Source organism: Malus domestica, chromosome 17 (assembly GCF_042453785.1).
Source record: "Malus domestica chromosome 17, GDT2T_hap1".
Lineage (NCBI taxonomy): Eukaryota > Viridiplantae > Streptophyta > Magnoliopsida > Rosales > Rosaceae > Malus > Malus domestica.
The window spans coordinates 7,322,125-7,394,213 of record NC_091677.1 but is presented as its reverse complement, the minus strand read 5'-3'; the positions used below and the strand labels follow the sequence as shown (position 1 = coordinate 7,394,213).

General features: G+C 38.3%; 2 protein-coding genes and 4 long non-coding RNA genes across 8 annotated transcripts; 3 read left to right on the top strand and 3 right to left on the bottom strand.

The window, feature by feature from the left end:
- Positions 1-4,756: 4,756 nt before the first annotated feature.
- LOC139193801 (uncharacterized) lies at positions 4,757-6,158 on the bottom strand. The gene is made up of 4 exons (XR_011578283.1): positions 5,776-6,158; positions 5,594-5,691; positions 5,413-5,510; positions 4,757-5,237 (listed from the first exon to the last, which is right to left on the bottom strand). It is a non-coding gene; the product is annotated as an uncharacterized lncRNA (long non-coding RNA).
- A 7,628-nt stretch (positions 6,159-13,786) lies between these two features.
- LOC139193706 (uncharacterized) lies at positions 13,787-14,560 on the bottom strand. Its single transcript, XR_011578149.1, has 2 exons — positions 14,424-14,560; positions 13,787-14,319 (listed from the first exon to the last, which is right to left on the bottom strand). It is a non-coding gene; the product is annotated as an uncharacterized lncRNA (long non-coding RNA).
- Positions 14,561-17,822: 3,262 nt separating this feature from the next.
- On the top strand, positions 17,823-18,503 carry LOC139193315 (uncharacterized). The gene is made up of 2 exons (XM_070816302.1): positions 17,823-17,993; positions 18,144-18,503. The coding sequence occupies exons 1-2, from the start codon at positions 17,823-17,825 to the stop codon at positions 18,501-18,503; spliced, it is 531 nt and encodes a 176-aa protein (XP_070672403.1).
- Positions 18,504-23,791: 5,288 nt separating this feature from the next.
- On the top strand, positions 23,792-26,842 carry LOC103408371 (uncharacterized). Its single transcript, XR_524941.4, has 2 exons — positions 23,792-24,149; positions 26,473-26,842. It is a non-coding gene; the product is annotated as an uncharacterized lncRNA (long non-coding RNA).
- Positions 26,843-30,804: 3,962 nt separating this feature from the next.
- On the bottom strand, positions 30,805-32,038 carry LOC139193823 (uncharacterized). Its single transcript, XR_011578319.1, has 2 exons — positions 31,386-32,038; positions 30,805-31,182 (listed from the first exon to the last, which is right to left on the bottom strand). It is a non-coding gene; the product is annotated as an uncharacterized lncRNA (long non-coding RNA).
- Positions 32,039-37,338: 5,300 nt separating this feature from the next.
- On the top strand, positions 37,339-53,291 carry LOC114822748 (tricyclene synthase EBOS, chloroplastic-like). 3 transcript variants are annotated; one of them, XM_070817712.1, is made up of 8 exons: positions 37,339-37,398; positions 41,263-41,997; positions 42,320-42,590; positions 42,731-43,106; positions 43,255-43,473; positions 43,597-43,735; positions 43,865-44,113; positions 52,817-53,291. In XM_070817712.1, exons 2-8 carry the CDS (start codon positions 41,728-41,730, stop codon positions 53,105-53,107), a joined length of 1,815 nt encoding a protein of 604 aa, XP_070673813.1. In that variant the 5' UTR covers positions 37,339-37,398; positions 41,263-41,727; the 3' UTR covers positions 53,108-53,291. The 3 variants fall into 3 exon arrangements, with proteins under 3 accessions (XP_070673813.1, XP_070673815.1, XP_070673814.1); XM_070817713.1 differs by lacking the exons at positions 37,339-37,398; positions 41,263-41,997 and adding an exon at positions 39,668-40,143; XM_070817714.1 differs by lacking the exons at positions 37,339-37,398; positions 43,255-43,473 and having other exon boundaries at positions 39,597-41,997.
- The last annotated feature ends 18,798 nt before the right edge of the window (positions 53,292-72,089 follow it).

Below are 72,089 nucleotides of genomic sequence, written 5' to 3'. Positions count from 1 at the left end.
TAAACAAATTGATATTTTCAGTGACTCCCAATTAGTGGTCAACCAGGTTACCAACAACTTTGATGCTAAGGACAGCTCCATGGCAGCATATCTTGCGCAAACACAACTTTTGCTCAAGCACTTCCACTACCAGATCACCCAAGTTCCTCGAGCGGCAAACAGTCATGCAGACGCCCTGGCTCGCCTCGCCTCAGCTGTGGAAGACAAGATTGGAAGAAAAATTCATGTCGAACTGTTGGCAACACCAAGCACCATGGCCGCAGAAGTATGCAACTTACAACAGGGGGATAGTTGGATCACCCCGATCTATAATTTCCTTGCTCATGGCACCCTCCCAAATGATAAAGTCCAGGCTAAGCAAATTCGATACAAGTCTACCCGCTACCTGATCATCAATGATCAACTCTATAAGCGAGGTTTTAGCCTGCCATACTTAAGGTGTCTTACGCCTGCCGAGGCGGAAATCGTCCTTCGGGAAATACATGAGGGAGTCTGTGGAGATCATGCTGGATCTCGGTCCCTAGCACACAAGACTTTTCGCCAAGGATATTACTGGCCAACACTCCACCAGGATGCCATCAAAGTATCCCGCTCATGTGACAAATGTCAACGATATGCAACTATTCCTCATTCCCCTCCAGAGCCTCTTACTCCTATGATCAGCCCTTGGCCCTTCGCCCAGTGGGGACTTGATTTGATCGGCCCAATGCCGGCAGGGAAGGGCAAAGTCTGTTACGCAGTCGTTGCAGTGGACTACTTCACAAAGTGGACCGAAGTAGAACCCTTGGCAACCATTACTGAGGCAAAGATAGAAGACTTCGTGTGGAAGAACATCCTTTGTAGATTCGGCATTCCCAATGCGATAGTCACTGACAATGGGCGACAGTTTGACAACAAGAAGTTCAGGTTGTTCTGCTCTAAGTTCAACATCAACTTATGCTTTGCCTCTCCAGCTCATCCCCAGTCTAATGGACAAGTTGAGGCCATCAACAAAATAATCAAGCGCACTTTGAAAACCAGCTTGGACAAAGCTAAAGGCTGTTGGCCAGAATTTGTACCCCAAGTTCTTTGGTCATATCGCACTTCATATCGGACTTCAACAGGAGAAACTCCATTCTCACTTGCCTTTGGCACAGAGGCGGTTGTCCCTGTTGAGCTCGAGCAAGCAACATTCCGAGTCCAAAACTACATTCAAAGTGAAAATGACAAACAACTCACCCTCAACTTGGATTTAGTCGAGGAACACAGAAACCAAGCTCACTTGAGGAATGTCGCCTACAAGCAGCGCATCTCCAACTATTATGACTCTAGGGTCAAGCCTCGTTCTTTCAAAATAGGAGACTGGGTCTTAAAGAAAAGATTACTCTGCGACAGAGTCCCGAGTGAAGGCACACTTAGTCCAAACTGGGATGGACCGTATGAAGTCATTGGCATCAGTCGCCCTGGCTCTTACACACTTAGAAGCTCCGATGGCAAGACCCTTGGCCATCCATGGAACGCTGATCACTTGAAGTACTACTACAAATAGACTCACGATGTACAAGTGTTGAGCTATAGCCGTTCGGCATCCTATGTAATGAAGGCCATTTGGCAATGAATTCAATAAAGAGGTAATTTAGCCAACTCAGCCCTCACTCTTTTACATTCCTAGCAAGGGAACACTCAAGTGTTGAAACCTCAAAGCAGATATATCCAACACGAAACAAAATCTAAGTATGTGTCGACAAGACTATACAAAGAAAGGAACAACCAAACAATGGCTTATATCCAAACAATAGATCTATTCATACATAGCCAAACATGCATTAATAATAGTGCAAACACTCATAAACACCTAAAATCCAAAACTCTCAAGCTTATAACATGGGCACATGTTATACACACATCAGACTACTACATCCAGAATACATGCAGATAGTAAAGACACTGCTATTCATTCTCATCTGAAGCCGAACCCCTGGCAGTATCACTCCGCGTCCTACCATCATCCTCTGCATCCCCAAGATCCTCTTCACCATGCTGAGTCTGTGCATCAGCATTACCTTCATTATCAGACTCATCTTCGCTGCTAGGATCAACAGCAAGGACAAATGTCTCGCCCTTTCGATGATGCTCATCTATATCTTCGTGGTATTTTCGAAGAATGCTCCCATCATCATAACGATCAAGGACGGCCATCCATTTCTTTTTTTCAAAGCGAGCTTCTTGAGCACAGTAGGGTTTAATAGCAAGATGAAAGGTCGAAGAACTTAAGTATTCTTGCACAGCAGCCTCCCTTTCAGTTGGAATGCTCTTCTCCAGTTCAGAAATCTCAACTAAGGCACCATCCAATTCTCCCCTAACCTTGGATACCTCCAAGGTAGCCACCTCCAACTGTTTTTTAGTTGCCTCAAACAATTTCTTAAGCCTTAGGTTCTCACCATTTCGCCTTTTCAAGCTCTCCATGGTTTCGTCCTTCAGTTGGAGAGCCTGAGTCAAAAGTCCCTTATTCCTTCGGGCCTCGTCCACAAGCTGCTTATTCTCCTTCAGTTTTGCCTTGTACCGCTCAACCTCTTGCAGTCTGTCGTGATACTCGGCCATGACTTGCATGGCAAGACGATCATCACTACCTAAATAATGATAATAAAGAGGAAAAAGTAAGGAAATGACAAAGTAACACTCACATATGAAGACAGCTTCAACATCCGGTCGCAATCCGATTCATCCTTAGCTAAGGGCTCTCCGAGCTCATCGAAGGCGAATCGACGCCCTGCCAAGCAATTGTTGATATCCCCAAAATCCTTTGGCCGCGTGGCAACCCTCAAGTCCTTCCACGGGACACTGCCAGCTCTTTCCTTGCCTTTCCCCTCATGGCGGGAACCAGGATCACTTTCCTGGACAGTGTGCTCCATAGTAAGAGGAGGAGGCAACAGTCGGCTCCCTTCTCCTGCAACTACGGCAGCAGCATTTTCAACGGCCTCGACTCCAGTCTTCCTAAAGGCAGGCCCCTTAAGGACCCCATCTTGGGACTTAGGTCTAACGGATGGTTCCCCTCGGAACTTATGAATTTTCTTATGCGGTAGGATGTCTTCCGAAGGAACTAACACTGGTGCTTTCCTTTTATGGGTGCTAGTCCCTGTTTTCTTGCTTACCTTCTCCACTGCATAAGGAAAATCAAAATAAGAAATACAACTTTCCAAATAAAGTAAGGAAAAGAGCAAAGTTTACATGAAGGATACAACTTACTCGATCGTCCCTGGCTCTCGGAAACTAAGGGTTGGAAACCGTACCGACGAAATAAGGGTCGTAGCTTGCTTAAGTGTCTATCCTCTTTGGGCACCCTCAACACCTTCTCTATGTCAGATAGCTCATGCCCAAACAGTTTGATGGTGCCCCGCGTCACTACATGAAGCAAAGTGTTAGAAGCAAGAAAAGACCACAACAAATAGCAAATAGTACGAACGGTTGATACGTTACAACCTACAGTCTGGAAGTGAGTAAGCACACGTCACTCAGGCGTGACACCCTTATCATACTCCCAATCATTATACAGAAAGCACCAACGGTTTTTCCATGTGTAGTATGCCTTTTTCTTACCATACACAATACGCTCTCTCTCACTCCGACATGCACACTCGGCATAACCAGTGCATGATTTTGCTGGGCGCATCTTATAACAGTAACGCCACTGATGGAAGGAAGGCTCACACAACCCACACTCCATCCAAATGATATAAAATCCAATCAAAGTATCCCAGAAACCAGGATTGAGTTGCCCAGGTGCATATCCGATCAAAGATAACATCTTTTGCAACCACGGATGTAAAGGTAGTCTCACCCCTAAAGTCAGTAATATCTGGGTGTAGAACATAACATGACCCTGGGGAGGCTCAGAAGGCCATTCTTCATCATGTACCAAACGTATCCCTACACTACGAGGGATATTACATGACTGCCTTAGCGCCTCAACCTGCTTCTCATTATCTAACAAGTTATTCTTTAGATGGTCTGCTGTGAACTCAGAGCGAACTATGGGTATGGCATCAAAAACAACCCCCTCACCCAACGCCATGGAGGAAGAACTAGCAATAGCTAAAGTTTGACGGTTGGGAAGATCATCCAATGTTTCTCTAGTACCGGACTCTAACAAAGACCCTGAAGACTCCGACATTGCAGACTCAGACTTAGAGCTAAAGCTAGAAGAGCCCTCATCACTAGAACTTCCAGGCTCTGACATCTACAATAAGAAGAAACAAATTCTATCACTACATGCATGATCAAAACATAAGGAAGTTCCTATATTACCCACATGAAGATGGTGCAAAGCGATGCCGGAACCCTTCTCAATCAGAAAGCAATCCGTCTTCCACAGTCACTACAAAACAAGCAAATGAAGACCGTGTCAAGCGCCAAAAAAAAAAAAAAAAAAAAAAAAAAAAAAAAAACAGCTTCATCCAAAAAGCTTCACCCGAAAAGCTTCACCTCCAAAGCTTCACCCACAAAGCTTCACCTAAAAAGCTTCACCCACAAAGCTTCACCCAAAAAACTTCACCCGAAAAGCTTCACTTAAAAAAGCTTCACCTACAAAGCTTCACCTAAAAAAGCTTCACCTAGAAAGCTCCCTCTACATACTTTCACCATCAAAGCTTCACCATCAAAGCTTCACCTAGAAAGCTTCATCTACAAAGCTTCATCTACAAAGCTTCACCATCAAAGCTTCACCTAGAAAGCTTCAACACTAAAGCTTCACCTACAAAGCTTCAACACAAAACCTTGCTCCAAATAAACAAATTTTGTTCACAAAACCCAAGATGCCCTTGAACTTGTACAAAAACACTTGGGTAAACATAAACATTTTTTGTTTTACACCCACAAGGGCCCAAAATCTTCCTTCTTATTTATTCACTTATATATGTTCCCAAACATATTATAATAGATCAAATAATAATTCAAAGTCCAAAATTTAGTTATGGACAAAAATACAAGCAATTCACCAGTACTGAAGTTGCTACAAAAACTGGAATCTTCCCCAGCCTAGAAATCCAACAAAGCTTCGCCTCCTTTCCCCTATCAAATTTTTGCAGCTGCTGCTTTTCTCCAATGGAGCTGAATTTTGGACACCCTCTAGTTCTTGAGCAGATGAACAACTTTCAAGAAGGAATCGTTTCTGTTTGAGCGACGGAAATTAAAGTGTTGAAGCTCCAAACATGATAGTCGGCTTCTTGCAGATTTCGAAGCTGTTGTGATGTTTCGAAGATCTGGAAATATTTAACCGTTAGTTCATCCTGAATTTTTGATATGTTATGAAAGAGTCGATGAGGAACAACTTCAATGAAGAAAGCATGCCGATCTGAACAATAGAAAATGGAGTTTCGAAGCTCACAATAAATCTGACGGGTTGACAGAAAAATAATAACCAGTCATTCATCATACCTGAATTTCTTGAGTTATACAGCTCCGAGGGATCTCAATTTTGAATATGTTGTAGTTCACGAGCTGAGGAACAACTTCAATGAAGAAAGCATGCTGATCTGAGCAAGAGAAAATAGAGTTTCAAAGCTCACAACAAATCTGACGGGTTGACAGACAAATGATAAACAGTCACTCATCATACCTGGATTTCTGGAGTTATACTGCTCCGAGGGACCTCAAATTTGGATATGTTGTAGTTCACAAGTTAAGGAACAACTTCGATGAAGAAAGTATGTTGATCTGAGCAAGAGAAAATGGAGTTTTTGAAGCTCACAACAAGTCTGACGCGTTGATATACAAATGACGAACAATCACTCATCATACCTGAATTTCTGGAGTTGTACTGCTCCGATGGATCTCCAATTCGGATATGTTGTAGTTCACGAGCTAAGGAACAACTTTCATGAAGATGGTTTTGCGATTTGAGCCACAGAAAATGGTGTTATATTGAAGAGCTACCACTCCCTCTACGTAGACACCCTCCTTGGTTTACCTAGCTCCAACACCCACATTTCCTTCAACAAGACTGCAGCAAATCCGATTGTGAGGAAAGATGGCAATCTTTCCAGCCAAAAAGGAAAGGCAAAGCAAAAGAAAATTAAACACATTGATGGCATATTATGAAAGAAGAAAAGGAAAAGTAGTACATGATGATGAAGTGTGGGAACAACATCATGACAAATGATGATGAGTCATGCTTTCCCCCCTCCTTGGATTCGGCTGAAAACATCCCCCTATTTGGATTCAGCTGAAAACATCCCACTCAGTCGACAAAAAAAAAAAAAAAAAAAAAAAAAAAAAAAAAAAAAAAAAAAAAAAGAGAAAAAAGGGCCTAGGCCTCCACTTCTTTGGGCCTAACACATCTTCATAACAAAAAAAACAATATATGAAGAACGAGCCCTGGGTTACCACTTCGAAAAGAAACAAGTGAAGTTTTCCTACTCATGACATTGACTACTAGCTAGACACCTCATTCGGCAACTCTCTTCGCCTGAAGACTTGGGGGACTCCCACCATATGCTACTGCACCTTGACACTCGGCAGTCTCACAACCACTCAGTGACTTGGATTTTTCAAGTCTCCAACTGAGAAGTTTTCCTCACTCGGGAAATTAAGGGAACACTACCTCAAACTACATGCTTCACTCACAAAGCTTCAACAATACAGGTTTCAACAAAAGCAAAAATTCAAAGAACTTTATGAAGAAGGCTTTGGTGTATTTAACACAATATGTTGAAATGAAGCAAAGCTTATTTATTAATATTTTCGATAAGCCACAAATATGTACATATACATGAGTCAAAATAAACAAACAAAAGGAAGCCTTCACAAAGGTTGCTTAGGGGAAGTCTCAGCAGTCGGTAGAGCCCCAGAAAGAGAAAGCACCGGAGGGTGGTTATCCGGAGCCTCAGTACTTGACAAAACCCCAGAAGGAGGAGGCATTGGAGGTTCATCATTTGAAGCTTCATTACCAGGTATAGCCCCAGAGGACGAAGGCAATAAATGCCTTTGGAACAAACCCACAAACCGCTGATGATCAAGTAAAACCTTACCATCAGATTCCTTCATCTGGTCAAGCTTCCTCTTCATGTTTGTAGCATAGTCATGGGCGAGCCGGTGCAACTGCTTATTCTCATGCTTGAGCCCTCTAATCTCCTGTTTGAGACTCATCACTTCAGCAGCCAATGATTCAACTTGGAGGTTCTAGCAAATAGGCGTTGGGCCATATTAGACACAGAACCTGCACACTGAACACTAAGAGCCAGAGAGTCCTTAACAGCCAACTCATCAGACCGTTTGGAAAGTAGTCTGTTATCTTTGGGAGTGAGAAGGTTCCTGGCCACCACTGCAGCGGTCATATCATTCTTCATCACAGAATCCCCAACGGTAAGAGGACCAGTAGGGGATATGAAGGATGGGCGCCATATGTTGTCTGGAGAAGGCGTGGCTGTCTCTTCTCCAAGATTCAAGTCAAAACGACGGTCGGAGGGTCCAGACATTTTCAAATGTGTTGAAGAAGGAAGAGGTCAGACAAATCAAGATCTTAGAAGTGCAAGAAATGAGCTTCTACTGGTAGAGATTCAAGTGTGCTGTGGAACTTAATGCCATCCTCTATAAAAATCTGCACTCGACGGAGCTTCAGAAATCGAAGAGGCGTTTGCTTTCTCAAAAGCTGGGCTGCTCAGAGACCACGAGGGCCGATCTCAGAAATCGAAGAAGCACCTGCTTTTTCAGCCTCGTCAGCACCTGTCACATGCACAATCAGCTTTGCGGAAATTACGGGCAATCTGTCGAAGATTTCTGGTGAAGTAGAAAGCACGTGAATCTTACTGTTCAATCACCGCTCTCCATATGCACCATCAACTCCTCGGGTACCACATATAACTTTGTCAAAGATCTCTGACAAAGTTTAGGCACGAGAATTTCGAAGTTCCAGCTACCCTACTATTACCCATAAGGGTAAAGGAACAGCACCACTGCTTGACAACTGGAAAGTCCCTATGTGTGTCGACCTCCGTGTTTTGCGGCAAGACAGGTTGGCAAGAACGTCCAACCTTTACTCACATTCGAGAAAAGACTCCCAACATAATTACTTTCTCAAAAACCGGAGTAGCACCGCTTTCCGAATCTCGAGAGTCAGATCATCGACGGGATTGCTTGTTCGAAAACCGAAGAGGCACAACTCTCAGAACTTCGAGAGCCAGATTTCCTTAGATAAAGCTTGTCTGTAATCTTCACACGTAATATCAGCTTTCCAGATACCACATACCACTTTTTCAAAGTGCTCTGACAAAATTAAAACACGTGAAGCTGGCAGCTCCCACTACATTGCTGTGACCAAGAAGGGTAAAAGAATAGCATTACTACTTGTTATTGGGAAATCCCTATATACATTGACCTCCCTCCTCAACGGACAGAAAAACCTGCAAAAATGCTCAACCCTTTCTCGCATTCGAAAAGGCACCCTCAACATAACCTCTCGAAATACTCAGCTTTATTTCCCCCCGATAATACCTCAGCAAATAAGCCACACCAAGAACAAGAGTATCTCATATCATCAGGGTCGAAAGCAAGAGTATCCCATATCATGCTTTCTCCCTGTCTTTGTCTTTGTCCTTGTCCACACCTGCAGGACAAGGAAAAAGAGAGCAGTCAGTCGGAACCTGAAATCAAACCTCCAATTTGGAACTGACTGCCTGGAGCCTTTGCCTGGTTGCTTACTTAGCATTGCTCTCGAGTACTCATCCTTAACTGCTGTCAAGGTCACGAATTCCACCGGCAAATACCTCATGACAGTTGATCAGATATTGGCTCTTTACACTAAAGCTGCCAAGCGTGGATGAGTCACTATGAAGGAATGTTCTGAAGGACCATTTAAATGCAAAGGTTGCACACCACTTCTGCCATGCAAAAGATTGAAGCAGAAGGTTCAACGGTGAGCTGAAACAGATCACTACAGCACGACACCTTTCCATACCACATTCATTATTCCGTCAACAGCAAAAGTATCCCATATCATCAAGGTCGAACGTACTCCAGAAAACCCTCCAGCACAGTTCAAGAATAAGCCTGTGGAAAGTTACTTCTTCAAAAGCAAAAGTATCTCATATCATCTCTTATCCATTTGCTTCTCCTTATCCTGGCAGTTGAATGAGAGACAAGGAGAAGGAGAACAATCAACCGGAAGCCGAAGTCAAACCTCTGATCCTGGGTTGCTTACTTGGAAGTTTGACTGCTTACCTTGTCTGTCACCTCTTTCGGCAGATCTCCTAGCTCGGCGACTTGGGGGACTCCTACTATAGGGTTTGTATTGCACTTGACCAAGCCCGAAACTACAAGTAAGCTTCAAAGTGAAATTGATACATTACCTTGTGCATCTTCATCAGCTAAATACACCATTCCCGGATGGAGGAAAGGTACTTCCAGAGAAGGGCAGATGAAGATCAGACCACACTTCGGTACTTAGAAGTTTCGTGATTACTCAAGGGATTGGATCTTGCAAGTCCCCAACCGAGGAGTTTCCCTCACTCGGGAACTTAGGGGAGCACTGTTTGTACCATACTTGACCAATCCCGAAACTACCGAGCACCGGCCAACGCTATACTGTCAAGGACCCAGAAGAGTTCCCCTCCGACCAGGAGGCCAATCACTACTCGACACGTGTCAAGATTAGAAGCCAATCAGAGCGCAGCACGTGTCGACATCAAGAACCAATCATAACATGACACATGTCAATGTGACAAAGCTACAAGTTTTTCTATAAATAGGGGTCATTCCCCCACAATATGGCCTAATGCCATTTGTGTTAAATCATTCACAAGAACTCACTAAATTGAGAGCTTGATCATTTGTACTTGTGTAAGCCCTTCACTACTAATAAGAACTCCTCTACTCCGTGGACGTAGCCAATCTGGGTGAACCACGTACATCCTGTGTTTGCTTCTCTGTCTCTATTCATTTACGTACTTATCCTCACTAGTGACCGAAGCAACCAAGCGAAGGTCACAAAACCTGACACTTTCTGTTGTACCAAAGTCTTCGCTGATTTTGTGCATCAACAATATTTCATTGATTATGTTCCATAGAAAAATTGACCATTGATATATGACTAGTTAGTAAAGATTTTATTTATCTTTGGCTAAATATTTCGTTTCATACTTTGTTGTGATCTTTCATTTCATACTTACATTTCTCACTAAGCTACCATATTCTGCACATGAACTAGGAGAATGATAATGACCTTATCAGTTGCTTTTCGCTTAATATTTTTAAATATCATTAACTACTTAATTGGTAATATAACCAACATAATGCTATTTATACACTCTAAATTACTTCTCATACACCCTTATTAATTTCTATCCATTGATCTTCTTCAATTCGTCCGATCCGACGGTCGAAAATTAAAAATGTATGTGAAAAGTAAAATGGGATGTGTGGATATCACATTCCCGATGAATAATTGATACACTTGTCATTAAGCGGCCTCGACCAGGAGATTCCCCCTTCAGAAATATCTCACATTATTTTATCATATTGATCACGTGACTAATGAGTTCCATAAGGACATATATTATATATCTTGGGTGTCTCCTGACTATGTTGACTAAGGTTTATCCGAATATGTTGATAAGGCTTTTCAATTAATGATATAGTCAGAGTCTAGCTGCTAACTGTGTGATTAAGGTTTGTTGAACTAAGATGATGTCCATCAGAATTGGTTGTTAAGCTTTATCATTTATTTTGCCCACGATATTTTTCTTGATTTACTTACATGCTTGGGTCTTGGCCTTTGAGATTCACTTGTTTGGCTGCTGTTTCTGTTGGAATTAGGGATTGAGAAAAATGTATACATACTTATACACGAATTTATTAACTATGTTATCAACTTTGGACCTATATAACTAGAACAATTCCCCTTATAATATGATGAATAGAGTTGTATTAAAAAAAATATTAGGAAGACCATATTTTATAAACTATATAATATAGCGGTTGACTGTTGGATACCTTATTTAGTGATTTAAATAAGGAATCTAATTATCAACTTCCATATCACATGGTTTACAAAATATGGTTGGTAAATGATTTCTCTAGCCCTTTGTTTTATATTTTTAGGGCGGAGAATAGTTTTGTACTTTGAAGAGTAATAATATGATGATCCTGTACTCGGAGCAAGAACTCTTTTGAGGCTCTGGTGATGCAGCATATAAGAATGAGTGGAGCATACTGTGGTGATACTCCACGCTTTGAATTTGGAGGATGTTGTTTCTTGGGTCCTCCAGTGCCAACATGATTCAGGTTTTTACTTTATATTAATTTTTAGTTAGACAACATTACAATGTTCTTTTGATCTTCATTGTTTGCTTGGTGAGTTGTCGGCGTGTTGATATTGTCATCATCGTAATCACATATGCTTTACTTTCTCAAGGAACTTCCACCCATATTTATATACTTCATCCTACAATAGTAATTGTAAGTAAAAAAAATGTACGTTTCTTGATAATACTTGCATTATATACTGATTTACTGGCTTAAGACTAATTACTTACATTGATATTGTCTTCAATTTAATCACATGTACAGTTCAATTTTTGTGGGTAAACAGTCTCAATTCAATTAGTTATTGACCTGTATAATAGAATGAGAATTCTACTTCATGAGATTTCTGATGTAGGAAATGTTTCAGCAGCATAAATTTTTAGGTAGTGCAATCCACACATCTATTTTTGCTTCTCACATGTCTCTCAATTTTTGATTGTCGGATCAAATAAATTGAAGAGTATCAAATGCTAAAATTAACAACGGTGTGTGGGAGGTAAAAATTGATTTGTGAATAGCATTATTCGATCTTTTTTCAGATTTTCTTTTTAACATTGCAGTATGAGGAAAATTTATTGATATTAAAAATAAAAGTTACAGTTAATCAGGGGGACAAAAATCTTAAAAGAAAAGGTACACCTAAATAAGGGGGACAAACAGATTACCCTTCATAAAACAAGAAACCAGGAGGAAACAAAAATTTGACCACTCCTTAAACTTGAAGAAAAGACAAAGAACCAAAACCTCTCTAAAAGACAATCTACAAACAATATTCGAAACAAATTACCTCAAATGAAAAAATAAAGTCCAAATCAGGTGCCAAGTCTCACCATGTAAAACAACTATTTATTACACCAATTAGCAAAAGAATACGCCAAACCATTTTCATCACTGAAAATGTGTGAAAAACGAAAGCGCAAGCGAGTAATATACCATAAGCAATTTGCCCAAGAAACTTTGAAAAACTATGGGACATCCATAAAGTGAGCTCATAAAAACGATGGACGACATACATAGAATTTGTCTCTAACCAAATTTAATGCCACTGCTTATCCCACAAAAATCTGAGCAACAATTTGTACTTGGATAAGAAAATGAGCAAGCAAATGCCGCTAAGAAAAGACCATTGGAATCACGAAAAACACCACCACTGCCCACATGATCATTCAATTTACAAGATGGATATTTGTTATCCTTAATCTATCCCAAGGCAAGCGGACGCCAAAACACAAGCACAAAACTAAGAGCATCCAAAGAAAGAGATGAAATTTCTAACAAAGAGAATATAAGGAATCGATGCACAACCAATGAAAGAAGAAAAAGCAATAGAAGCTGATTCCCTCAATTGCCTTAAAAGATTACTTTGGGATGAGTTAATGCTATAACTTTTTGTTATAAAACCTGATCAGGTTCCCTTCTTGCCAAAGTGACCAAAATAAATTGCGAGTAACAAAGGACCAATATTTTCGAACAAACTTGGAAACTTATGAGACCAAAGAACCATAAAAACATCTTAAATGGACGTCAAGGACCATAAGGCTTGTCAAAAAGAATGAAAATCCATTTTCATAAGGAAACGGTGTGAGGACAATGCAGAATAAGATGACCACATGGTTCCCAAGTATAGTGAAAAAAAAAACACAATATGAAGGCCACTCCCCGTTGTTGCAATAAATCATTAGTAAACAATCGCCCATGACAAGCTTTCCAAGCTACTAAGCTCTTACGTGGTTTAATAGATTGATGTCATTACCATTTTGGCCCTTTTTTTACGTGGAGTATGAGAAGAGAAATAATGATAAGCCTCATCAGCTGAAATACTACTCGACCATGAACCTGTCCAAAATAAGAAATCCTCTATATGCATAATCGTCAACGAAATCTTTTGAATATTTTTCGAAAGATGAGAAAAGAGGAAGTAAAGGCACTTGGAAGAGACCACTTTGAATCTTGAATAAAATAATTAACCTTGGAGTTTAAAGGAATTATGTCAACCTCATTAATATTAGAGAGCAAGATAACTACCAGGAAGACCTCACGAGGGCGAGGGACGAATTGAGGCTAGAGAGGCGAGCTAAGGCCGAAGTGGACCAGACCTTGGCGGACTCCTGAGCATCTACTGGACGAAATTTTGGATTTGGAAGCAGAATAAGAAGAAGAGTCCGACTTCGATGACGACCCAGCACCCGATGCATCCGGAGAGTCTTCAACCACTGTCAAGGAAATTAAAGGAAGTCGCAAAAAGTGACCAACCTTAAAGTTTCATGGCCAAGACCGGGGTCTGTCCCTTCCGTGATTCAAGATTTGTTTTAATACAAATTTCTTTTTGTTTCTTCTTCGTTTAATTATGGAAAAATTCGAATCCGATAAATCTCTCTAAAGTAAACAAATTTTATAGGAGAAATACGTGACAGATAAACATTACCTTCAAACTTAGCATTCATAAAGTATTCTCATCGTCATATCCAAAGTACCGCATTACTCCAATATCAGGAATTAAACATTATATCCATAAGAAAACTTTTGCTCTGCATTTATTGAAACACATTTATCGGATTAAGAATTTCAAGTCATATCTGAAAGCAACTTGTAAACAAGGGATGATTCTTCTATTCCTTGCTCTAGTTCTTGGGCCAAGGGCTTCAATACCTGAAATGTGGTGCCAAGGAAATGGGTTATTCCTAGACCCAATTGCGTGTCCGTTTCTAATGAATCTTAAATGAAAGTTCTTTGTAGACTTGGTCATTCTTCTTAGTATTCAAAACTCTGATGACCGATTCGTATGGCATTATGAAGTCAATGGAACATTCTTCGTGAAGTCAGCCTATCATGTGGCGAGGGAGTGGATCAATACTGCCTTCACTTGCCAACCGGGGTCATCATCTGAGGTGCCCCTTCCTCTCTTTGCGCGTCCATTTGGAAAGCTAAGGTTCCACCAAAGATCCATTTGAATTTTTGGAAACTCTGCAGGGATATTGTCCCTACGAATGCTAACCTCTCCATGAAACACATCACATGTGATCTGCTATACGTCATGTGCAATCACTAAGAAGAGTCCACAGTGTAAGAACTTAACCACAGATCATTGACATGTCAATTGAATTACCTACACTCACTATAACCAAGAATTAAGATTGCCGTGAACATACCTGCAGAATTCGAAGTCGAAGAAGCCATAGCAGCTCCATAACCAATCAATCTTCTCCTCTCTACAAAACAAAAGTGCTCTCTGAACAATAGGTATTCAGTGCAAGATGAGCAGCTTATTTGCAAGAGCAGTGAATGAGGTTATATAGGCCCTGTTTGGCACATCGTATAACGGATCGGATAGTACTAATAATACGGTGTACGGTGTTTGGTGACAGTTCGGATTAAATAAGCACCAGATTAAATAATCCGGGCCCACCTTTTTTACACGGTGTGTACCCGCTTGCTTATACCATCCATTTTCACGGTATAATTAGTCGGGCTCTTCTCTCCCGACGCAGTGACGAATTCTTCCGCTCCCTCTCCAGACGAATTCTTCCGCTCCCTCTCCAGAACTGACAAAAATCTTCGAACCAAAAATTTAGCAAAATCCCACAGCTGCCTTTTTTGAAAGGCCATCATCCTATTTCCCTCAACTTCCCCATTCTTTCCCCAAAATTTCAATTCCCCCACCACCACCATCGCAACCTCTTAACGCAGCGTTTCATTCTCTTCCTCTCCAGACGCCATCTTGCTCTCATCCCAGGTATGTCTTCTCACAGTCTTCTTCTTCGTTTGAATCACATTTTCGTCTTTTCAATTTTCTTCTTCTAGAATGCCGCCCCTCCCTCTATTCTTCCCCCTCCTCCTATTTTTCTTGCAATTGATTGAATCTAGTTATTATTTTCTCTCTAATTATGCAATTGATTATGTAAATTTGTGTTTTAATTAGAATTTTTGAATTTTAGGGTTTGCTATTGGGGTCGAATTTTAGGGTTTTCAATTTTCTTCTTCTGGGTTTGTTGTTGGTGTTCAACTTTAATTAGAATTAATGATTGGGTAGAGCGGGAGTGTGCAGGTTCACTTACCTAAACAAATTGTCTCTGGCGCAGCTCCCGTTTCACTCACTGTCTCGCTCCCGTTTCACTCACTGTCGAATTTTAGAGTTTTCAATTTTCTTCTCCCGTTTCACTCACTGTCTCTCATTCCCCATCACCGTCTATGGCCCAAAAAATTAGATCCCAATTGCTGTTCTTCTCAGTTTGTGCATCACTCTATCCATTTTTTAATTTTTATGTGAATTTTACTTTTTATCTGGATATATATATGTGTGAATAATTTCGGACTAGGGTTGTTGAATTGTTGATTGGCATTGAATTGTTGAATTTCGGACTAGGGTTGTTGAATTGTTGATTGGAATTTTTATCTGGATATATATATGTGTGAATATATACGTGACAACCACAGATGCCAAATTTGATGTATGGAATTTACTATGTTTCTTTGTTATTTGAAAATTTGTGTGGTTTTCAATAGGTATAAATATGAGAAAAGTTCAACAAACAAAGAAGGATTTGTTAATTTTTTTTTCTCTTGTCCTATCCGGTTCAGTACCATACACAGTATAAATAATACGATCATTAATCCGATACTGCACCAAACGCCCGACTAATTTAGTCAGTACTATCCGGTGGCTATTTATCCTATCCGACAGAAATAGTCAGTACAGTCCGAGCTGCCAAACGAGGCCATATAGTATTAATCCAACTCATTCTCCTATTAGAACTCGTGTGGAACAAACCTTATCATACTACAATTGTATAAAACCAATCTGTGTAGAATCCAAATCCTTCACACAATGTAGTACCAAAAATACTTATAATCCTACAAGGAAAATGATTCATTCTAGCATATTGCCAAGACAATTCCAAACAAGAATTCATTCAATATTTTAGCTAACCCTCAATCATGTTTCATACTCATACTCTAACACACTATCCATATCCTCTGTGACTCTCATTTTTCCTGGTGTGCGAGGCTATCATCCCCTCTTGGCTCTTCCCACCTTCTATTCTTGGGCATCGGATCTTGCGACTTCTCTCCCCAAGGACAAGTTTGAAATGTTTATGGCCATATGCTGGAGTATATGGAATTGCAAAAATTCTATGTTGTGGAATGGGACATGTGACCCACCAAATAACTCGATCTCTCTCGCTGTGTCGTGGTGGTAGGTGTTTGTGAAGTGTAACTTTGATCTGCCTTGTAACCAGAGTCTAATCCCCCCCCCCCCAATGGTCTCTTCCCCCTAGTCACCTGAAATTTAATTTTGATGGTGCCTAGAATCGTAATTGTTGTCTGGAGGGTGTGGGCATCATCGTCATAGATGGGAGAGGTATCTTCGTGGCAGCTGCCTGCAAAAACTTCAGTAATGTCACATCTTCTCTTTTGGCAGAAGCTCTTGCAGCTAGAGAATGCGTGGTTTGGACGTCAATTACAGGTTCAATAATTTATTATTTGAAGATGATTCTCTTCATATCACTGGGGCTTTGCAATGTCCTTTAATCAACCTGTCATCGATTGGTCACATCATTGAGGATACGTAGGCGCTGCTCACTGCGATCACTGAATACATTTGTACCCACGTCTGATGCCAAGCCAACAATATTGCTCATCGTCTAGCTCGCTATAGTATATCCATCGGTAGTAGTTGTCAATGGTTGTATTCTTCCCTTCCCTTCAATTTTAGACCTCTTTGTTGAGGATTCTCTGTAAATGGGCAAGGGGTTTCTTTTTGTTCTTTCTACCGAGATTATACTGACTTTATTGGTTATTGGCTTCTTTGGCCTTTGCCCCTACCGAATATACTATTGTCTTTTTTTCTTTCTACCGGGAATATACTATTGTCTTTTATGAAAAAAAAGGTAGGTGTTAGTATACAAATTAAAGTACTTTCCAGATTAAAGCCTTATTCTATAATTTAGACAAATTTTGTGTAATCGTTTGTAACAATAAATAACAAAAACTTCACGTCTTACATACCTTAGGAGACCTCAAACTCATGTTGTTTAAGGAGTCTGAAGCTTAGAACTGTGAGGTGGAGGCTCTGGTATGTTCCCTGGCCATCAATGTTATTCAATATTTTATATGTTGGAGAGTTGACTTCTTGTAATTAGGTTATTTGATATTTCTTTCCTTGTAAATCACTCTTGTACATTATATATTTTCCTCGTTGGTGAGAAGAATGATATTAGGAAATTAAACCCCAAAATAAGTCATAATTAGCATGGTATCAAAGCAGAGATCCTAGGATTTCTGCTCTGCCCGTTTCCTCAAGCATACTCGGCCCTCCTATGGAGAACTTACCACCACTCCACAGTGGAAACAACCTCATCTTAACCGATTCTACTCCTACACTAAACACTATAACCCTAAACACTACTACCCTAACCGACCCTACCATGAATCCTACCCTACCTATACCGCAAGTTGTTACACAGATTGTCCATCATGATTCGTCTACTACTTAGATTGGCATCAAACTCAATGGTGCTAATTATGGAGCTTGGTCTCAGATTGTTGAGATGTTTGTTGCTGGAAAAGACAAGTTGAGCTACTTGTTTGGGAGTGATCCCCAACCACGTATCGACGATTCGACCTTCACCAAATGGTGTACGGAGAACGCTATTGTGAAGGGTTGGCTCATCAACTCTATGGAACCCAATTTGATTGGGTACTTCCTTCGAATATCGACAGTAAAGGAAGTGTAGGATGCGGTTGCTCGCACGTATTATGACGGCTTCGATATATCTCAAGTCTATGATCTTACTTGCAAGGCCTCTCGCATGAGGCAAGATGGATGACTGGTGGAGACATACTATAGTGATCTTCAATCTTTGTGGCAGGAGATTGATTATCATCGACCTAATCCAATGAAGTGCGGTACTAATATTGAAATTTTTAATAAAATTGTTCAAACGAATCGTGTGTACACTTTGCTTGTAGGATTGGATGAGATGTTTGATAAAATTCGTAGTGATATTCTACAAACTGAGCCCATTCCTTCTGTCGAACAAACTTTTGCCTATGTTCGCCGGAAGGGAATGCGACAAGCTGTGATAAATACCGGAGGACAGCTGCTAAGTGGGGCAGCCATGGTGGCTCAGCCTGCCACACGAGCCGTAACTCCACCTCGTCCTCGCGCCCCTAATAAGTCACCTGCACGAGCTCAGGACTGTAACCCTAAGCTACTGCCCCGAGCCTAACACAAGGCTTGCTCTTTGCTACTAGGACAGCCTCACAGCCTACCACGGGTCCCCTTCCTCGTCGTCCTAAACCACCCGTCCCGGCTGGTGGTTGTACTTACTACGGTAGTGAGAAGCATGGTCGTGATAATTGCTTCTAATTGCATGGCTATCCTGACTTATGGGAATAGTTGAAGCTTCAGAAACAACGAGAAACGAGATGAGCAAGCCAATCTCGCCACCTCTATGTTCTAATTATCTTTAATATCTCAAGATGATCCTCCTTCGGTTTCGAGTTCTTCCGACATGTCTCCGGAGTCATCAGGTAACTGTGGTTATGTTTTTAATATGAATAGTGATGCTACTTCATCCGGATAGATCATTGACTCCGGTTCCACAGACCATATGATTTATGATCCCACTGATTTAGCTTGTGATACTGTTCCACTTTGATGTAATATTACAAATGCTAATGGAGTCACCTCACCAGTAACTGGCGCTGGCACCGTGCGCCTCACGCCTACTCTCTCTTTGCCTCATACATTACTTGTACCTTCACTAAAGCATAAATTGATGTCTCCTGGCCAAGTTACTGAACAATTGAACTGTTGTGTGAATGTATCCAAAGTTTTGTCTTATACAGGATATTCTTACGAAGGAGATAATTGGTCATGGTACTAAGAAGGGGGATCTCTATTTTATGGATGATGTCAGTATAGGACGGGTCAATCTCACCCATGGAGCCGTTGATCACAAGAAGCATCAGATATGGTTATGGCATCACCGTTTGGGTCATCCATCTTTTAGTTATTTGCAACATATGTTTCCGGATTTATTTGTTGGTTGTTCAGTTTCAGACTTTAAATATGAGACTTGCATACTCGCAAAGAGTCACCGTGTTACTTATCCGCTGAATTCTAATAAAAGTTTTATTCTTTTTGGTCTTGTTCATTCGGATGTTTGGGGACCATCTCCGATTACTACTTCATCTGGTATTCAATGGTTTGTAACGTTCATAGATGATTGCACACGGATGACATGGTTATATCTTTTTAAGCATAAAAATGATGTTTTTTTCGGCTTTTAAGACCTTCCAGGCAGTGGTTCAAACACAGTTTTCTACTAAAATATGGATTTTGCGTTCTGATAATGGTGATGAATATGTTAATAATGATTTTTCCCATTATTTAACTAATCACAACGGACGAAACTTAAACCGTGTGATGTACATTATATTTTTATGGGGTACGGACTCCATTAGAAAGGGTATCGTTGTTACCACCCTCCTTCCCGTCTAATGTATGTTACTATGGATGTCACTTTCTTCGAGTCTAAGATGTATTACCCTTCGGATTCTGCCAATCCTTCTCCTCAGGGGGAGACACGACATAACAAGAAGGATTAGACCATGAGTGATACTGTTGATCTTCCGCTGCCACTAGCCAAGCTTATAGCGACTGCGCTGCTAGCCCAGCCAACAACAGCCGTAGTGCTGCTCACAGAATCAACAGCAGGCACGGCAATGTCGTCCTCACCCATAGCACCAATGCTGCCACTTGTCAACTTTGAGAATTCTACTGATACTACTCCCCCTCGTCTCCAAATATAGTACCACCAGATGACCATACCCCTGAGAATATTCCTGAGGTAAGCTCTACTATCCCTGTTGATGATACCATTGTTCCGAATTATCAATTACCTTTCAGGCACAACCAGAGAAAGCCACCCAATCAATATTCATCGGACACAACGAAATGCTCTAAATACCCCATTGCCAACTATGTGTCATCACAGAAGTTATCAGAACCCGGCAAAGCTTTTGTACAACAAATATCCAATGATAGCACACCATGTTCATTGAATGAGGCATTATTTGACGATCGATGAACCAAGGCAATGGAGGAAGAAATGGCTGCATTCCAGAAAAATCAAACGTGGGATTTAGTTCCACTTCCCCGAGGAAAAAAGAGAGTTGGGTGTCAGTGGGTGTACACCATCAAGTACAAAGCTGATGGGTCTGTTGAACGATACAAAGCACGATTGGTGGCTAAGGGACACACTCAGACATATGGTGTTGATTATACAGAGACATTTGCCATGGTAGCAAAGATTAATACTGTAAGAGTATTGCTTTCATTGGCGGCCAACTTAGATTGGTCGTTACAGCAATTTGATGTGAAAAATGTTTTCTTACATGGTAATCTTAAAGAAGAAGTGTATATGGATATTCCACCTGGTTATGCATCGATTTTACAACCTGGAGTAGTGTGCAAGTTGAATAAAGTATTGTATGAGTTGAAACAATCACCTCAAGCATGGTTTTGTAGGTTCTGGATGGCTATGAGGAAATATGGATTCAGGCAGAGCAATTCCGATCATACACTTTTCTTGAAACATCGAATGGGGAAATTGACGGCACTTATCATCTATGTGGACGATATGATTGTTACGGGTGACGACAAAGAGGAAATCTCAAGGCTCAAAGATTACCTAGCAACTGAGTTCGAGATGAAAGATCTTGGTGGTTAGAAAGATTTCTTGGGGATAGAAGTAGCTCGATCTAAACAGGGTATATTTCTGTTTCAAAGAAAATATGTTGTAGACTTATTAGCTGAAACCGGAATGCTTGATTGTAAACCAGCTGACATCCCTATAGTCCAAAATCACCATTTTGCCATGCACCCTGATCAAGTTCCCACTAACAGAGATCGTTATCAAAGGTTAGTTGGGAGGTTAATTTATTTATCTCACACTAGGCTTGATATTGCATACGCAATAAGTGTTGTTAGTCAATTTATGCATTTTCCGAGTGAGGCACATATGGGTGCAGTTGAACGCATCATACGATACTTGAAGTCCTCACCGGGTAGAGGCATCATGTTTTCCAAGAATGATCATTGTCGAATAGAGGGTTACACCGATGCAGATTGGGCAGGCAACATTACTGATCGTTGGTCCATATCTGGTTACTTTACATTTGTGGGAGGAAGCTTAATGACTTGGTAGAGTAAGAAACAGAAAGTAGTTGCTTTATCAAGTGCAGATGCGGAATACAGAGGTATGGCAAAAGGAGTATGTGAACTATTATGGCTTCGGAGGTTACTTGGTGAACTCGGGTATACTTCGAATTCTGCCTCGGATTTATTTTGTGATAATAAAGCAGCTATCGATATCTCACACAACCCAATTCAACATGATCGAACAAAACACGTGGAAGTTGACATACACTTCATTAAGGAGAAGTTGGATGGGAATATTATTCAATTCCCGTTCGTTAAGTCAGAGGATCAATTGGCGGACATCTTAACTAAAGATGTTGCAAGTTAAGCGTTCTACAACTCTCTTATCAAGTTGGGCATGAACGACATTTATGCACCAACTTGAGGGGGAGTGTTGGAGAGTTGACTTTTTGTAATTAGTTTAGTTACCTATTTGAGTCCTTGTAATCAGATTGTAATTAGGTTATTTGATGTTTCTTTCCTTGTAAATCACTCTTGTACATTATATATTTTCCTCCTTGGTGAGAAGAATGATATCAAGAAATTAAACCCCAAAATAAGTCCTAATTAGCATTATATAGGGATCTTGTTATGTCCTCAAAATGATATCTCACATCTAACCGTTGGGTGTCATCAATGAACTCGAACGTAGTTAGCGTGTTGATATCATCATCATCGCAAAAAAATCATATACTTAACTTTCTCCTCAAGGAACTTCCACCCATTATTGTATACTTTATTCTACAAAAATAATTAAGTAATACGTCTTGATAAATATGTATCAACAAAAGGCCTCAATTCAATTTAATTACTGTGATACTATTTTCAATTTAATTATGCATGTACAAATCAATATGTATCAACAAAAGGCCTCAATTCAATTATTGTTTACTCATTCAACATAAAATAAAATTTAACGTCATGAGGTTTCTGATGTATGACACGTTCTAATGGAATGAACTTTTTTGGTCTTTTAAATACTAAGCAAAAAGTGCAAATGGACACATAAGAGAGAGAGGGAAGAAAAAGTTGTCGTAATTAAAATCGTAATCCCAAACGATCAATCACCTGTAGGGTATTATGATCAATCTTCAAGGACTGAATAAAATCGTAATTCGATATGCTTGACTTGTAGGCACCAGGGCGTCGAAGAGGTGTATTATTATGCATCGAGGAGCAAGGAGGCAACATGCAACAAGCTTTTTTTATTCTATTATAAATGCAACGATAATAGATTCTATAGTTAGAAGAAAAAGGGTTACATCAAAGGTTAGCAGTAAAGCCGACAAAGTCAATCACATTCAGACGAAAGTAAGCTAAGAATGAAATCGGAGAACTCCTTGAATCAGAAACAGTGCACCAAAATCAAATGTAGAGCTTGACAGGCCAGGCGATAAGAAACGCCATTTCCATATGCATGTGAGTTTGATATCGTGTTTATCGTGTTTTCTTGGCTCAGTTGATTTTGATCAAATTCATGCTTTTTGTCGGCATCTCCTAATTGCTAGGACGTGTAGGCCAGTTTATGTGACATTTTATTGAGTTTTTCTTTGTAGCGCATGTAGGCCAGTTTATGTGAAAAATAAGTTGCATGCTTTTTACCGATGAAAAATAAAAATGTGGGACAGGCAAATGAAAAAACGGCATATAAATTTATATGCAATGCATGCATGTATTTGAATTTAGTCACTTTTGATTGACGGGACTATTCAGTGCTCAGTTTATGTTTTTTTTTTTTCACATGTTCTGTGATTAAGTTTTAGTTACTGTCTAAAACATATGTTGATCATCAGCAAAGGCAAAAATATTTGAAGGGACATATGGGCTGTTAGACTAAGGGTTGGTTTGATGTTGCTGTCCTTTAAAAAAAACTACTTCTGTTATGTTGTGAGAATAAACTTTTTTTTCTGCTTCACGTTTTCTTCATTTTTTACCCAAAACAGTGAAAATAAGATATTTTTAAGTATTTACCAAATATTTTTTTGAGCTCAGTTTTTTTTTTTATACCTATTTTTTTATAAAAGCATCTCAGTACTAAGGGCTGATTTGGTATTGTTATGCTTAAAAAAAAAAAGCTGCTTCTGCTGTGTTGTAAGAATAAGGAGCTGTGAAATAAAGCGACAGAGTGTTTGGTAAAATTTTTAGTAAAAGTAATTTTGAAAAAAAAAGCAGTATAACAATGTTTGATAAACTTTTATGCAAAACAGTTGTGACGGTGTGACATGATCAAAACCAAGTTTATCTATCTATTACATTTTTTTTCCTTTTCTCTTTTCTTTTACTTATTTAGAACGCTCTCTCTCTAGAATCATCTCCATTTTTTTTCTCCTTCCCGTCCAACTGCCTCTCTGTCTCTCTCTTTCTTCACTTTTTCTCTCATCACCAAATTCCAATCTTTTCGCCACTTTCTCCCTCATCATCAAAGATCTTTGGTAGAGATAAAGCTGGGAGGAGCAGAAAAGGGATGATAGAGATGAAGGGAGAAGCTTCCTCCGAGAAATTGGAGAAGCTTCTTAAATTTCGAAGCTGATTTTGTACTACGACGATCTGGTGAAGGTGTTGAAGGACTAGAGGGACATCAACAACTTGGCACAGTGTCTCCAGCATCGCAAGGCCCTCCGCTCCTCCTGCGATTCCGATTTCAATGAAGTCCATAACTCGCTTTGAGGTTTGTTTCCTCACTTGGGTTCTGTTTGTTTCCTGAGAAAATTTATGACCCAGAAAGTTTTCAGTTAGTTGCTTATACTTTTTTCCACTTTCAAGCAAGCTAAATTATGCCTTAGGTAAATATGGGATTGTATAGTTTAGAAACTTACTTTGCGCACACCCGTAGAGAGCTCCACCTCAAAATGTAGGGTTCTAACCCATTTTTCAGGAAAATGTTTTCTTAAAGAGGGGGGCAAAGGGGTTAGGTTCAATTTGATTTTTTTTTTCTGGTTGATTCTCGTATTTCCCTTGCATAAATGTTTCTCGGAAAGAAGATATTTGGCTGGTGTTGAAGTAGACTATTAGGATTGCCAGAAACTTTCATTAAAGGGTCACTGTTCACCCGTGTTTTAGAGGTTTGCGCAGAAGCTGAAAAGCCAGTTTTTCAAAGCTGTCTTTTGCTGCTTCTGTTTTTTGGCTTTTTTTTTACCTAAAACTGTGAAAAAAAACTGAAGCTAGAAGTTTACCAAACACCAAAAACTTTCCCAACTTTTTTATAAAATCACCTCAACCATAAACCATACCTAAACTGGTAGATGGGGTACCGTAGTGCTCGGTACGTGTTGACCAGAAAATCATGCAACTACGTCTAAACAAATATCACTTCATTACCACGTGTTATCTAAAGACAAATGAGTAGCCAGCAAGATTAGCCTACATGTTTGGATCATTAAACGCTAAAGCGGTGAACACTTGAGCCAAGATTTTTGCTGCTCACTGAGTGCCTATATAAGGGGGATGAATACCTCTTATAAACAGTGGGACACAAAAGAGCAAACAAAGACTAGACTATTACCGAGCGCTTCCTGTTGCCTATCTTCAATATATATAAGAGCACTATAGTGGACGTAACATAATTTTGAGAAGTGAACCATTTAATTCTTGTTGTTAAGTTATTTATAATTTTATTCTCTGGTCCCATCTAGAACGAATTCTACTGGTCTTTGTTGACTTCCCATGTTTTAAGTGTTAACAAAACAAAAAGGTGAAATAAAATAATATAATACATAGTGCCTATTTGGTTTTCCTAGTCCACTGGAGTAACCAAGTTTTTTCATGAGACAAATGAGTAAGCAGCACGTAAGTCAATATAGTACAATATTGCCTTCTGTATTCGCCTGCACCATTAAAGATGTTTACATAATGGTTGTTTTGCCCCTTTCATATGAGGTGAAGAAAACTTGGTGTGTAGGTATCCATGTTGACATTTTAGTGAGGGTATCGAATTTTGCTCTTTGTTTTCTCCTTATGAACTATTTTCTTTTTTATTTTGTTTCTTAGTTTTTCTTTAATTTATTTAATTAAAAAGCTAAAAGAAATATGAGTGCACGGAGAGAAATGAGATGTGAAAATCACTTTATATTTTTAATGTATCCAATGATCTCAAAAAAAAAAAAAAATTGCTAGATCATACACTAAGCTAACTATAATCTAAACTGCATATTAATGTAACCCTCTTTGTCAATCAAAAGATGGTAAAAATACGTTTTTGTCTTCTATTACATCAAAAAAGCTAAGGATAGTCAAGTAATTTCATAAAACAAAATTTTGTTGTTTTTTATTTAAGCCTCATGTACAAGTGATATTATCATTTCCTCTTTCCCAACTCCCACGTTTTCTCTCACCCTCTTCCTGTATCCAATTTTAAAAACAAAGTAAAAAATTTCTCAAACATTTTATATGGGCATATTCTAGTTAAGTATTGAACTAGACACAATAGCTACTCATCCACACATAATAGGAGCCAAAATAAAAATTATAGTAGATATTGACAAAAAGAAATTAGAAAAAAAATGTTTAACCGACCAGAAGTCCAAGGCCCAATACAAAATAGAGAAAATAATAGCCCATAATCCCCCTCAGAGAAAAAGCCCAACATATTTCCTACCTCAGGCAAGAATTACAAGTAAACAAAAATTCTCGTTTTTTGGGTTGTGATCGATGATTGATTGTATGAATTTCACTTATGTTAATTGAACAATTTTGTATCAAGTTTGAACTTGTGATTAACTGTATACATAGTTCCATATTAGTGCTTTCAGACTTCTCTTTTCTCTTATTTTTCCCATTTTTTTAGCTATATAATTGAATGAATCAAAGATAATCGAGAGAATGAGCGTTGGAATGAGAAAATGAGAGCGTCAAAATCACTGCTCTTTGCTTTTTCTACTTATTTGGAATTTGTCTCTGGCGAAATGTGTTTAGTTTGTAAGTTGCTATTTTGTGTTACCTCACCGTTGACCATCACATTGACCCATTTCTGTTTGCACACGTTGTTAACACAGCTTTGCCTAATTTCGAAGTATAAAAAGATGGGGGAGATTGCAACTCAGAAACATGTTGAATTCATTGTATCGGTCGAAAAGGTCTACTTTTTGTTCAAATAAAGTTTCCATGCTTTCGGTTTGTAGTATGAAGCTAAGAGTTACAATATGAAAACGCTGTACTCAGAGGAAGGATTCTTTTGCTGTGGTGGTGATGGAGCATATAAAAATGAGTGGAGCATACTGGTGTTGAATTCGTAGTGCACTTTGTGTTAAATTTCAGATGCCGGATCCTATTTGCATGCATTTGCATGTATTGATTCATTAAATCATTGATTAATCTGTTATGAAAGACGATATAATTTTATATCAATTTTTTATTTTTGTTGCATTTGTCTGTGTTGATACTAATGACACGATGGCTTAAGTTTTGACTTTTTCAAATTTTTAATATAAGTATAAGTTTTTTAGAGTGTAAAGTAGGCACTAGGCACATATTTTTATTTTTTATAATAAATTCTATTAAATCTGCCTAGGCGCTAGTCTATGCCGTCGACCGATGCCTAGATTTTAATGAATGATCCCTCTAATTCTTGAATCTCGGAGTTAGACCTGATAATTTTTTACACGACCTGTTAACACGACACATAAACGATACGAAAATAATAGGTTTCAGATCAATACAATAATTAATTGGGTCGTTATAGGGTACTATAGGTAAAATAACGGGTTCCCTTTAATTATTTAAACTACTAAAAATACTTACTATAAAATACAATAGCCATAATGGGTGAGTATATATATTGTATATTAATATGTATTATTGTATTATTATTCTATATAAATTTAAAATTTTAAGTATTATTATTTTTTATAGTATACTATTGGCAAAGGGTGAGATCAAAAAAATTATAAAAAACATTAAAATAAAAATATGAAGTAATTTATAAATACCAAACAAATTTGAATGGTTTACAATGTTTGGTTTTTTATGTTTAGTTTATGTGGAAGAGAGTGCTAATGTGGAAAGCCTTAATGAAAACATTGTCAATATAAAGTTTCAATACCATTTCCCTTGTGATTGATGAAAATTGAAGGGTTTTATTGTAAAAAACGTGCAAGGTTTCTCAACCTTGAAACACAACTTCCTTCATCTTGCATATCCTTGAAAATTTGGTATTTTGTAATAATGTACTAATGTTTTTTTTATTAGGCTCCTATTTTGGGGTATGTAATACTTGAAAAAAAAATGTTTTTTTTATGTTTTGAAATAATTTTTATGTGACAACGTGGTATGCATATACTAATTTAGTATTATGTTTTCCATATTTCTTGCGTCATATTACTTGATAATATTAACGGGTTGATTTCGGGTAGGGTCACATGACCCATTAAGATAGAGAGTATGTCACAAAAATGACACGAATTTGAAAAACACGACACGAATGACAGATCTACTTGGAATCATTTCAAATTATGTAACTCAGCAGATAGTCACCCTACAGATAACTTCTGTGGAGTCACCTTTTAACGGATGGTCCCTCTGCTAATTCCCATAGTGCTCTGGGTATGTAGGAATAAATACGATACGAGGTTAAGTCAGTTTGTTTCAGTCACTCTCACAGTTCTAGAATGCAAGCAAGCAACCATATATGATGAAGTTATGAATCTGTGCAGTTGATGAGAGAGAGAGAGAAAGCTTGATTTGGGTTGTAAGAAAAATGATTCTCATTACACTTTTCTGATATCTCATTACACAATGATATATACATCAATAATTATATCCTAGTTAGCAATACATAACCGACTATAGCAAACTTAGCTTAATAGCTAAGCTAAGTACTAATCTAGTGCATTGTGTGCATTACAATCTGGTGGTCCTTCATTCTCCTTAATACACCCCCTCAAGCAGAAGGAAGAAGGGCGAACTGAAAGCTTGAACCGAAGCTGTGCAAATCGATCAGCAGGGAGGGATTTGGTAAAGATATCAGCGAGTTGGAGTAAGGAAGCCACATGATGAACACTGATATGTCCCAGAAGAACCTTTTCGCGGATGTAGTGATAATCGATCTCTACATGTTTAGTACGGGCATGAAATACTGGGTTGAAAGCTAGAGCAATGGCACTCTTGTTATCATAGAAAACACTCGGGGTTTTCAGAAGAGGAAAGGAAATGTCAACCAGAATTTTACAAACCCAACTGAGTTCGGCAGCAGTATGAGCAAGAGAGCGATACTCAGCTTCAGTAGAAGAACGAGCTACTGTACATTGTTTCTTGGCACTCAAGGAGATGAGATTGGGTCCAAGAAACACACAGTATCCACTAGTAGAACGTCTGTCCACAGGGCAACCTGCCCAATCAGCATCAGTCCATGCTGTAAGAATTTGCCGACCTTTGGTAAACCACAACCCGGAGTCAAGGGTACCCTTCAAGTACCGGATAATCTGTTTGACAGCCTGCAAATGAATAGTCCGGGGAGTATGCATGTACTGACAAACCTGGTTGACTGCAAAAGCCAAATCCGGTCGTGTCCAAGTAAGATATTGAAGGGCACCAACGGTGGAGCGATAAGAAGTAGGATCTGTGAGAGGAGAACCAGAGTGATCCAACTTTATGGAACTAACGGGAGTGGTGCAGGGTTTGACCCCAAGCATATCCGTCTTCTTAAGTAAGTCCAAGGCATATTTGGACTGATGAAGAAACAATCCTTTTGCAGATCGGTGAACCTCAATGCCGAGAAAATAATGAATATCACCTAAGTCTTTGACTGGAAATAAGGATTGAAGCTGGGAAATAATGGACTGACAGAGGGCAGGGGAACTTCCAGTGATAATGATATCATCCACATACACTAAGATGAAGGTGATGAAAGAGTCTTTCTTGATGAAGAGACTAATGTCCAAGGAAGAAGAAGAGAAGCCCAACGAAACCAGTGCACTGTAGAAGGCTTCATACCAAGCTCGGGGAGCTTGTTTGAGTCGATAGAGAGACTGTTTGAGTTTACAAACATGGTGAGGCTTAGACTGATCCACAAAACCAGGAGGTTGAACCATATACACATCTTCTTTGAGATAGCCATGCAGAAAAGCATTACTGACATCTAACTGATGTACAAACCAATCATAGCTCACAGCAAGAGACAAAAGTATTCTGATGGTGGTCGGCTTTGCTACAGGGCTAAAAGTTTCAGAAAAATCGAGGCCTTCTTGTTGATGAAACCCTTTAGCTACCAACCGAGCCTTGTATCGTTCTATTGAACCATCAGCTTTGTGCTTAATTTTGAATACCCATTTACACCCAACTAAATTGTAACTTGGATGAGAAGATACTAATTCCCAAGTACCAGTGGATTGAAGTGCTTGATATTCATCTGTCATGGCTTTTACCCAAGCAGGATGCTTGGAGGCTTGAAGATAAGTGGTAGGGGTCGGAGGAATGATGGTGAGTGGATCAACGGAAGGGGAGAGATGATGCTTAGTGGCTGTAAAGATCTTAGGCTTAGAAATACCGGCTTTGGCTCGGGTAATCATAGGATGGTGGTTGGTTGGGATAGTTGTAGGAGGGGGGACAGGAGAAGAAGAAGAGGGATGAGGGAGGGGTACTGATGAGGAGGAAGGTGAAGATGAGGGATTTTGTAGAATGGCAGGAGGGGTTGGAGGATGATGAATAGGTATAGTAAGAGAAATAGGGTGAGATAATGAAGGAGAAGAAATAGAAGGAGAGGATACAGTAGGAGAAGGTAAAGTGAGAGAGTGCTTGAAAGGGAAAAGAGTTTCATCAAACACCACATGTCTCGAAATGTATAACCTGTTAGTAACCGGATCAAGACAACGATAACCGCTGTGATTCAAGCTGTATCCCAAGAACACACAAAGTTTACTCTTTGGATCTAACTTACTGGATGAGTAAGGTTGGAGCCAGGGATGGCATGCACACCCAAAAGTCTTCAAGAGATGATATTGAGGTGGAGCTTTGAAGAGTAATTCCCAAGGACTGATAGAAAAAGCCTGAGGAGGAAGGCGATTGATGAGATATACTGCAGTTTGAAAAGCCTCAATCCAGTACTGAGAAGGTAAGCCACTGTGAGATAATAAAGTTCGACCCATTTCAACCACATGTCTATGTTTGCGTTCCGCACATCCATTCTGCTCAAGAGTGTGAGGACAACTCAATTGATGAGTTATGCCTTGAAGATTAAAGAAGCTTTGCAAAGTAGCACTTAAGAACTCACCCCCTGAATCAGATCGCAAATGTTGAACTTTGCTGTCGAAAAGAGTTTGAACTTTGAGAACAAAAGTCTGAAGAACAGAACACACATCGGATTTATAATGCAGTGGATAGAGCCAGCTATATTTAGTGAAATCATCAACTAGTATTAGATAATAGCGATATCCAGTACAAGAAGAGGTAGGGGAAGGACCCCATACATCAGCATGAACAAGATGAAATGGCCGAGTAGATTTACAAGGTAAAACAGAAAATGGCAATCTTGAGGCCTTCCCAAATTGACAATCAGAACAAACAGACTTCTGAGAATGTGAACTAGCAACAGACAAGTGACCTTTATTTACGATTTTATTGAAAACTAGACTTGAAGGATGACCAAGCCGTCTGTGCCATGTAGTGATATCAGCTTTAGCAATCATTAGAGCATGAGGTGAAATAGCAATGCCAGAAACACCAGTAGAAGCATGCCAGTAGAAAGGGTACAATCCTCCTTCACTGGGGCCCTGGAAAAGCATCCTCCCAGTTCTTAGATCCTTGATGTAGAATCCAAAGGGATCAAAAGTCAGCGAGCAACAGTTGTCATACACAAATTTATAAACGGACAGGAGATTATGAGAGGCTTGAGGAACTAATAACACATCATGAAGTTTGAACACAGCATTAGGAGTGCGTATTAAAGCATTTCCAGTATGAGAAATACACAAACCTTTGCCATCACCCACGAAAAGTTGTTCAGTGCCTGTGTATGGTGTGGTAGAGTTTAGCGAGGCTGGATCAGGAGTGACATGATGAGTCGCTCCACTGTCAGTAATCCAGTAGCTTGGAGGATAGGATCCAGTCAGAGCATTGAAACCCATGGGAAGGGAACGGTGAGAAGCAAATTGGGAGAGAGAGCCACAATAGAGAGCAGAGTGACCATATTGATTACAAAGCTGACAAGGAATGGATTGTCCAGGTTGGGATGGTCCAGGAATGGGACCGGAGTGTGCGCCAGAAAATGAGGAACGAGAGGGAGCAGGACCAAGAATACCTCCAGAGGAATTATGTTGGCGATTGGCACCAAAGTTGCGATTCTGAGGAAAACGATTACGATTGTGGTATTGATTGCGATTCTGATTCTGATATTTGCCTCTGAAGTTGCCTCTGAAAGAAGGAGAACCAGACGAGCCTTGTTGAGCAGTATAAGCATGGAAGGGTGCAGAACTTGAGGATGTAGAGCCTTGTCGAGTCTTGCGTTTTTGAAGGGAAATCTCCTTACTAAGTAGAAGACCATGGAGTTCATCACCATTAACAGACTCAGTTCTTGTCTTGATTGAGTCAACAAAAGATTCATACTCATCTGGGAGACCAGCGAGAATATAAGCCACAAGATCTGAACCAGAAATCGATTCACTAGCAGCAGCAAGCTTATCAGAGATGTCCTTAATAGTGTTGAGATACTCAGTCATGGAAACATCACCTTTCTGAATAGTCTGGATTTTAGATCGGAGACTATGAACATGAGTACGCGAAGCGCCTGCGAAACGACGTTCAAGAGACTGCCACAGAGAACGAGAATCTTCCATTCCAATGGTCAGAGGAAGAAGATCTTCAGCAAGAGTGGAGTTGATCCAAATCATCAAGATTTGGTCACGTTCACACCACAGTTCGTACGCAGAGTTAGGAATCTGAGATCCAGACGAATCACGAACACACGGAGGAGGACAAGGATCATCTCCAGTAAGAAGCCCTAAAAGCTTGAATCGCTTTAGAACGGGAAGGAATAAGCTATGCCAGGTGATGTAATTGTGCCGATTGAGTTTCGTCGGAACCATTCCAGCAATGTTTTGAACAGTAATCGTCGCAATCGATGGAGGCACATTAGTAGAGATCTCACCAAGAGGAGTAGGACCAGAAGAGGTAGCTGGAGGAGAGGAATCAGAGGAGGATGGATGAGGCGCCATACCGGTTGCAGACAGAATACATGAGAGAGAGAAAAGATCTGTTTGGGAGATCAGAAAAAAAAATGCAAGAAGGAGGTAAGATCTGTTTGGGAGATAAGAAAAAAATCCAAGAAATTAAGAAAATGAGGGAAGCGAAGGATCGACGTCGGTGGACTCCGGCGAAGATACCATGATGAAGTTATGAATCTGTGCAGTTGATGAGAGAGAGAGAGAAAGCTTGATTTGGGTTGTAAGAAAAATGATTCTCATTACACTTTTCTGATATCTCATTACACAAGGATATATACATCAATAATTATATCCTAGTCAGCAATACATAACCGACTATATCAAACTTAGCTTAATAGCTAAGCTAAGTACTAATCTAGTGCATTGTGTGCATTACAATCTGGTGGTCCTTCATTCTCCTTAATAATATATTCTCCGTGAATGAAAGCTGAACATATTTCATTTCATAATATACTAGCCTATTGCCACACGCATATGCGTGTGGCAATTGGCATTTTTATATATTTTATTTAAATAATTAATTTACATATTTTTAAAAAATTATTTTAAAAAAAAGAAATGAATTAAAGATATGAAACCACCCACTAATGTGGTTAAGTACTTTTAAATATTAAATTCATTCAAAATAAAAATATTAAATTCATTCAAAATAAAAATATGGTTAAGTTCATTCAAAATAAAAATATGGTTAAGTACTTTAGCTTCTTTTGGTTCAATTGTAATTTATGAAATTCTTAAAGGGCAATTTATGGTATTTTGAATGTTTCACCATTTTAGGGTGCCCACTTTATATATATATATATATATATATTATATTTTAGGTCATATCATTCATTTCATTCTTTGTTTTGTCAAATTCTTTCATTTCATACTTACTTTTTTTGGATAAGAAAAGCTTCAAAGAAACCAGAAAGGCACAAAGGCCTAACAAACACACAGAGGACAGTCCCGCAAGACTATCAAAAACAGAAACAAAGAACAAGACACCGTCCATAGGGCTCAAACGTACCACCACCCAAGCAAAAAACCCTCCACCCTTATGAATGAGGACATGGTAGCCCATCTTTGTTCAGAATGCCAACTAACGAAGATGGTGGTCTGTCAACCCAGCCAAAGCCACACATCTCCGGAGAAATAGACCTTGCGACAAAATCCGCCGCCATATTTGCTGATCGTGGAATCCACAACCAGGAGCAAGATTGAAAGCTTCTCCCCACCTCCAAAACACGACTAAGGATTGGGAGAAGATCCCAATCACAGCTCAGTGCACGGGCGTTGAGGGACCGCATAATAGATTGTGCATCCGACTCAATAACCAGCTCCCGTACATGTAAATTCTTTGCCAATAAACAACCTTCCAAAACAGCGATAGCTTCTGCCATTAACACCGAGGACGCCTGCACCCAAACACTACTCATCGCCAGGCAACCCGAAAAACAATCTCTAACCACAATCCCGACTTGACCGCAATGAGAGTCATGATTCCAACATGCATCGACATTAACCTTAACCCAATTAACTGGGGGAGGAGACCACACAACGGAACAATGCACATTGTGAGAAATAATACCTCGGGTAGCAGGTGACCCCCGCAAGGAAGATGAAGCCAGCTTAAAAGAATCCAACGCACTGAAGATGATCCGGGTAGTCCTGGTTAGACATGAGCTATCACTAGACCGATAATGACACTATCGGTAATATCAATAACTATGTAATTAAAGTATTAATGATATAAAATCATGACAATAATTGGTACTATAAATGGACACTTAGAACCGAAAACAAATTGAAACACAAACCAAATTGGACTGAATCGAACGATTTGGTTTTGCGGTTTTGAAATGGTTTGGGATTGAAATCGAACTGCAGTAAAGAAAAACGGTTTGGTTTCAATTTTGACCTTTTGAAACCGAACCGCACCGCAAAGAATAAAATATTTAATTAAATACCCATAGTAGGTGTGTTATAATTGATTGTTTGTTAAGGGGTGTGCTATCCACACACCCCTTTTCACTTCTCACACACCCTTGTTAATTTCTATCCGTTATATCTTCTTCATTTCATCTGATCCGACGACCGAAAATTAGAAGGGTGTGTGAGAAGTAAAAAAGGGTGTGTGGATATCACACCCCTTTGTTAAAGTCCATACATTTAGTATGGACTCGACTACGCCAAAAATTTCATCTCTCTCTTAGCTTTTGACTCTCGGTCACTTATCTCTCCCAACTCTCATATGTTCTTCACACCTTACACAAACAAATTCTGCGAATCAATTTGTCTCACGCACAGTGCGCAACAACTTTGGTTCATTGTATTGGTAAAAAAGGTCTGCTTTTTGTTCAAATAAAATTTTCCTTGCTTTCGGTTTGTAGTGTGAAGCTGAGAGTTATAATATGGTGATGCTGTACTCGGAGGAGGATTCTTTTGCGGCGGTGGTGATGGAGCATATAAAAATGAGTAGAGTGTACTGGGGTTGAATTCATAGTGCACTTGAATGGTGTTAAAATTCCAGATGTTGGATCCTATTTTCATATATTGATTCAGTAAATCATTGATTAAGTTGTAATGAAAGACGATGTCAATTTCATATTACGAATTACTGAATTTTCAAATTGGTTTTGGGTTTTTTGTTTTTCTTATTTTTGCTGCATTAGGTCTGTGCTGATACCTATTAACAGTTCCACATCACTCGTTAGATGATTAGTTAAAGAGTAATATTATTCATACAATGTTTTTATACCACATTTGTATACCATCTTTAGGTGGCATCTGATGTGGACATCCATATTATTTAATTCAAATGATATGACTATCTATATAATTTTTTAAAATTTAAGTAAACATCTATTTTTATTTTATATAATAAATTTACTTAAATTCGTTTAAGCGTTAGCTAACCGACTCCTAGATTTTAATGGATGGTCCCTCTACTAATTCATGAATCTTGAGTCATTTCAAATTATGTGGCCTAGCTAGCAGATGGTCCCCCTACATAAAAATAATGTCGGTGGAGTCATTTTCAAATGGATGGTCTCTCTGCTAATTCCTAGTGCTCTGGGTAGGTAGGAAAAAATACCAGGTTAAGTCAGTTTCTTTCAGTCGCTCTCACGGTTCTAGTGTGCAAGTTGGCAACCAATTATTCTGGGTGATATAAACGCTGAACATATTTCATTTCATATTATTTTTTAGGTCAATTCATTTCGTAAATTTTATTGTCAAATATTTAATTTCACACTTACTTTGAACATGAATTATCACTAGATCGATAATGTTTGAAGGAAAGTTTTGAGATCGCAGCTGAAGAGCTAAAAGAAGTTTGTTGAAGAGCGATTGGATTTGTGTTGAAAAACAACTAGATTGATCGAAGAATCACTCAAGATTTTGTTTAATTGTAAATATTAAAGTGTAAGGACCACTAAAATAAATGGTCAAAGTTCAAAGGGAATCCTCTTTGTTTTTCCTCGTACTTCTACCTTGCATTTGCCCCGTGATTCAAAAATAATATGTAGTTACGATAACAACCATTTTGACTTTTTAAAATAAAAAAAAAATTGAAAACTAAAAATTTGTTTGATAACAAATTTCAATCTTTTTAATAAATGAAAATTAAAAATTAAAAATTCATTGTTTCTTATATAATAAAGTATTTGTTAATTTTTTTGAATTCAATTAGATGTCTTAAATATTTCGGATTTAACTAATATTTTGCAAGAATGATTTATGAGGTGCAACTTGAAAAATAGGCGGTTTGGATCGTTAAAGTTCGATGTGGTGTGGACCCTATAACTAATCCTCATTTTTATAAAGAAAATGGGAATCAACTTCATTAAAGATTTCCTATATATTCATATATGAGCATTTCATATGAGATATTAAAGAAAAATTAGTGAATGCTTGTTGATATTTTTAGTTATGATTTTCACTTATTATTGTGTAACATCCTACATCGTCCAAGGGAGTGGATCCTTTAAGCCTTATATGTACATGCCCATTTCTTCCTAGCACAAGGCATTTTGGGAGCTCACTATCTTCGGGTTTCATCGGAACTTCGAAGTTAAACGAGTTCGTGCGAGAGCAATCCGGATGGGTGACCCACTAGGAAGTTCTCGTGTGAGTTCCCAAAAACAAAACCGTGAGGGCATGGTCGGGGCCCAAAGCGGACAATATTGTACTACAGTTGAGTTAAGTCCGGGATGTGGTGGGGGCCCAAACAGGGATGTGACATATTGACTTTGGCCTATAACCAGAACCATTCCTCTTCGAAACAAAATTTCATATAAACTTTGTTTTAGATAATTATCCATCACCCAAATTATACATTTCCTTCTATAAGAAGACGTATAGTTTTGGCAATGGATATTAATCTACAAGACTGCAACACTTGGTAATGATTTGTCAATTTTGTATTGATATGCAGTATCATCCAATTACACTTTTTTGTACATATTAGTATTAACCAGTCAAATGGCTTTTAATTTTTAAACACCAAAAACTATTTGGAGCTCTGAGAGATTAAATATTAAATATCAAATGGCGAGGATTCTTTTCCAGTTGCTACGACTTCTAACCTCGTGAAGGCCATGTAGAACCGTTTGTCGTCGAAGAAAGAGGTTGCATGCTTTTAACGATGAAACGTAAAAATGTGCGACAGCCAAATGAAAGAACGAAATAGAAAATTACATGCATGTACTCGGAATTAGTCACTGTTGATATTGAAGGGACTATTCAGTGGTCCTCAGCTCATGTTTTTTCAATTTCACGTGTTTTGTGGTTTAAGTGTTATTTAGTTTTGGAAAAATTAGTATCCGGTCCCTAGTTCTTACTGTTCATTGACTAAGACCTTATTAGTTCTTAAATTTTGATTCAAGTCTCTAGCAATAATGTGATAATGAATTTATATGTTTATTATATAATTTTTTAATATAAAAATTAGTAATTAATTTAGGGTTTAATACTCACACCTCTATTAAACTTCTAATTAATTTTCAATTCAAACATTTCCAAAATAATAAAAAATTAAATTAAATTAAGTTTGTACCTATTAGTTTTTTTTATATATATATAAAGATTCTCAATCCCATTCATATAATTTTTCAATTTTTTTAATCTTAAATGTACCCATTCTCAAATATATCAATTTGTTATATGTAAAATGTACCCTTTTTTTTAATATAAAATCCATTCAATTTTTTTAATCCATGTTTAAACTTATATGACTACATTCTTTTTCGTTGATTTGAGAATATATCCATGTTTTGGTACAATATTTTTTTTTGTTAATATTGGTTAATGTACCCACACACACACACACAATATAATAGAGAGTGTAATTTATATTTTATTATTTTTAATCCCATAAATTATGGGTTTTATTTAAAATCTCATTAATATAAACAATTACAAATTTCAATTTTTAATTTTTAATTTAAAAAAATATAGTAACTTACATTATTACATTAATGTCAGGGATCTCAATCAAAAACTAAAAACTAACAAGGTTTCAATCAAAGAATATTGATAACTAGGGACCGCATCTAAAATGTCCATTTAGTTTTAGTTATGTTACAGTCTTATATATTTTGAGAGTGGCTAGACCCACTCATTTGTTTTATTTTCTTATTCAACTTATATCACAACCCATCATATTCCTATTTTTAAAGAGTAATACCATTCATACCATGTTTTTATATCATATTTCTATATCATCTTAGGTGGCATTTGATGTAGATAACCACATCATTTGAAAAATTTGCAAAACCCAAGGAAATGAAAGAGAAAGACTCCTCGTATACCACAATAATCATTTAATTAACTAGTTTTTCTTAATTATTAGTTTATTAAATAATGAACTAAATTTAAAAATCTGATTAATTCAAATGAGGTGACTGTCCACATCAAATGTCACCTAAGGTGGTATGAAAATATGGTACAAAAACATGGTATGGATATCATTACTCATTTTTAAAACATAGCAGCCTCTCCACCCATCCACCTCCAGGGGCAAAGACATGGAGGCTAGGTGAGGCCTAGGCCTATTCTGAAATTTTACTAATATATAGTTACTATCTGCTAAGTTTGGCAATAAATTTCTTAAATGAGGCTAAGGACTTTGATCAAAATATTTAAACAAACATATAGTTCATTCTAACACTTAGGTTTATTAGGAATTGAAACCAAAAACTTCAAAACTCTTTAACTTTAAAGTTTCATTTGAATATATAACATTAAAATTGAAGAACTATCTTTTTTAATGTGTTATTATTGACAATTAGAATATGTCATTGTAATCCAAATTTTTATATTGAGTAATGTTAGGGAGACTAAATTTGTAGACAAAATTTTGTAAATTAAATGATATGTAAATTGATGATTGGATTATTACTAAAGCGTTGATAAACGTGCTCATTCTCTACTAATGACATATCATTTATTTTACAAATTTAGCATCTCTCGTAATACCTAGAACTACTCTTATAAGAAATACACAATAAAATTTTAAAGTGTTAATAAAATAAATTTTCTAAATATAAAACATTATTACATAATACTAGATGACAAAAATCTTAAAATCCCCTTCAAATTTGGGGTCTCGTGGGACCGCACCCTTCACTCTCCTCTCCACTGTCCAGAACCGGATCCCCTCATGAGCATAGGGTGGGAATCCTCCTAACCAGGTCATTTGGGCTATTGAAATTTGATCCAACGGCTACAAATAGGAGGCCCTCTAAAAGTTATAATTATTATAACCGTTAGATTAAATTTTAATAACCCAGATAATCCGGTCAAGAAGATCTCCATCCTATGCTCAGGAGGGGGGATCCGGTTCCCCACCGTTCCCTCTGACTCACACGTTTTTATTTCATTTTTTTTTCGATGAACACGTTTTTATTTCATTGGCTTTTTCACCTGCATTGCTTTTTGTGATGCAAAATGTCTGCAGGCATTGATGATGGCCAACAAAATGTGGATGTTCTAGAAAGCAACGAAAAATATCTGCATAAAGTAGCATTGCTTTTTATATCAGGCAAATTGGAAAAATGAATCTTGTAGTCATTAAGTATTCGAAGGATAGTTCATATGTTAAAAAAAATTAGATTTAAACCCTTGTGGTATACTTTGTTAGCAAATTTAGTCCAAAAGTAATTTTTTTGTTAATTATCTCCTAATACATGGGTAAAATTGTACTTTGACATGTGCACTCTTCCTAGTCTCTCTGCTCTTTATGTAATTTGAATTTTCATAAAACTAGTTCTGAGAAAGCCATCATTGTGATCAGCAGGAAGCTTCAAGATTGGCCTCTCGTTGCTTTCTACGAACAACAAGAAAGCCGTCAATGAGATCTCCAAATTCACTTCGGGCTCGCTGCAACTTCAGAACGAACCTGTAGAAGAAGGTGAAGCTATTGATGATGGCGGTGATCACGTGTCGGGAATAATGGATAAGGTTTTCGGTTTCTTTATTGAGATTTCGGTAATGCTGGACTGCTCGACCAACTTTCGACGTTTGACCATGGTAAAGTTGCTGAATTTCACTTCAAATTGAATGCAATGTTGGTTTTGCCTATTTTCTTTGTGCCTGTTGCTTTAATTTTCTAATGAAGTTGGGGAGAATTGAAAAGAAATCACGTTTATGGGAGGAAGCTTTGATTTGTTTCGAAGAGATCGAAATTTATTCGAAGGCTGTTATGATGATTTTCGTTTGGTTTGATTTTGTGTTCTACTTTTGTAATGGTAGATACTAGAGTTGGAATCAAAGACCTCTTAATCTGTTTGTGATTGCGATACAACGATTGACAAGATAATTTGAATCAAACTGACATGACATTTGTGCTGGCAAGTTTATGCTGATTGAATTTGAATCAGACATGGTGTTGTTAGCAACAAAGAGAGAAGAGAGAGATGTAATTCTGAGGTGTGTGTTGTATCATCCTATTGTGCCTTTAGTTATAGTAGTAGAGAAGGTTAAATTCTTACCCTAATAGGATTACAACTATAATAGGAATTAAACTACTAAAGGGAATATACAAAGATACTCCTAGATACACTAGAATTCACACAATCACATTTCTAATTCAATAGGACTACAACAATTCAAACATAATTAATTGAATTCTACTTTAACTTGTATAGAACTTGTCTTATATGATGAGACTAAAAAAGGAATTAGATTTCATATGGTGAAACAAAAGGTTAATAATAAATATAAAGTTTAGTTTTAAAAAACAAAACAAAAGTTGTTGACAACAACTTTCAAACCCATGGGATGGTGGAACTGTCAAACTGCACAGACCAATGCACTGCAAGCTCTTTATTACCAAACTTGGATTGAAATCCTAGTCAGATCTTCTTTGTGGAGATCTAAATGACTAATTTATTATGTCTGTTTATCGTATATCGTATAGTAATAAATTATTTAAAATTAAATATACATAATATCTAATGAAACTGACTGACGATGTATGGTGAACAAACACGATGAATTAATCATCTACATCTCTACAAAGAGGATCTGAAGATAATCCTCATCCGCCAAACTTAGCAGGCAATAACTCTATATTAATAAATTTTCAGATAGGCCTTGGCCTCACTTGGCCTCCATGCGGCTCTACTTTGGAGGTGGACCGGTGGAGAGGCGGCTATGTTTTAAAAATAGAAATACAATGGATGGTAATATAAGGTAGATAAGAAAATAAAACAAATGGGTGGGTCTTGCCACTCTCAAAGTATATAAGACTGTAACATAACTAAAACTAAAAATAAAACATAACCACAAAACACGAGAAATTGAAAAAACATGAGCTGAGGACTGAATAATCCCGTCAATATCAACAGTGACTAATTCCAAATACAAGCATATAATTATCTGTTTCGTTCTTTCATTTGGCTGTCCCACATTTTTAATTTTCATCGTTAAGAGCATGCAACCTCTTTTTCTTCAACGACAAACGGGCCTAGCCCTTCACGAGGGTAGAAGTCCTAGAAACTGGGACATGTTGGACCACGAAACAAAGCAACAAGGACATGCTGACGAGAAGCATGAGCTTGATCGAAAATAATTTGAAACGAGAGAGCACGAGAAACTTGCAGTAATACGGACATGCTGACTAGAAGCATGAGCTTGATCGAAAATAATATGAACCAAGACAGCACGAGAAACACGCATACCGTGCATCATTGCCTATATATATGTCCATCTTTTGATATCAAATTCACATACATACTTCTAGTAGCTTCAGCTTCTTGCATTCAGCCACATTGCTCCTCGATGCATAATAATACGCCTCTTCGAAGCCCTGGAACCTACAAGCCAAGCATATGGAGTTACGATTTTATTCAGTCCTTGAAGATTGATCATAATACCCTACAGGTGATTGATCGATTTGGGATTACGATTTTAATTATGACAATTTTTCTTTCTTTCTCTCTTATGTGTCCATTTGCACCTTTTGTTTAGTATTTAAAAGACCCAAAAAAGTTCTTGCCATTGGAACGTGACATGCATCAAAAACCTCGTGATGTTAAATTTTGTTTTGAAGCCAAGCTCATACATATTGAATTGTACATGCATGTAGTTAAATTGGATATAGTATCAATGTAATTAGTTGTAGACCGTTGGACCGAACTTGAAAATGCAATATATGATACAAGTTTTATCTAGACGTATTACTTACAATTAATTACTATTGTAGGATAAAGTATACAAGGATGGGTGGAAGTTCATTGAAGAGAAAGTTAAGCATATGATTGATTACGATGATGATGATACCAACACGTTGACTGCGCTTGAGCTCATTGATGACATCCAACGGTTAGGTTTGGGATATCACTTTGAAGAGGACATAACGAGAGCCCTTGATAAAATATTGAACAACATTGATGGCCAAGGAACCGACCAGAGTCTCCACCTCACTGCTCTCAGCTTTAGGCTCCTTAGACAACATGGATTTGAGGTCTCCCAAGGTATGTAATACGCAAACATTTTGTTATTTATTGTTACAAACGATAGATAATCTACACTAAATGCATGCACCATTAAAGTTTTTCCATCTATTCCATCTAAATTACTAGATATGTATATAATAAACGTGTATGAAACTCAGATGTATTCAGTAAGTTCACGGACGGTAATGGAAGTTTCAAGGCATGGCTTTGCAAGGATGTAAAAGGAATGTCGAGTCTGTACGAAGCTTCATATTTTGCTTTCGAAGGAGAGAGCCTGTTGGATGAGGGCCTTGCATTCTCAACCATTTGTCTCAAGAACCTCAGTGGAGCTAATGTTACCAAAGGACTAGCAGAACATGTGAGTCATGCACTGGAACTTCCACTACACCATAGAATGCAAAGATTAGAAGCTAGACGGTATATTGAGGCATACAATAAAAGGCCCGATGCAAATCAGGCGCTACTTGAAATTGCCAAGCGAGATTTTAACTGGGTGCAATGCACACTCCAAAGGGATCTTCAAGAAGTATCGAGGTAACTATATTTGGGAAGAAAGATTCAAACACAGGATTAGGAGTACAACTGTATATATGTTTTAAACCATCAAGGGAATTATATACTTGCGACCATAAGCATTATCTTAATTCAATCAGTGTATTTGCTTCATTGATATTGCATTTAGGTGGTGGGTGGATATAGGCTTGGCAAAAAAGTTGAGCTTCATCAGAGACAGATTGATGGAGTGCTTTTTTTGGTCGGTTGGAATCGTCTTTGAACCTCAACACAGTCATGCCAGGAAAGGGCTGGCAAAAGTGGCTGCTCTAGTAACCACAATTGATGATGTCTATGATGTTTATGGTACTTTGGATGAACTAGAGCTTTTTACATCTGCAGTTGAAAGGTTAGAAATTTTCTATTGTGTTTATATATATAAATTTAGATTTCGCGGGATGATCTCTTCTCTGCCTTTCATTAATTAACAACTCTATTAATTAATCCTTAATTGCGTACTTATGCTACTCAGATGGGATATCAAAGCTATACAAACTCTCCCAAATTACATGAAGCTTTGTTTTCTAGCTCTTTACAACACAGTGAATGAGATGGTTTATGACACCTTAAAGGAACAAGGAGAAAACATTCTCCCTTATGTCACAAAAGCTGTACGTACACCACATTCATATTATCATATATCAACAATGCTACTTAGTATCATATTATTCTCCAATTAAATTATAACTTCAGTTTCCAATAGTAATTAACTGCAATCTTTTGAATTATATATATCTCAGTGGGCTGATTTGTGCAAAGCATTTCTAAAGGAGACAACGTGGTGCTATAACAAGCACACACCCACATTTGAAGAATATATTGACAATGCATGGATATCAGTCTCAGGGGTGGTGTTCTTAGTTCATACATATTTTCTCCTCAACCCAAAGATCACAAAGCAAGCACTTGAATGCTTAGAGAATCATCACAGCCTCTTGCGTTGGCCATCTCTTATTTTCCGGCTTTCCAATGATTTGAGTACTTCAGCAGTACGTATTTAATTCAAAGTCGTTCAATAACTATTTTAGTTTTTCATTTTTAGACTACAACAACAACAACAAAGCCTTTTCCCACTAAGTGGGGTCGGCTATATGAATCCTAGAACGCCATTGCGCTCGGTTTTGTGTCATGTCCTCCGTTAGATCCAAGTACTCTAAGTCTTTTCTTAGAGTCTCTTCCAAAGTTGTCCTAGGTCTTCCTCTACCCCTTCGGCCCTGAACCTTTGTCCCGTAGTCACATCTTCGAACCGGAGCGTCAGTCGGCCTTCTTTGCACATGTTCAAAATCACCGGAGCCGATTTTCTCTCATATTTCCTACAATTTCGGCTACTCCTACTTTACCTCGGATATCCTCATTCCCAATCTTATCCTTTCTCGTGTGCCCACACATCCCACGAAGCATCCTCATCTCCGCTACACCCATTTTGTGTACGTGTTGATGCTTCACCACCCAACATTCTGTGCCATACAACATCGCTAGCCTTATTGCCGTCCTATAAAATTTTCCCTTGAGCTTCAGTGGCCTACGACGGTCACACAACACGCCGGATGCACTCTTTCCATCCAGCTCGTATTCTATGGTTGAGATCTCCATCTAATTCTCCGTTCTCTTGCAAGATAGATCCTAGGTAGCGAAAACGATCGCTTTTTGTGATCTTCGCTAGATTGCTCCGGTCATTAGTGTGGATAAGTATATAAATGGATAGAGATAGGAAAGCAAACACAAGATGTACGTGGTTCACCCAGATTGGCTACGTCCACGGAATAGAAGAGTTCTCATTAATTGTGAAGGGTTTACACAAGTACATAGGTTCAAGCTCTCATTTAGTGAGTACAAGTGAATGATTTAGTACAAATGACATTAGGAAATATTGTGGGAGAATGATCTCGTAATCACGAAACTTCTAAGTATCGGAGTGTGGTGTCGTCTTGACTTGCCTTATCTGTCTCATAGGTAGATGTGGCATCTTCTCTGGAAGTACTCTTCCTCCATCCAGGGGTGGTATCTTTAACTGGTGGAGATGCACAAGGTAATGTATCAATTTCACTTGAAGCTTACTTGTAGTTTCAGGCTTGGTCAAGCGCGATACAAACCATGTAGTAGGAGTCCCCCAAGTCGCCGAGCTAGGGGGTCTGCTGAAAGAGGTGACAGACAAGGTAAGCAATCAGAGCTCCGACTGATTGTTCACCTTCTCCCCATCTTGCAGCAGCATGAAGGATAAAGAGAAGAAAAATGAGAAGAGATGATATGAGATACTTTTGCTTTTGAAGAAGTAACTTTCCACAGGCTTATTCTTGAACTGAGCTGGAGGGTTTTCTGGTTTCCTCCAGAATATAAGGCCGACTGAAGAATTTGAGGGTCAAAACAAGTCCATCAAATCTAGAGTACGTTCCACCCTGCTGATATGGGATACTTTTGCTTTTGACAGAGTAATGAATGTATCGGCACGTGTGCTGTTACGCTTGTCTCCACATGCTTCCTTGTATCCTTCGCACTTGCCCTATCTGTTCCTCAAGCAGATGCGGAATCTTCCCTGGAAACATAAGATGTTGAAGATGAGTACTCGAGAGCAATGCCAGGTAAGTAATCAGGTAAGGGGTTCCAGGCAGTCAGTTCCTGGCTGGAAGCTTGATTCCAAGTGCTGACTGATTGCTCTCTTTCTCCTTGTCTTGCAGGTAAAAACAAGGCCAAAAGAAAAGACAGGGAAAAAGCATGATATGGGATACTCTTGCTTTTAACCCTGATGATATGAGATATTCTTGCTCTAGTATAGCTTGTTTGCAGAGGTATTATCGGGGGGAAAGAAAGCTGAATATTTCGAAAGGCTTCGTTGGGAGTGCCCTCTCAGATATGATGAAGGGTTGAGCATTTTTGCAGGTCTGCCTGTCCGTTGGGGATGGAGGTCGACATATATAGGAGTCTCCCTAACAACAAGTAGTAATGCTATTCCTTTACCCTGCTTGGTCATAGCACGGTAGTGGGAGCTGCCTGTTTCACATGTTTTAACTCTGTCAGAGCACTTTGAAAAAGTGGTCTGTGGTATCTGCCTCTCGAGATTCGGAGAACGATGCCTCTTCGATTTTTGAGAAAGCAATCATGATGGGGGTATGACTCTCGAGATTCGGAGAGCAGTGTCTCTTCGATTTTTGAGGAAGTAATCATGTTGGGAGTCTGGCTCTCGAGATTCGGAGGACGGTGCCTCTTCGATTTTGGAGCAAGCAATCTTGTTGGGAGTGTTGTCTCGAATGTGAGTAAAGGTTGGGCATGTTTGCTAGTCTATCTTGCCACGAAGCACAAAGGTTGACACACAGGGACTTTCCAATTATCCAGCAATGGTACTGTTCCTTTACCCTCTCTTCGATTTTGAGAAAGTAGTCATGTTGGGAGTCTGGCTCTCGAGATTCGGAGGACGGTGCCTCTTCGATTTTGGAGCAAGCAATCTTATTGGGAGTGTTTTCTCGAATGTGAGTAAAGGTTGGGCATGTTTGCTAGTCTACCTTGCCACGAAGCACAGAGGTTGACACACAGGGACTTTCCAATTATCCATCAGTGGTACTGTTCCTTTACAGTTGTGGGTAATAATATGGTAGCTAGACCTTCAAAATTTATGTGTCTAAACTTTTGTTAGTGCTGTTTCTTTGCTATTCTTTTACCTTTCTTGGTCAGAGCGATGTAGTGGGAGCTGCAAGCTTCACGTGCTCAACTTTGGCAGAGAACTTTGGCAAAGTTATTTGTGGTACCCATGAGCTATTGTTGCGTGTGGGAAGTGGGTGATTGAACAGTAAGATTCATGTGCTTTCTACTTCACCAGAAGTCTTCGACAGAATGCCCATAATTTCTGCAAAGCTGAGTGTGCGTGTGACAGGTGCTGACAAGGCTAGAAAAGTAGGTGCCTCTTCGATTTCTGAGATCGGCCCTCGTGGTCTCTGAGCAGCCCAGCTTTTGAGAAAGCGAGCGCCTCTTCGATTGATTCGGAGAACGATGCCTCATCGATTTTTGAGAAAGCAATCATGCTGGGGGTCTGGCTCTCGAGATTCGGGGAGCAGTGTCTCTTCGATTTTTGAGAAAGTAATCATGTTGGGAGTCTGGCTCTCGAGATTCGGAAAGCGGTGCCTCTTCGATTTTGGAGCAAGCAATCTTGTTGGGAGTGTTTTCTCGAATGTGAGTAAAGGTTGGGCATGTTTGCTAGTCTACCTTGCCACGAAGCACAGAGGTTGACACACAGGGACTTTCCAATTATCCAGCAATGGTACTGTTCCTTTACCCTCTCTTCGATTTTTAAGAAAGTAGTCATGTTGGGAGTCTGGCTCTCGAGATTCGGAGGACGGTGCCTCTTCGATTTTGGAGCAAGCAATCTTATTGGGAGTGTTTTCTCGAATGTGAGTAAAGGTTGGGCATGTTTGCTAGTCTACCTTGCCACGAAGCACAGAGGTTGACACACAGGGACTTTCCAATTATCCAGCAGTGGTACTGTTCCTTTACCCTTGTGGGTAATAATATGGTAGCTAGACCGTCAAAATTTATGGGTCTAAACTTTGTTAGTGCTGTTTCTTTGCTATTCTTTTACCCTTCTTGGTCAGAGCGATGTAGTGGGAGCTGCAAGCTTCACGTGCTCAACTTTGGCAGAGAACTTTGGCAAAGTTATTTGTGGTACCCATGAGCTATTGTTGCGTATGGGAAGTGGGTGATTGAACAGTAAGATTCATGTGTTTTCTACTTCCCCAGAAGTCTTTGACAGAATGCCCATAATTTCCGCAAAACTGAGTGTGCGTGTGACAGGTGCTGACAAGGCTGGAAAAGGCTGGAAAAGTAGGTGCCTCTTCGATTTCTAAGATCGGCCCTCGTGGTCTCTGGGGAGCCCAGCTTTTGAGAAAGCGAGCGCCTCTTCGATTTTTGAGATCGGCCTTCGTGGTATTTGAGCAGCCCAACTTTTGAGAAAGCAAACGCCTCTTCGATTTCTGAGATCAACCCTCGTGATCTCTAAGCAGCCCAGCTTTTGAGAAAGCAAACGCCTCTTCGATTTCTGAGCAGGCGCCTCTTCGATTTCTGAAGCTTCGTCGAGTGCAGATTTTTATAGGGGCTGGCATTAAGTTCCAAAGCACACTTGAATCTCCACCAGTAGAAGCTTCATTCTTGCACTTCTAAGATCTTGATTTGTCCGACCTCTTCTCTCTTCAACACCTTTGAAAATGTCTGGCCCCTCCGACCGTCGTTTTGACTTGAACCTTGTTGAAGAGGCAGCCCCGCCTTCTCCAGACAACATATGGCGCCCATCCTTCGTCTCCCCTACTGGTCCTCTTACCGTTGGGGATTCCGTGATGAAGAATGATATGACCGCTGCGGTGGTGGCCAGGAACCTTCTCACTCCCAAAGATAACAGACTACTTTCCAAACGGTCTGATGAGTTAGCTGTTAAGGATTCGCTGGCTCTCAGTGTTCAGTGTGCAGGTTCTGTGTCTAATATGGCCCAACGCCTATTTGCTCGAACCCGCCAAGTTGAATCATTGGCGGCTGAAGTGATGAGTCTCAAACAGGAGATTAGAGGGCTCAAGCATGAGAATAAACAGTTGCACCGGCTCGCACATGACTATGCTACAAACATGAAGAGGAAGCTTGACCAGATGAAGGAAACTGATGGTCAGGTTTTACTTGATCATCAGAGATTTGTGGGTTTGTTCCAAAGGCATTTATTGCCTTCGTCTTCTGGGGCTGTACCGCGTAATGAAGCTCCAAATGATCAACCTCTGATGCCTCCTCCTTCTAGGGTTCTGTCCAGTACTGAGGCTCCAAATGATCCCCCTCCGGTGCCTTCTCTTTCTAGGGCTCTACCGACTGCTGAGACTTCTCCTAAGCAACCTTTGTGAAGGCTCCCTCTTGTGTGCTTATTTTGACTCATGTATATGTACATATTTGTAGCTTATCGGGGATATCAATAAATAAGCTTTCCTTCATTTCAACGTATTGTGTTAAATACACCAAAGCCTTCTTCGCTAAGTTCTTTGAATTTTCTTTTGTTAAAGCTTGTATGTTGAAGCTTTCTGAGTGGAGCATGTAGGTTGGGGTAGTGTTCCCTTAATTTCCCGAGTGAGGAAAACTTCTCGGTTGGAGACTTGGAAAATCCAAGTCACTGAGTGGGATCGGCTATATGAATCTTAGAACGCCATTGTGCTCGATCCTGTGTCATGTCCTTCGTTAGATCCAAGTACTCTAAGTCTTTTCTTAGAGTCTCTTCCAAAGTTTTCCTAGGTCTTCCTCTACCCCTTCGGCCCTGAACCTCTGTCCCATAGTCGCATCTTCTAATCGGAACGTCAGTAGGCCTTCTTTGCACATGTCCAAACCACCGTAACCGATTTTCTCTCATCTTTCCTTCAATTTCGGCTACTCCTACTTTACCCCGGATATCCTCATTCCTAATCTTATCCTTTCTCGTGTGCCCACACATCCAACGAAGCATCCTCATCTCCGCTACACCCATTTTGTGTACGTGTTGATGTTTCACCGCCCAACATTCTGTGCCATACAGCATCGCCGGCCTTATTGCCGTCCTATAAAATTTTCCCTTGAGCTTCAGTGGCATACGGCGGTCACACAACACGCCGGATGCACTCTTCCACTTCATCCATCCAGCTTGTATTCTATGGTTGAGATCTCCATCTAATTCTCCGTTCTTTTGCAAGATAGATCCTAGGTAACGAAAACGGTCGCTCTTTGGTATTTCTTGATCTCCGATCCTCACCCCTAACTCGTTTTGGCCTCCATTTGCACTGAACTTGCACTCCATATATTCTGTCTTTGATCGGCTTAGGCGAAGACCTTTAGATTCCAACACTTCTCTCCAAAGGTTAAGCTTTGCATTTACCCCTTCCTGAGTTTCATCTATCAACACTATATCGTCTGCGAAAAGCATACACCAAGGAATATCATCTTGAATATGTCGTGTTAACTCATCCATTACCAACGCAAAAAGGTAAGGACTTAAGGATGAGCCTTGATGTAATCCTACAGTTATGGGAAAGCTTTCGGTTTGTCCTTCATGAGTTCTTACGGCAGTCTTTGCTCCTTCATACATATCCTTTATAGCTTGGATATATGCTACTCGTACTCCTTTCTTCTCTAAAATCCTCCAAAGAATGTCTCTTGGGACCCTATCATACGCTTTTTCCAAATCTATAAAGACCATGTGTAAATCCTTTTTCCCATCTCTATATCTTTCCATCAATCTTCGTAAGAGATAGATTGCCTCCATGGTTGAGCGCCCTGGCATGAACCCGAATTGGTTGTCCGAAACCCGTGTCTCTTGCCTCAATCTATGCTCAATGACTCTCTCCCAGAGCTTCATTGTATGACTCATTAGCTTAATACCCCTATAGTTCATGCAATTTTGTACGTCGCCCTTATTCTTGTAGATAGGCACCAAAGTGCTCATTCGCCACTCATTTGGCATCTTCTTCGTTTTCAAAATCCTATTGAAAAGGTCAGTGAGCCATGTTATACCTGTCTCTCCCAAAAGTTTCCACACTTCGATTGGTATATCGTCTGGGCCTATTGCTTTTTTATGCTTCATCTTCTTCAAAGCTACAACCACTTCTTCCTTCCGGATTCGACGATAAAAAGAGTAGTTTCTACACTCTTCTGAGTTACTCAACTCCCCTAAAGAAGCACTCACTTCATGTCCTTCATTGAAAAGATTATGAAAATAACCTCTCCATCTGTCTTTAACCGCGTTCTCTGTAGCAAGAACCTTTCCATCCTCATCCTTGATGCACCTCACTTGGTTTAGGTCCCTTGTCTTCTTTTCCCTTGCTCTAGATAGTTTATAGATATCCAACTCTCCTTCTTTGGTATCTAGTCGTTTATACATATCGTCGTAAGCCGCTAACTTAGCTTCTCTGACAGCTTTCTTCGCCTCTTGCTTCGCTTTTCTATACCTTTCACCATTTTCATCAGTCCTCTCCTTGTATAAGGCTTTACAACATTCCTTCTTAGCCTTCACCTTTGTTTGTACCTCCTCATTCCACCACCAAGATTCCTTTTGGTGTGGGGCAAAGCCCTTGGACTCTCCTAATACCTCTTTTGCTACTTTTCGGATACAACTAGCCATGGAATCCCACATTTGGCTAGCTTCCCCCTCTCTATCCCACACACATTGGGTGATTACCTTCTCTTTGAAAATGGCTTGTTTTTCTTCTTTTAGATTCCACCATCTAGTCCTTGGGCACTTCCAAGTCTTGTTCTTTTGTCTTACTCTTTTGATATGTACATCCATCACCAACAAGCGATGTTGATTAGCCACGCTCTCTCCTGGTATAACTTTGCAATCCTTACAAGTTATACGATCCCCTTTCCTCATTAGAAGAAAATCTATTTGTGTTTTTGACGACCCACTCTTGTAGGTGATCACATGTTCTTCTCTCTTCTTAAAGAAGGTGTTGGCTAAGAAGAGATCATATGCCATTGCAAAATCCAAGATAGCTTCCCCATCCTCGTTTCTCTCCCCAAAACCATGGCCACCATGAAAACCTCCATAGTTGCCTGTCTCCCTGCCCACGTGTCCATTTAAATCTCCTCCTATAAATAACTTCTCCGTCTGGGCAATTCCTTGCACCAAGTCTCCAAGATCTTCCCAAAATTTCTCCTTCGAACTCGTATCCAACCCTACTTGAGGTGCGTACGCACTAATCACATTGATAAGTTCTTGTCCTATTACAATCTTGATTGCCATGATTCTATCTCCTACCCTCTTGACATCTACAACATCTTGTACCAAGGTCTTGTCCACGATGATGCCAACACCGTTTCTCGTTCTATTTGTGCCCGAATACCAAAGTTTAAACCCTGAGTTTTCTAGATCCTTTGCCTTACTACCAACCCACTTAGTTTCTTGTAGGCACATAATATTTATCCTTCTCCTCACCATAACTTCCACTACTTCCATAGATTTTCCCGTTAAGGTTCCTATATTCCACGTTCCTAAACGCATTTTGCTCTCTTGAACTCTACCCTTCTGTCCTAGCTTCTTCACCCTCCCCCGTCTAATAGGATCAAAGTACTTCTTTTGTGTGTCCCGGGTAAAGTTGATAGGAGCATATGCTCCCAAACAACTTTGAGTGGAGTCGTTCGAAAAGAAGTTTCTATGGCCCCCTTGCTCATTTAACACTGCATCCGGGTGCCGATGGAGATACAGCGACCCTTGCTCACTTATCACTGTGCTCAGGCCACACAGCGCGCCACTTACGGGTGACGCCCTAGCTTTAGCGCGATTTTGTTCTGGATTCATTTTCATAATTAAAAATTTGTGTAGTAACTTTGTACAACTCTTAGGTTTTTAAATAAAAAAATAAAATCTGAAAACCAAAATCAAACTAAATTTTGAAAGGAAAATGATAAAAACACACTATTTTTTCCCTCCTACACGTCCCTGTTTAATTTTGTATCACTATATCATTTAATTTATTCAATCTAATATTTGAAATAAAAAGCGGTGTGCAAGAGGCTAAAAATAGTGTAAAAAAATCAACTCCTATATTGAAAACTCACAAAGTTTACAACAAGTTTTTAATTTTCAAAAAAAAAAAAAAATAATTATCAAACGACCTTTTTATTTCTTTTTAATCAGTACTTTAATGCATCATGCATGCATCAGTTTATCTTCACATTAATATTCTATATATTAATTTGTTGTTACACTGCAGGCAGAAGTGGAGAGAGGAGAAACTGCGAACTCAATCTCATGCATGATGCGTGGCAGTCTAAATGTTTCTGAGGAATCTGCTCGTCAATATATAAGTAATTTGGTTGAAAATAGTTGGAAGAAGCTGAACAAAGATGGAGCTTCTGCATCTCCATTTACAAAGCAATTTGTAAAAGCAGCAATAAACCTTGCTCGGATTTCCCAATGCGTATACCAATATGGTGATGGGCATGGAGCTCCAGACACAAGAGCAAAGAATCGAATCATATCAGTGATTGTCGATCCCATTTAAAGACCATAACACATACACTTATACATGTTGGATGGTTTTCCTTTAAAAAATAATAATATGTTGGATGGTTATTAGCCACTAACATAGTGGCATTTATTTTAGTTTCTTGTTCGATTTTTCAATATGTATTAGACTAAAATGTTTGTATTTAATCTAAATGTCATGTGATATTTAATTTCTCAAAGCTCCAAATAGTTTTTGGTGTTTAAAAATTAAAAGCCATTTGACTGGTTAATACTAATATGTATAATAAAAAAAAAAGTGTGATTGGATGGTACTGCATACCAATACAAAATTGACAAAAAATCGACAAATCATTAACAAGTGTTGTAGTCTTGTAGATTAATATCTATTACCAAAACTATACGTCTTCTTATATAAGGAGATGTATAATTTGGATAATAGATAATTATATAATTCCAACAGAAGGTTTATATGAATTTTTTATTTCTCACACATCCTTTGTTAATTTCTGTCATTTGATATTCTTTAATTCATCTGATCCGACGGATAAAAATCAAAATGATGTTTCAGAAGTAAAAAGGAATGTGTGGATGACACACCGCTTTCTTTAATATCACATATGAAATGGATAGAAGAACAACCATTACATGCAAGTTATGAATCAATGCAAAGCCTTTTTCATGAAATAGTTAATGGATATTTAAAAAAAAAAAAAACAAAATTTACCAGATAATCACTTGATTTGATAATCAATTTTTTTGTGGGTTTGATTTAGGCGTGGGCAAACAGGTATAGGAACCGCGAGTCGGGACGGGTACGGGCCGGTTTCAATTTTTTCATAAGAGAGACGGGACGGGGCATGGCGGGTCTTTGAAATTTTAGGGGTGGGCCGGGTCCAAATGTATAGAAAAACGGGGCCACCATGCACAGCAGCCTCGTGGCATCCTTGCCACGTTAGTATCGCCTCCTCGGCCCTCGCCGAGCCAGTTTTTCAAGTCCTAAGACTCCCAAAAAATTAAGAAGAAGAAAATTCAAAATTTTCTTTCCTTGGTGTGGCATGAAGAAGAACAACAACGAGAGATGACTCTTTGCAAGGGCAAGAAAAGAAGAAAGGTAAGGGAGGGAGAAAAAAATCTCCTCTGGCTTCTCTCTTCCTTGTTGGAATGATGATTGTTCTCCAAATGTATTTAATCCCCTGCTTAAGGCAAAATTAAATAGGTATTGGGGGCAATTGGTTTCCTTTTCCTAGAAAAAGTCTATCTCCATATCAAGAGAGGAGATCAAGTTCAAATTGGGAAACAACCCTACAAACCTATGCAGCTTGGGATTTCTACACCTACTGCCCTTTTTCTATGCGTAACCCTGCTGGTGTGAGGGCATTTGTGGAGCCTAAAATAATCCAAAAAATTCTAGAGACGACACTTGGACTTTTGCTCAAGTAAGATAAGATTGCCCTCAATAAATGGGTTGACTCCTCTGATACTCCCACGTGTAGTTCATACCCTTGAAGGTCCCAGCAGCTGAATACGATTGCCACAACTCACCTACCATTGGCAAAGAAAAGTCAAAGCATTAAAGATAAGGATTAATTACCCAAATCCTATCTTTAATACATTTTCAATTAAAGATTGACTCCTATCAAGTAAGTAAGCCCAATTTAAATCAGTTAGGGATAATTACTCCATTATCTCAAGATACTATTTCCTATTTAATATCTTGAGAATATTTCTCCATAAACATTGGCCAACAAGATGCTGCCATGTGTAGGGTAAAACCCTAACACTATGATTGGCCCTCTCCCCTATATATACCCCATATTCTACCAAATTTTAAAAGCTTTTGCTACCCTAACAAAAGCCCTAAACCCTTTACTCTCCTCAGAGAAACTGACTTAGGCATCGGAGATCCATTGGCCAAACCCCCCCCCAAAGGCTTAGGTCTTTGATCAAAGGTGTTGATTATTTTGCAGGTGCATTTTCGTCAAGATTGAAGACGGCGGAAATTTGTATCGACACCATTCAATGGCTGCATGGTGGCAATTGATAGTTGCCATCCAAGTCAGTGCCCATTCTTCCTTATTCACACCAATGGGAATGGTGTTCACTAGCTAGAATTGTAGTAGTGTAAATTTTCTCCATCTTAATTACTAGATATATATACAATAACTTGGATGAAACTTAGATGAACTAAGTAATTCACAGACGGTAATGAAAGTTTCAAGGCATGGTTTAGTCTGTACAAAACTTCATATTTTTGCTTTTGAAGGGAAGAGCCTCTTGGATGAGGGCCTTGCTTCTCGACCATATGTCTCAATAACGTAATGTTACCAAAGGACTAGCAGAGCAAGTGAGTCATGCATTGGAACTTCCACTGCACCACAGAATGCAAAGATTAGAAGCTAGATGGTATATAGAGGCACACAGTAAAAGGTCAGATGCAAAAAAAATACTACTTGAAATTGCCAAGCAAGATTTTAACAGGGTGCAATGTACACTCCAAAGGTATCTTCAAGAAGTATCAAGGTAACTATTTTTTTTCCTCTTATACATGCAATATTAGGGATGAGAGAATCAAACATAGGATTAAGAGTACAAAGTATATGTTATACCCATCAAGGTAATATAGGGAGAGAATTTTTACTTTCTTTTTAGCTTCTCCAACACCTCTCTTTATTTCTGGTCACCAGATGAAATAAATTGAACAAAAACAACAAACACAATTGAAATGAGTGTATAGGAGGACAAAAATGGTGTGTTTATAATTTCCATTATTATATACATATGACCATAAGCATTAATCTAAATTTAATCGGTTTAAGAATGGGCAGGAATGTATTTATCATACAACTTGGTACCCACCCTTGCCTCATCCTTTCCATCAATTTTATACAAGAACAATACTTGGCTAGTCAAATATAAGTAGGAACTCCTATTCAAAATTTCTCAAAATTGTTCGTTGTCAATTTAAAGATCTTTGTATTTATAATCAGAACCGTTTATATTATAAATCGCCCTATAAAGATTGCCTCTGCAAAAATCAATTAAAACTAAGGCCGTTTAATCATCAAACTGTTTAAAAACAAATAAACGGTATTGGTAAAGCATTACAAACCATCTATGTATTTGCTACAATAAATTGATTAAACGACCTTAGTTTTAATTTATTTTTGGCAGAGATGATCTTTATGGTTTGATTCATAGTATGAACAGTTGTGATCATAAATACAAAGCTCTATGATTAAAACACTAAGTGTTTTGAGTAGGAGTTCATACTCATTTTTAAGCAGCCAAATATTATTTCTTTATACAACATATTTCTACTAGCACTACTTGTACTATATATCGGAAAGGGATCCTCTCCGGATCCCTTCCACCAAGTCCTCCTCATTAACTAATTCAAGCCCTTGAAATTTGATCCAACGGCTACAAACAGGGGTCCACTTTAAAAGTTATAATAACTTTAGCCGTTGAATCAAATTTTAAAGACCTGAATTATTTGATAGGAAAGACTTGGTAAAAGAGATCTTGAGAGGATCCCTTTCCCTATATATCAATTATGATTCTCATTCAACTATTATGATATCAGATTTCTATTAATACTAACTTTGCTTCATCAGAAACAGATTGATGGAGCGATATAAAAAGCAATGCTACTTTGGCATAAAATTAACGACAATGTAGATATTTTTCGTTGCTTTCTAGGATATCCACACATTTTGTTGCCTACCATCAATGCATGCAGACGTTTTGGGAGGCAGATTGTCTGCCCTTCTGTTTGGGTGCTCTGCTCATCCCCTCCTATTTTGTATAGTCACGGTTAAGCCACATCAATATTTTATATTAATTTTTTTATAGAGATAATAAGACAAAAAACAATAAGAATATAAAATATTGATGTGACTTAACCGTGACCGCACAAATAAGAGGGGATGTGAAGGGCACCCAAACAGGAGGGCAGACAATTTGTCTCCAACATTTTGCATCACAGAAAGCAATGCAGGTGAAAAGTCAATGAAATAAAGACGTGTGAGTCAGAGGGGGTGGTGGAGGATGTAGTCGCACATGATCTCAAATTTAAAGAGGCTTTCAAAATTTTGTGGTCATTTAGTACTACAATATCCTACAATAAATGGAAGAATTTAGGTTTTAATTTCATGAATTACGAGTTTGATACTAAATGTTATGGCAGATCCTATTGTGTAGCTTTAACCGTCGGAGTAAAACTTAAATTTTAGGTCCTAAACTTACCCCAATTTGCTTCAACTCTTGTGGTAAATATAAGTTTTAACCAAAAATTCATTTCTAGGACAAATTTAGGCTAGGGTTTCCCCCTGAGTTAGCGGGGCTGGCTTACCATATATGTGTACTTTTTTTAGTTTAATATTTACAAATTCATTTAATCTAATGATTAAGATCTAATATGATCAAATCCAATGGTAAGAAAAAAGATCTAACAGTCTGTTGACCCTAAAAACTACCAAGCCTACGTGGCGCGCAGGCCGAGTAATCTATAAGCTAACTACGTTCTTCGGTGAATGCGGGGCGTGCCAACCCGTCGGCCAAGCTCGGCCGAGGAGTAAATTTGTTGATGTTGCGTTGGGTGCGCGGCTGACTTCTGCATCTTGCGATTGCGACCGAGAAAGGAACACGTCTCGGCCTCTTGGGCTCTCGAACCTGAAGACAAGGTTACTATTCTTATGAAATTCACGAATCGCCGTCGTTAGATCCGATCACAGTGATGTTATTCGTCAGAGTAAACTCTCATCGAATCGACACTAAAGTGTAAGGGCACAAATACTCAAAGCGAATATAAGTCTTAATAGTGAACATGGTTCGGCCGTCTGAATGCCGAACTCTAAATCCCACTTGGGAGTATCTAATCATAAACTAACTTGGCGTGCAATGCGCCGAGCTCAATAAACTATAACACCTCACTTCGCCGAGAAGGCTAATGAGATGACCTCAATCAATAAGGATTCGGAAATCTTTCTCGACCGAGACTTGGATAGGTAACCAATTATCCTCGCTGCAGTGCTGATGATGCCAACGGAAGATACTGCGAGATCGGCTGATTGTACGATGACAGAGATATCTATGCCGACTTAAGATATCACCGGTTGCTTTCACAGTGCTGTTGATGCCAACGGAAGATGTGTCAGCGAAAAGAGAAAATAAAAATCTCAAAGTTGTTGAGAGAGTTTGCGCAGGGCAGTTGTGTGTTGAATTGGAGGCTTTGAATGATGCACAGCCTTTTCTATTTATAGCATTAGATACCTTTAAAGTCGAGTTAAAACCCTACTCGGACTAGGTCTTCTTCTCCTGATCAAACACCAACTCGACCAGTCCTATTTTCACTATAATTGTGAACCTAGTCCTTTATCGAGCCGGATTCGTTTCTGGGTTATTAACCCTGCCGAAACTCCTTATTGCGCCGAAACTCGACTTGTCTTGCAGCATGACCTAACCGACCTAGGTTTGGAGGCCCACGCACCAAAACGATCCATGGTACCCTTGTCGTAAGACCTTCTGGGCCGAGAATGATCCTATACTCGGCCCAAACTAATATTTTGGGCCCAAACACAGTCCAAATTTAAATCTAAAAGCTAAAGTAATTATTATTTTTATTTTTATTTTTGCATTTTTATGTTCTTTCATAGTGTTCTACGAGTTCAATGGTGGCGGTTTAGTGGGTTTTCAATATTTATTAGAATCTAAATATTTTTGGGTTTAAATCAAGGTTCTAAAAAAACGTAGGTGTTAGTCGGGCGGCGGGCAGGAGCCTAGGGCCTAGGTGGATTTATGTAAATTTATTATATATCTTGTAAATAAGTGCATATTTACACTTAAAAAAAATACTTGTATAGATAATAGAAGAATGATAAAATGCAAACATAGAAGTAGAAGAATACACAAACCACATTCATCCAACAAGTTCAATATTTAAAAAACAGTAAGCATATAATCATAATGAGGAGCATTCTTGGATTATAGACTAAATTCTTCTTGTTCATGATCCTTGCATTAGATTGGACATAGATTAAATTATTTAACGTTGTTGTATCTAGTTTATTTCTTTCTTTTTTTGTATGTATCCCCTCAAAAGTTCTCTAATTCATTTCACAATTGGATGAACTTGTAGTCAATCCATTCTTTGCAAATTAGGTACACAATTTCCATAAGTATACCACCATATATATATATATATATGTGTGATTCTATTAAGTAAAAAGATAATAAAACATTATCCCAATAATTTATATAAATATATAACACATACGCATATATATATATATATATATATGTATGTATATGTATGTATATAATGTATTTATATATTCCAAGCTGTTTGAAATGACAAAAACCCCACGTAGACGTAGTGGTTGGTTTATTAAAGATTAAAAACCAAATAATATCCCATCTGTGCTTCAATTCTGACCCCTCCACCCCACCTCTGTCACGCTACCCAAGAATTCCAAAGCCCATATCATTATCACACTTTGACCCATTGGAAAGCAGAACGCTCTTTCCATTTAAGTTTTTCCATTTCTTCTTCTTCTTCCTTCAGTCATCAGAACGTCGACTGGATCTCAAATCCAGATTACGCTGCCATGGATTGATACCTTAAAAGTTAAGAGTTTCTCTCTTTTTTGCTTTCTCTCTTTCCTTTTCTACTCAGAAATGGTGAGCTGCAAAATTTCAATCGAGGCTCCACTTTGAGATTAGGCATTGCATATCCTACGTAAAAGTTGCAGAGTGCCTAGACAACCGCTTAGAACTGCCCAGACCACCTAGAGCGCCTAGCTAGCTCCTAGGCGTCCGCCTAAATCTTCCCTACCTTACATGAACGTTTTGGCCTAAATTGGGTTAGGGCTCATCCGTCGAGCGCCTAGGCACCTCCTAGACCGATTTTTAGAACACTGGTTAAAATGTTCATAAAATTAAATTAAGACAGTCTACATTATTATTTTTTATTTAAAAAGTTACTTTAAGAAAAAAAAATTAACCTAAATTCATTCTTTAATAATCTCGAACTAAAAAATTAACCCAAAAGAGTTGAAGGAGAAAAACTGTTTATAGGTTAAAACCTAAATTTTCTAGGTTAAAATTTTTAAGTTTTAACCAAGGGGTTAGATATGGTCTTAGTGTAAATAATATTGTTGTATAACAAATTATTTAATAGGGCCTGCAAATACAACACAAATTAAACTTGTATGTCAATTGTCACTTATGCCTGTCCTTTTATCTCCCACACTATTCCTTTTTCTATAAACTCATTTTTTTAACCATAATTCTTAATATTTTTTTGGTAAATTACACAAAATTATCTCAACAATAGGTCAAACCCCAATCTCATACCTCATGTTTTAAAAATTACAATGTCAAATCTCTTACAAATTTGTTGCAATATTAAACCTCTGTTAAAAAATATGTTAATTTATTTGTTGCCTCCAGTTAGCCTCCAGTTAAACCCCAATCTCTCCCTCCCTTCTTTCCTATCGACGGCGAACTCAAAGAACAAACTGAAACCTAACTGGAGGCTACTATTTGATGGTTTTCTGTTGAATCAAAGGGCAAACCCAACCGCCCACCCCACCTGCGAACCCAGACGACGGCGTGATGCTGATCTTGGCAGTGGCGTTATTCAATGTGACCAAACGCAATCTAAATCTAACAAATCAAGGAAATAAAAATGGATTTGGGATTTCAACGGAGAAATGGGATCGATCAATAGATAGATGTGTGATGGTGGATCTTGACATTGATCATCGAAGTGCCTTAGATTCGCTGGAGGAGACACATCGTGTTTGTCTTTCAAATAGGGGGTACAGATGATGAAATTGGGTACCACCATAAAATCAATTGGCAATATGGGGAGTAGCCCAAGATCATATAAGCACATAGCAAACCTTGTTCCTCACCAATGTGAGGCAACTCTCAACACGCCCCCGCACGTATGGCGGATTTTCAAGCCTATACGTGGACAACAACTGGGTGACGTGGAGTGCATGTGGCCGTTGAGCTTCACACGTGGACAACGTTGCTCGATACCATGATGAAATTGGGGTTCCACCATAAAACCAATTGGCAATATGGGGAGTAACCCAAGATCATATAAGCACATAGCAAACCATGTCCCTCACCAATGTAAGACAACTCTCAACAACAGATTGCAAACAACAGGTGGTCATGCAGGCACGGGTTTGCGATGAGTCGAGCAGCAGCAGGTGTGGATCATGGTGGTTCGGATTAGCTGCGTTCTGGCGACGGTGCAACTTGTGGGCATCACAGATCAAGTGCGGCGGCGATGGGTCATGCAAGTGATGGAGGGATGCAAATGGTTCGGTAATGAGCAGGTGCGACGATTTGCAGTGGCAAGTCAGCAGGTTCTAGGGGTCGGGTTTCACTCGGTGGCTCGGGGGAATAGCGGATTAGGAGAAATGAGAGCTGGAAGGAGGGAGAGAGACAATTCTTTTTCTTTCTTTTTTTTGGTCAAAAGGGAGAGAGAGAATTGGAAGTGATTTTTAATTTTTAAAATTTTTAATTCAATTTTTAATTCAATTGGGCAATATTGTAACTTTTAAAACGTAAGTTATGAGATTATTGTTTGACCTAAAGTTGAGGTAATTTTGTGTAATTTATCCTCTTTTTTTATTTATCAAAAAATAGATTTTATTATATTAGATGTTAGATTAGCCACCGACAGGGTTCGAACTCACGTATTATGCAAGGACTCAACTATTTTCCACCACTATTTTAAAGAGCCACTTCATAATTTGTAATTTCATGCCAATGGAAAAGAAATTCTCAAATCACTAAAATAATTGAAGTATTTAGTGTGATACATACTTCAATTAAGATAAGATACTTACTAATTAAAATACATTAAGTTGGATTAGTAAGATTAGGTATTTCTTAATCTCTCATTGTGAACTTATAATCAGTTGTTTGAAAGTACTATCAGAACAAGTGAGTCATGCACTGGAACTTCCACTGCACCACATAATGCATAGATTAGAAGCTAGATGGTATATTGAGGCATACAGTAAAAGGCCAGATGCAAAAAAGATAGTACTTGAAATTGCCAAGCAAGATTTTACCAGGGTGCAATTTACACTCCAAATGTATCTTCAATAAGTATAAAGGTAACTATTTTTTCCCTCTTATACATGCAATATTTGGGGCGAGAGAATCGAAGATAGGATTAAGAGTATAAAGTCTACGTTATACCCATCAAGGTTATATAGGGAGATAATTTTCATACGTTTTTTAGATTCACCAACACCTCTCTTTATTTTTGATCATCATATGAAATAAATTGAACAAAAATAATAAACACAATTAAAATGAGAATGTATGAGGACAAAAAATGGTGTGTTTATAATTTTCATTATTTTATACAAACGACCATAAGCATTAATCTAAATTTAATCAGTTTGTGGTAACTAAAAAGGGCAGGAATGTATTTATAATTCAACTTGGTACCTACCCCTGCTTCATCCTTTCCGTCAATTTTATACAACATATTTCTACTAGTACTACCATATATCAATTCTCATTCTCATTCAACTATTATGATATCAGATTTCTCTTAATAGTAACTTTGCTTCATCAGACACAGATTGATGGAGTGATATAAAAGGCCAAATATGATAAATGATCTATGTGGTCATAAGGTATTCAGAAGATAGCCCATGTGCTAAAAAAATTTGGATTTAAACCCCTGTGGTGTACTCCGTTAGCAAATTTAGTCCAAAAGTGATTTTTCTGTTAACTATCTGTTAATACATGGGTAAAATTGTACTTTGACGTATGCACCTTCTTCCTCGTCTTTATATTGTCCAATGTATAAGAACAAGGTATGTAATTTGTACTTTCACAACACCATGTCTGAGAAGTATGGATAAGAAGAAGGTCTGTAATTTGTATTTGTACAAATCGGGATTACTCTAAGCATCCTACATGGTGATGTTGTTGATGTGACCCTACACTTGCTGTTTGCCTCCATGACGTCTATTAGTCTGATTTGCGTCCTTGATTACCTCAACCTTGATTTGTTTGATTAATCTGCCTGGTCGAACCACCAATGCTAGAGCTATATCAAGATTCTAGTACTATCTTCCAGCGTACCACTGCGCTCAACTGCCCTGATAAGACGTATAACCCCCCTGGTACTGTGGATAGCCGCCCTGGTAATAAGGATCAAATGGTTACTGATATGCTCATTCTGGATACTGGGATATGTCGCCCTAGTAATGAAAAGCACCACTATAACATGTCTCCTGGTAGGTACCAGGTCCTGGAATCTGCTATAGAGGAACTGCATGTAGTAGTGTAGGAGGCTAAGTTTTCTAACTCTGAGGGCATTGATTAGCTCTGTGCCCCATCTGACCGCATGTATAGCATCTATTACTTCCCTTCTTACATTCACCATAATGATGACTATTTCATCCATGGCAGAACTGAGCACCAAAATTATTAGAGTCATTTGATTATGAAAACATGAACTGCCAGTGGACTTGCCGCCCTTTCGAGGGGTATTGGAACTTGAACTACTGCTCGACGATCCAGAATTGTTACCTCTTCTCTTGAAATTATGAGTCTTTCAAGGGCAAAAGATGATTGTCCCATGTTATTATTCTTCTGAGTATTTCTATTATCCTCTTCAACATCGTTATCATCAAGAGCATTCTCGAAATCTTCAACATGAAGCAGATCCTCAAAGAATTCTTGGTAGGTAGAGCATGGAGTATAAGTCTCCAAAGAACGCAGTCGCTTACAAGTCCCTTTCTTAAAATAACGGATCATCTCTCTGGGATTCCCAGCGTTCTCAGGACAATAATGAGATAAGTCAGTGAACTTCTAGTGGTACTCTGTGATTGACATTGTACCTTGCTTTAACTTTGTGAATTCATTTTTCTTCCAATCTTTGTATTTTGGAGGTGTGAATTTAGCCTCAAATAAGCGCCTAAAAACATCCCAATTTATGGCATCTTGAGCAGACAATAGGCGTGACTCCTAAGCCCACCATGATTCCATTCCCAGGCGGAAGAACCAAGTCATTGTCTCGACTCATCTCTCCGTTAGAAGATTCCTCTGTCGCTGCATAACGTGCAAAGTTTTTTCAACATGGTCGATCTAAACATCGGATTTCTAGGGTCCCTCATTGCCAAAGAAATTATTTATCTGAAGATGTGATACTGTCTCTAGGGTAGTCCTTTGGGAGGATGAAGTGTGGACTGAATGGCGCTAGCAATAGCCTCATCGAGTTCCCAAAATCAGGAAAATTAGTCTCATAAGGGACAGGTGGCGCTCTACGAGGTGGCATGATTCTGATTAGGCAAAGAGAAAAGAGATTTCTGATTGGGTGAGGGAAAATAGGAGTGAAATTGATTAGTGAAGGAAAAACAAGTCACGGGTCCAGTTTTAAAGAGTAGAAATGATAAGGTTTTGTACAATTTGGAATCAGAAAAAATCTAACGTGCCTTATCAAAAACACTAGTTTCCAACACTGAATAATTAACACACACATGTGTACAAATCTACCTGTTGTTAACATTCTTTAACTAAGCTTAACTTTTTCGTTACAAGTCCGAATCGGGTCTAACTTGTGCTCATGCACTCGTAACAATGAGTACTACTTAATTACGATAATGAGAAAAATAATTTAAAGCTGAATAACTACGTCCACGTCAGGTTCCAGTTTGCCAATAAAGGCATAAACATCAATTTACACACTCGGGGAGAAAATTACATAGAAAATTAGGGACAGGTCGTCACAAAAAATATTAGACATATCCAAAACCATGAAGATAATCATATGTAGTGAAGAAAATGGACGAAAAATAGTTTTACAAAGAACCCTAAACACTTAATCCAACAGTCATATGGTTTTAGATTTTGGTGATTTTTTGTAGAAATGATCTTTGATGGAAGACCTAAAAAATAGACGGTTCGAATCATTGAAATATGTTATAGAATAGATCCTACAGAACATGTATCAAAAACCTTGTAAAAAGAGTGATGCCACGGATCCGTTCATTATATATATCATCCTTTGAACAAAATAAAGGGTGTCAAGAGTTATAATTAAGAGTGTTTGTACCATACTTGACTAATCCCGAAACTACTAAGCACCGGTCAACGTTATACCGTCAAGGACCCAGAAGAGTTTCCCTTCAACCAGAAGGCCAATCACAATGCGACACGTGTCGACATCAGAAGCCAATCACAGCGCGACATGTGTCAACATCAGAAGCCAATCACAACACGACACGTGTCAATATTAGAACAAAACTAGAAACTCTCTTCGATAAATAGGGATCATTCTCCCACAATAATCTCTAATGTCATTTTGTACTAAACTATTGACTAGAACTCACTAAACCAGAGCTTGAACCTATGTATTTGTGTAAACCCTTCACAATTAATGAGAACTCCTCTACTCCGTGGACGTAGCCAATCTGGGTGAACCACGTACATCCTGTGTTTGCTTCTCTATCTCTATTCATTTACGTACTTATCCTCACTAGTGACCGAAGAAACCAAGCGAAGGTCACAAAACCTGACACTTTCTGTTGTACCAAAGTCATAGCTGATTTTGTGCATCAACAAAGAGGAGTTTGTAGAAGACGAAAAATGGGTAAAATTACATTTTTCACCCTTAAATTTGGGTGCAATTTCAACCTTATACAACATCTTTAAAATATCTTTTGGCTGTGAAAGAGAGTATGAAGACTAAAGAACCCGATGAGGGAGCGAAATTCACTATTGAAAGGTTATGACCCATCCTTAATTCATCTAATAATTCTTAATACCAACAAATGGGAGTGTTGCAAAATTTCTTGATTACATATCCTAATCATCGAAGGCTCAAAGTGAGGAATGATACGAGAGGTGGAGTATAATAGAAATTCGTGAAAGCCATAATTTGATCCAAATTTGGAAAAGAGGAGTTAGAAGAAAGGGAAGAAGATACCCATTATTTAAAGAAGAGTTTATGAATAATCTCATTGTTGAATTTAGAACGCCTTACCTCTAGATTCGTGTCTCCAAAGGTCGAAGCCACTCAGTAATATAAAGAGCCGCTTCGTTTTTTATTGTGCACACGCAACGTGACACTCATCATATATTGTTGTCTTAGCACCACGAGTTTCCATGCGTCTGAATGCGGAAAGTCACAATTTACAGGTTAGAAGGTTGGATTGCCATGGGTTAGAAGGCTAGATTGCCACGTGTTAGAAGAATTCAAAACGGTACGTATTCCAATTTATTTTGAAAGACATGGTCTTTGGATAACTATCCCTTCTCAAAGAGGAACAACCTTTTTAGATACATAGTTAAGCCAATTGTGGAATATAATTTTTCAAGGCCAGAGTAAGGCAGATCGGAATATGAATACCTCGAAAGCCCTCATGGACTCAACAACCTCAATCACATAGCTCCACATACGGATCATCAATGCCACCATCATCCTGTTCTGGATATGTGGGCGTAGTCCGTTAGCTTCGCTGAGATAGACCATTCTTGTTTCGTAAGATACAAAAACCTAATCCGATATAAAATCGACCAGTTTCCTATACAACCTAATCCGGTGTAGGGTGATAGGTATGGGTAGGTTAAGATCCAGGGTTTGAGTCTCTTTAATATAACCAATAAATATATTTACCAATAGAAGAGATAGAAATTGTGTCAACTCGTCAGTGTTTAATAAAGTAATAAGGTGTAACAGTATCATACCAAAAATCATTAACACAGTTTATTCGAGAAAAGAGACGCTCGCTTTTAATAACCATCCAACACTACGAAACATATGTATGATCCTTAAATAGGATCTATAATCGCTGATAGGATTCGCATAAATAGGATCTATAATCACTGATAGGATTCGATTCAATGCTCTTGAGTCCGAGCTCCATGCCCATCTTCTTATTGGTACATGCATTAGGAATTCCGAGCAAGGTTTGTTGCTAATTTTTCAAAGGGTAATGCTAGCCACAAACTCATTTTTAATTCTCAAACACCTCTTTTAATTCTTTATCATCGGATCGAAGAAATAGAAAAAATGAATAACCACAAATTAATAAAAATGTGTGAGAATAAAAATAGATGTGTGAATAATATTATCCATTTTCAGATTGCTTTGTACAAATGGAGAAGCAGAAGCTCCATCTTTTGTTACAAAAATAAAATAAAATAAAATAAATAAATAAAAGCCGCACCATCTTTGTTCAACTTCTTCCAACTATTACCAACCAAATTACGTATATGTTCCCGAGCATATTCCTCAGACATATTAAGACTGCAATGCATCATTCACGAGATTGAGTTTGCAGTTTCTCCTATCTCCGCTTCTGTCTGCATTGTAACAGTGGTCAGTTTTAAAGTGCCTTTAAGAGAATGAGGATCCTAGAGGATTCCGGGAATCCTTAAATTGTGTCCGTTTATCATACATCGTGTGATAAATTTTCATCAAGTAATGTTCATAGGTAGTTTTAAATAAAAGTATTTAAAATGATTTCTAGCTTTATAATATATGATAAATGAACACGATTTGAGAATCTCTACGATATTCTCCGGATTCCTTTTAAGATATATATCTAAAAGAGCTTTTGGATTATTAAATGTATTTTTGACAATATTTGGCATAAAAAGTTAAAAGTACTTATGAGTTAAAGAAAATACTTGAAACACTTTTTGGATGTACTTCTTTTAAAATACACTTGCATTTTATTAATTAAATTTCAATGTGCTTCTAATGTAAGCATTTTTAAACACTTATGATTAGAAGTGTTTTTTAAAAGAAGCATGCTTCATGGATTAAGCTAAAACTTAAGAAGAAATTAAGTACAACACATATAGTCGAAGTGCTCAAATCATTGCAAAGCTGTAAAATAAGAGATGGCCAATGCAAGAGATTGTGGTGATTCTCTAAGCATTCAGTGCTTTGCTTTGTGATATTAGCATTCAAGAGAAAATAAATATAAACAAACATCACCATCAATGAGACTGATATTCATGCATTGTCAATATATTCTTCAAAGAGAAATTTTTTGAAATGTCATATGAAATTATACATCTTTTTTAATTTATCATATGATTAAAATTTTAAGCGATTTGTCATATCAAATCAAGTTTTTGAAATCATTAATTTGTCATCTTATCCTAACACCATTAGGTTTTCCATCCAAAATACTGGCACATGACTTGTGTTTGGGGTTATTTCGAACATTTGACCTCATTTTCATTTCATTGTTTGCCCTGAGCAATAACTTTGTAAAAACAATGTATGTTGACATTTACCGTTGTTTTAGAGGATAGCTACACGTCCACAACACGTGATATGTGTTTTGAGGACTATACTGTTGGAGAGAAACTTGATCAAAATTATATCATGTCATTATATTAAGTTTCATTTTTATTTAGAATAAAAAAAATTATTCTAGTATATAATGATTTTCATTTTTTAGTTTGTGAAAACCCTAAATTTTTGTTTCGTTGAACGCAACTTTTTAGAATGGGATTGAAGAGTTAAAATGTCCTAAATAACCCTAAACACACGTTATGTACAAGGCACATGACTTATTTTGGATGAAAAACCAAAAGGAGTTAAGGTTATATGACAAATTAATGAGTTCACAAAGTTAATGTGACAAATCGCTTAAAATTTAGTTCATATGATAGATTTATAAAAGTGTATAAGTTCATATGACATTTTAAAATAAATAAATAAATTTCCTTCTTCGAATGTGGGTGTGTGCTTGTTAGCACCACTTTGTCTCCTTTAGGAATGTTTTGCACAAATCAGCCCACTGAAATATATTTAAAACTCAATAAAATTACAAAATAAATATAAGTTGCATTTAATTAAAGAAATCTTATGAGGAGTGCACAATTAAACTTTTTTAATGTCAATAATAGTTCTTTTAATTAATATAATATTGAAATTAAAATAATAAAAAATTGGAGAATTAAGATGGTACTATTTTTATTACAGAAATGGATTCTCTCCTGGGCATCTGTTCAGGATCCTACTGACCCACACACAATGGTCGTTGGATGAAAATCTAATGGCTACAAACAGGATGTCCCTTTAAAGTTATAATAATTGTAGCCGTTAGATTTTCATCCAACAACCCTTGTATGTGGGTCAGTAGGATCCTGAGCAAATGCTCAGGAGAGAATCCATTTCCTTTTATTACAAAGTGTGTCAGTAATGTGGTAGATGTTGTGTCATAAAGGATGACGTTTTCTCCTCAGGAGAGAATCCATTTCCTTTTATTACAAAGTGTGTCAGTAATGTGGTAGATGTTGTGTCATAAAGGATGACGTTTTCTCCTTTCTCCTTTTGTTTGAGTGCCATAAACCATTTCATTCACCGTGTTATAAAGAGCTAGAAAATAAAGCTTCATGTAATTGGAGAATTTCTACAGCTTTGATATCCCATACGAGGTAGCATAAGTATGTAATTAAGAATTAAATAAGGTCATCAGGCAATCTAAATATTTATATATAAACACAAGAGAAAATTTGTATAGAAAGGAATGCTAACTCAAAACCATAAAAAAATGATTATGAAAGTGATTATCTTCTAAATTTAGTTTTTTTATTTTTTTATTTATATCCATCAACTATTTCCTGAAAAAGGCTTTGTATTGATTCAGACCTTGCATGGAATGATTATTCTTCTTACCATTTCATTTTAGATATTAAATAAAAACCAAATACAAGAAAAAAGGGGAAACATAAACCTTATCATTTTTGAAAAAAAATAAAATACAAGAAAAGAGAGGGGGCCGTACTCCTCTTGGAAAAGAAAATAATGAAAAGGAGGGGGACCAAACCCCTCTAAAAAAACCTAAAATGTAAGAGCCTGCATGAAAAGCTGCAAAACAAAAAGGAATATCCAAAAGGATTAGGTAAAACAGAAGATCACATATCAAGAATGAAGATAAACTTATAGGCCGACATGCCCAAGAAATCTGAATGCAGAAAAGAAAGAATCTCAAGAGGAGGAGCAACATGTCAAACAAGAGAAACCCTAAATTGGGTAATTTGTCAGCAACTGCATTTTTCCTTCTCGAAAAGTATGAGAGCAACGGAAAACCATGTGCTGCAATTGAGAAATACAATTTTTCTAATGAGTTCAGAGCGACCAAGGAGGAGAAAAAGAACCAGAAGCAAAGCAAGATATCACACTAGAAGATTCACTTTTAAGCCATAAATTTTGCTCGCTCAGCGCATGAGCTAACTCCACAACAAGGATGATGACATAAAGTTTTGTGTAGAAAAAAGTATGATACCCTAAGCTCAAGGAGAAACCCCCACCTGCAAAATCACGAAAAACCCCACCACAAGATGCAAGACTTGGTTACTTTTAGCAAGGCCATCTGTATTCACTTTGACCCAAGGGAAAGAAAAGGGATGCCAAAGAACAAGAACTACAGTTGGAGCTTTACAGGGCTCAGCCAAGATTCCAAGAAAGACTAAAAGTTGTTTATCCTAAGTATCATGTATATGACCATAAGTGAGAACTCCAACTTGCCTACTCCAAGTCAACGTAGAATGACAAAGGCGTGAAAAGGAAAGCAGTCTACCTTCAAACTTCAAATTATTACACATTTTCCAAATAGCCATTAATAAGAAAAAAACATGATGCTAACTAGACATTACAAAGTTGTGAAGAAAACCATTTTTGATACAAAAGCAAGCCATAAATCCAAGAAGGAATCCATAAGTGGAAGAATAGAGCCAAATGAGTAGCAAGCCAAAACTAAGTATGGCAAGCCAAAACTAAGTATGGTGTGCAAATTCACAACTTAAAAAAAAAAAGCTCCGTAGATTCAGAATTATTGTAACATAGTTGGCATATTGGAACTAAAGAAATGCACCATCGCAGAATTTGATCCTTCGTTGGGAGCTTATTGAAAAGAATCTTCCAAACTAGAATAGAGTAGCGACGTGGAATGAAAATACGCCAAATAATGGAAGCTTAACTTTTAACAGGGAATCGACGACGAATAATTTCATAGCCAGCAAAAAATGAAAAGCCTCAAGATGTAGAAGCTTCCCAAATTAACACATCATTTTCTTCATCAATTGGAAGATGCATCTCTAAAATCTCTTTAGTCAACTCCAAAAAAAAAATAGAAGAAAAAATAGAAGGAATAACCCATCATTTTCTTCATCAATTGGAAGATGCATCTCTAAAATCTCTTTAGTCAACTCCAAAAAAAAAATAGAAGAAAAAATAGAAGGAATAACCCATTTTCCCATAAGAATAATGTCTGAGACCTTAGTGTGAAATAGAGAAAAAACAAGCACAGTAGCACCAATGCCTCCACAATAGGCATATCCAACCATTTATCAATCCAAAGAGAAGTACTAGAGCCATTCCAATCACCCAACGAAAATTCTGAAATAAGATATGAGGATTGGATTTAATACTAAGCCATATAGAAGATTGCTTGTAACAAGAAAAGTATAAACGACCATATATTTGAAATCGTTCTTGAAAATAAACACTCGATAAAGAGTCAGAAGTAATAACAACCCATCCAATCTTTAAGAGAGCCGTAGTATTTAGAGAGAAAAGATCACGTAATCCCAAACCACCCTCATTTTTCCGTGCACAAATATGAGACCAAGAAACTGTGACAATCTTCTTTGAGGTTATGTTACCAGACCATATAAAATTGTGAGCACATCACAAAAGAGACCTCAACAAGGAAGAAGACCACTGATAAACTGAAAAACTATGCAAAAGCATACTTTGAAAAATTGATTGAATAAGTTGCACTCTTCTGGCTGTAGTTAAAAGTTTTCCCTTCCAACTTGTTAACTTAGCTTTAGCTTTATCTCCCAATTCCTAAAAATGACACCTCCTAGGCTTGCCACAAAAAGATTAGAACTCCTAAATGGAGGCAGATTGTCTGCCCTCCTGTTTGGGTGCCCTTCCCATCCCCTCCTAATTGTACAGTCACGGTTAAGCCACATCAACATTTTATATTCTCATTGGTTTT

Bases quoted from the DNA above. Each gene is read 5' to 3' on its own strand.
- LOC139193315 (XM_070816302.1), top strand. From the start codon at position 17,823: ATGTTTGTTGCTGGAAAAGACAAGTTGAGCTACTTGTTTGGGAGTGAT. The intron at 17,994-18,143 runs GTAAAGGAAGTG...TCTTTGTGGCAG, and splicing joins ACTTCCTTCGAATATCGACA to GAGATTGATTATCATCGACC.
- LOC114822748 (XM_070817712.1), top strand. From the start codon at position 41,728: ATGCTGACTAGAAGCATGAGCTTGATCGAAAATAATATGAACCAAGAC. The intron at 41,998-42,319 runs GTGATTGATCGA...TTACTATTGTAG, and splicing joins TTGATCATAATACCCTACAG to GATAAAGTATACAAGGATGG. The intron at 42,591-42,730 runs GTATGTAATACG...TATGAAACTCAG, and splicing joins TGGATTTGAGGTCTCCCAAG to ATGTATTCAGTAAGTTCACG.